Source organism: Amblyomma mixtum, chromosome 3 (genome assembly GCF_055824585.1).
Source record: "Amblyomma mixtum isolate Tamu chromosome 3, ASM5582458v1, whole genome shotgun sequence".
NCBI classification, from domain to species: Eukaryota; Metazoa; Arthropoda; class Arachnida; order Ixodida; family Ixodidae; genus Amblyomma; species Amblyomma mixtum.
In genome coordinates this window covers 118,740,025-118,811,916 of record NC_143014.1, presented here as the reverse complement: position 1 = coordinate 118,811,916, position 71,892 = coordinate 118,740,025, and the positions used below count along the sequence as shown (strand labels likewise).

The 71,892-nt window shown below is 46.8% G+C and overlaps 4 protein-coding genes across 4 annotated transcripts; 1 reads left to right on the top strand and 3 right to left on the bottom strand.

Annotated features, from left to right (window-relative positions):
- Positions 1 to 12,162: 12,162 nt before the first annotated feature.
- On the top strand, positions 12,163 to 14,721 carry LOC149351557 (uncharacterized). Its single transcript, XM_089577056.1, has 2 exons — positions 12,163 to 12,174; positions 14,158 to 14,721. Exons 1-2 carry the CDS (start codon positions 12,163 to 12,165, stop codon positions 14,719 to 14,721), a joined length of 576 nt encoding a protein of 191 aa, XP_089433182.1.
- Positions 14,722 to 25,351: 10,630 nt separating this feature from the next.
- On the bottom strand, positions 25,352 to 28,083 carry LOC149351556 (uncharacterized). The gene is made up of 3 exons (XM_089577055.1): positions 28,072 to 28,083; positions 26,232 to 26,870; positions 25,352 to 25,614 (listed from the first exon to the last, which is right to left on the bottom strand). The coding sequence occupies exons 1-2, from the start codon at positions 28,081 to 28,083 to the stop codon at positions 26,235 to 26,237; spliced, it is 648 nt and encodes a 215-aa protein (XP_089433181.1). The 3' UTR covers positions 25,352 to 25,614; positions 26,232 to 26,234.
- A 19,508-nt stretch (positions 28,084 to 47,591) lies between these two features.
- On the bottom strand, positions 47,592 to 49,366 carry LOC149351555 (uncharacterized). Its single transcript, XM_089577054.1, has 2 exons — positions 49,355 to 49,366; positions 47,592 to 48,227 (listed from the first exon to the last, which is right to left on the bottom strand). The coding sequence occupies exons 1-2, from the start codon at positions 49,364 to 49,366 to the stop codon at positions 47,592 to 47,594; spliced, it is 648 nt and encodes a 215-aa protein (XP_089433180.1).
- An 8,905-nt stretch (positions 49,367 to 58,271) lies between these two features.
- Positions 58,272 to 61,003, bottom strand: LOC149351554 (uncharacterized). Its single transcript, XM_089577053.1, has 3 exons — positions 60,992 to 61,003; positions 59,430 to 60,065; positions 58,272 to 58,547 (listed from the first exon to the last, which is right to left on the bottom strand). Exons 1-2 carry the CDS (start codon positions 61,001 to 61,003, stop codon positions 59,433 to 59,435), a joined length of 645 nt encoding a protein of 214 aa, XP_089433179.1. The 3' UTR covers positions 58,272 to 58,547; positions 59,430 to 59,432.
- Positions 61,004 to 71,892: the final 10,889 nt, after the last annotated feature.

Below are 71,892 nucleotides of genomic sequence, written 5' to 3'. Positions count from 1 at the left end.
GCTGCGCAAAATTTTACTGCGCGCCAGTCCAACAGAGGCAATTACGCGAGCTCCGTGCAATGTGAGCTCATCCTCATTACCCGTTATTACGCACCATGTACACCGCTATGAGACCAAACACGGAATAAGATGATCGCGTGTACATGCAAGGGCCATTTAAGCTTGGTTGCTGCGCTAGTCCCAAACATGCTCATTAAGGAAGAGGAGTAGCAGTACGCATGTTATCATAATCATTGGCTGGGCGCTCGTAACACCCTATCATCCTTTGCAGACTGGAACACGCATTTGTCGTTCTCACTTCGTGCGTCTGGTGGCCGCTAATCTTCCTGTATATGTGAATAAATTTCTCATTCATGGTTCTTCCTCTAAAGCTGCAATTGTTGCGCATAAATGTCACAGACAAACAGCAACACAGCAGAAATTAGAACGAAGCTGGCTACATTGGAGAATGAGTGTGTTGTTCATAATTTTCACGAGCTTATAGGACAAGCATTGTCTGGAAAAGAAAATGTTCACTCGTACGTTATGTTTGCATTAAGATACAGGTTAAAGTACATTTTATTACAGAGTTTTGTGCGGTAATCAATGTGATCCAGACACATCGGAATGCTAAATGTTTGAGCTTTTGAGTCACGCTCCGACTGAGACTACCCTGTATACACAAAATTTGTCTGCTTTAGTGATCCAGGTAGCACAAACAAAAGTCGAACATGTCTCTAAGAAGGCTATCCGAGTCCGAAGAGAGTGATAAGAAGAGAAAATTGGCATAGTTCGTCTAATGCCCGCATGAAAATGCGATTAAAGATGTCTTCTAGACGTGACCAATAACCCTGCCTAGAAATTAGCTACAAAAGGGTCTTAACAATCGGAATGTAGGCAGGTCTGAATCCATGTTTTAGACGATTACTGTACGACTGCTACAAGACGTCTTGTACCCGCAAGCATTCCCCGTTTGGCACTGAAAAAGTCGAGCGGTGTGTTCTCACATCAGCCTTCCAGAGTGCAGTGTAAAAGAATGACGCAAGCTTGATGTTAGCGTCAACTGCCCCTGCTTCCAGTAAATGAATAGAAACAATATTAATATAACCTTTATCTTATGTTCGATGGCATGAAAACTTGTGCAGATGCATCTGTGCACAAAATAAACCTTATCTGAGCACCATTCAGAAGTTAAAAACTCGTGAGCAACATTGCACCACACGGAACACCACAGGGAATTGCAGCTGTTGTACTCAGTTGCATGCGAATATCGTGACTTTTCAAACTGAGTCTAAAAACTACAAAGCAGGACTACAGAAACTTTGGATTAACATAATTTAAAAAATGACAGAACTTAAACAGTGTTGCCTTTCTTTAAACAGGTGCAAACGAAGAGATACATAACTGTATGGAGTCGAGATAAAAACATTTCTAACAATTACAAAACATGGTGAAAACAGAACATCAAGTTCAGCACGACTGCAGTCTGCCAGAAATGACGGACAAAACCGACATTAATGCACGCCGAACTATGTCGGTGAGTGCCGCGCCGTTATTCTCGCATTACTGTGCGGATGGGCTCTTGCTTAGCCGAAATGTACGGCACTAAGAAACGACATTATGCCGCAGATCTTAACACAAAAAAGAGACAATACAGTGTGCATTCCTATTGAAACATACGAAATGAACATCGTACATGCAAAGCAAAAACGCAGCACTGCCTTGTGAGAAGTGTAATTTAACAGTTGCTTCTCTTTCATGTGTATAGACCTCCTTCACCCCGCGACGTCACGAAGATGCGGTGGCGCTGATGTCAGCAGTGACTTTGTCGCGGTAGGCAAAACAGGTCTCGCCTGCCCCTGCCTGCCGCAGCTACCGGCGGCTGCATCGTGGCTGCGCACTGCAGAAGCAGCATGTACTGACCAGCTGCGTCACTGTTGGATCCACGTAGTATCATAAAACGGGAAGTTAGATTAGCCTGAGTAGGTTTCTCGCAAATAAATACCGTATTAGGAAATGGGCCGCGGTAGTAAAAGCGCGAAGTCTGGGTGTCGACCGGCGCAGCCAGTCAACGTACTTCATAGCAGAGAAGCTGCCGCGCTCCTTCACCTGAACAACAGCATGGTACACTTAAAATTGCACAAGAAAAAAAAGCGTGTACGTAGCCGCGCTCGTATTTATCACCCTGCGCTGGTGTGCACGGGCGCCGGATGGTTCACTCACCGCCAAAGAGTGCGTTATTTTGTTGATAGCACAGCATGTTTGAACGTGCGTAGAAGTTATACGAACGTATAATGGAGCGTTTTAGGGCATTTAATACATACTTGTAACTATTTCTTAACATGACCGACAAAATCATTTCATTCTAGTAGAAAGAAGTCTGGTAAGTTGTGACAATCTTGCGCGGTCACGTTGGCATGCTTCGAACAGCGTACTTAAAGTGTGCTAAAAGCCATATGCTTTTCGTTGCATCATGCATGTGTCATAAGCTGCTTCATGAAGTAGTACATGATCGCGAAGCCTGCTTGGAAAGAAGCAACCGCAGGCGGGCTACCAACCGAGGCACGTAGCGAGATTGACAGGAGATGAGGCAATGAAAAGTGTTTTCTTTATTGATACATTAGATATGTAACCAAATTTGATGCAAATATGAAATTGCTCTGCTAATTTCAGTAATGCGTTTTATTTTCAGCTATACCTGGTACAGTTCTTGGTAATTATAATTAACACCTTCGTCAATTCACCTCGGGTCCGGAATAATTAAGTAGAAAGTGCGGTAATTGTGTATGCCAGCATGTTCCCAAAGCCCTATTCTCTATGATGGCGGTATCACTTATTTTTTTTAGATTCTCAGTACTTTTGCATGCATAGCCACATGAAAACTTTTTTATAAAAATAACTAACATACTACTGCTCCTGTAGGAAAAAAATAGAGATTTATTGCACCCCTCAACGTATCTGGAATCGTTCGCGACAAATATAATCATTCTATTTCCATTCGTTACAAATTTACGAAGGGGTGAGTGATGCCGATCGCAGAAAATGTAGTATATCACAGAACAAACCTTTAAGTTTACTTTCTCGTTTATGGCCTCTTCGCTTTCGCTTTGGTCAAAGAAATGCGACACTGAAATCAACGAAACCTCTGATCCTTCTTCTTCGTAGTGATGCTACCATTGTGGTGCTCCGTCGTCGGAAACCTGCAGAATTCGCGGCGTGCCAGGATCATCAGAAACCCCTACCTCACAATTTTTGACGACCACAGATCTAAAAATCGTAGTTTTATGAATTTCTACTGAATATTTTGCTATAATTTTTCGTCACCAAACAGAAGACCCAGAGCTAGAAAAGAATATAATTTCTGGAATCCAAACTTTTCACCAAATTGACCAGTTTAAGAAGGGGGGGCTAAAAACAGCGGTTACACGAGACAGATGAGATTGGGACACGATCGACGCTGTTACATCTTTTCGCACTGAGCGACACGTGTGTCAGCAGACGATGAGCGCACGTAGGCACTGCCGAAAAAACGCCAGTGCTTCCCTCACTACTGTTCCGAGGTAAAATCATTCTGGCTAGTGCAGAGTGTCACAAACCTATTATTTTATTCAATGCCTAGAGTAGCAACCAACGGCAGAAACGCTTTCTAGCCATAGTACAATACACTGTGGCGAAATACGCCGTACATGGCCAACGCGAGCCCGTGTACTTCGAGGAATACTAAGTTGAAAGCATCAACCATTACTATGATTCTCAGAAACTCAAACCGCACCTACAAGCCTTGAAAACTGGCGCTGCACCACCTCACTCGACGCCACTCCCTGGCCTCTTGCCTACCGTGAGCCCTCTGGCGACTAGAACGTGGCACCCCTTTTTGGCATGCACGAAGAATTTTAGCGCAACAGAACGGAACACAATGCATAGTACGACACAAGCAGCTAGAAATCCCATTCGGAATTTCCCAAAACATGAAAAATCTTCACTCCAATCCTGTCGAAACACATATGACCGTGCCTGCAATGTTACAAGGGAAGCAGAACAAAGGGCAACCCGCCTCCTTGTGGAGCCTGCCTGCGGCACCAATATCAGTCTTCCTGCGATATCTTATCTTTGAGCTGCAAAGTACTTGCCGAGTAGGCTGGAGCACAAAAACAGAACAGTTAAGTAAAAAAATTGGAGGTTAAGTTCCATATTAAGGGCATGACGCGATAGAGTAATGAGTTAATTGACAAATATGCAAAAGGTGATTCTCTACGTCACATCCATGGGTCCCTGGGAGTCCTCATACCCTTCCTGGCACAGGGGTGCAGCGGTTAAGCACTGCGCCACTGCCCTGCGATGGCAGGTGCTCCCAGCGGTGGGTCTTGTGCGGCCACAGGTTGCTCTTCCCTAGCGACCAATCGTTAATTTAACTGGCACCTGCCACGATGGGCAGTTTGCTCACTATCCGCTAGGCAGGTTGTGATGACACCGCAAGGTCACGTCATCTAGGTTTCCCACCTCCTCCTAGGTTGCTTTAGGGACCACCTGTCACAGCCATGCCCGTGATTTTTCGCTCACTATGCAGACGCCTACAACGCCGACACCGGATTTTCTGGGTAACTAGGCCTTTAACGCTATCACGTTAAAAGTGGTAGGATTTTAACGTAGTTAAACCGAGTAGACGTGCGAAAGCCTGTGTATATATGCTGGTTGGCTCATGCTTTTGCTTTGGTGGGTCATCGAGACGTCTGGCGACGATATTGGACTCAGGTCTGATCGAGGTTAAGCTGATCTGATCTTTTCCCACGCAAATGGAAGTTGATGAAGACGGCGATGTGCAGCGCACAGTGCAAGAATGTGTTAGTTAGACAGGAGGAATAATCAGCTGCGGCGATATCGAAGTGCTCTCGTGCAGTGGCCAGCGAAGCTGATCTGTTCGCACCGCCACGGGTTCGAAACCCAGTCGCGGCAATATTTATTTTATTTCTGCATGAGCTGTTGCTATGCCATTTTTGGGCAGACACCCTCAAGGTCACCTTCCTAGTGGCTACAGCTGGCGCGACACTGCTCCGAACTTACCCGAGCTTCCTCCCATTGGCTGCAGCTTATGCGACGCTCCTCCAAAATAACCTGAGCTTACCCGAGTTACTACGAGGCTTCACACAAGATTCTTGGTTGGGACATGTGTTAAGTAGTGCTTCGCACTAAGAATACGCTCAGAAATCCGTCGAAAATGTTTTGAATGAGGTGCTTAATGCGGGCTCTGTTGGGAGTGTCGACATGACTCCTGCAGGTGGCGTTTTCAGCTCAGCTTCCATATAATTCAAGTTAAACCTGCGCAGCTTCTTTTTCCGTCTGAATGGAAAGAAGGCTACATAGGCATATAACCAAAGGGTAGAACCAGAGTGCATTCGGTGCTTACTGTTACGAAAGAGGCACATTGTGCCTTACTCATGCCAGCTTGCAAAATAATTTTCTGACATAGCCTTCGGTCGCCTCGCTGATTCTGGAAGCCCACTCACAAATGGCAGCACGGGCCGCACATAAGGCGGCGCATGCTTTGAGTTACTTATGTGCGTACACCCAGCCACTGAACCAGGGCGGGCCTCACCTGCGCAGCTAAAACGCACCGGAATGATCTCCCACCTAAATAGCGAATGTCTACGAGTCGGTTACAAGAAAGAACGCACACATCTTTCTGCGCCCGTCCTAGACCTTTTGGAAACGTCTAATTTGGACAGTATTCCTTTTTATCCAATATACCCCCGGAAAAAAACATTTTGAATATTATGCTCGTCCGATCTGATAGTTCTGTCAAGGGCTGCCATATGGAACAGGTAATACTTACCCAGTAGCCAAAATAATATGTAAAGGTATCAACACAACGTTCATGCAGCCATAGAAAAAGTATAATGTGCGTTAAATGGCTTCCAGTGGCGTAGTTTGTGCTTCTTCTTACGCAAGCCGCGCGACCTTTTCAATCAAGTTTTCTTTTTGCAGAACCCTGAACCAGTCGGGAAGGCCCATCCATTCACGTCTGCTGCTAATACAGAGTTGTGAAACGATTATTTGCTAGCACACGCGATTCTAACCCCGCCGTGCACCTCTAAATCATCACACTGGCATGATTCAGCGCGATTCTGCTCCGCGCTGTGTGACTGCATTTTCGCTTCTCGTAAATAATGCACGTCTATAATCATGACACTCATCAAGGAATATGGTAGATATATACCGTGGGTTCTGTGGGAATACAAGTAGGTGCGTAGGAGAGATTTTGCAACGGCCGCTCAAGCGTCATTGAAAGCCTCCTACGAATTGGGGCCAACACCTGACCCCATTTCATAAAACCGAATTCAGAAGTTCTATAGAGACCACAATTCCGTAAAGGCACATTGCAACAGAGACGTCGTTTGACACTTCCCCAACAATTTATTGCTGCAAACAATTAACCAAGTACTCAGAAGAAGCACTCGACCAGGACGGAATGCAGTTGTAGTTAACCCCGTCACACAGTAACTTACTGAGCAAGTCTACGCTGAAGCAACGCTTTCACGAACAGGCTCAGTGATATAATGAACGAAACAGCCCAAGGACGGCAAGAAAAAGACATAAACGAAGAGTTTTGTTTCGATCTTTTCTTCTTGACCCCTTATGCGCACTGTTTTGTTCTTTAGTTATTTCCATGCGCCAAGCGGCCAAAACTTACTATAGTTAATTGAGTGATATAGCCTACACGGGCCGTATTCGATAAGGAGCCATTAACCATTTCATGTGGCGTGACGTTAGCGTGATGGAAGCGTCAGTCGAAAGCAGTAAGCGGCCAGTCACAGAAATCACAAAATAAATGAAGGGCACGTCAACAGTATACCTTTCCCTATACTTTCCGTACGCTCCGGCTCGCCGTTGGCTGCGATATAAAGCCAGTGATGAGGTCCGGTCGCCAAGCAGGCAATTGCCCGGTCGCTTCCCACAGACGTTTGAAAGTCGCAGGTGCGTCGCCGAAAAAAAGTGACCAATGCCAGAGGACCAAATCGATCCGAAATGAATAATGGCTCCTTAGAGAACACGGCCCCAGCCGAGCGTTAAGTGCGGCCAGCATACATGCTATCTACCCACTGTACTTCTTGCTATCTTATCCCCGCGTGCATGAGCAGCCGTGATGGCGGCAATTCCCGGTATTAATAAAAACGCTTATCTAAAGCAGCCATGTTACATTTCGGAAAGGCTAGACAACGCGAGAAAGATTCAGAGTTATCAATGCCGCATTAATGTATTTAAGTAATCGTTTCTCCGTAACACGATACTGGACTGGAATAAGCTTCCGAATGATGTGGTTTGTGAAACTGATTTCCTAAGTGCTGTTGAAATGATGATCAGATGTATTTCTTCCACGTGTCGTGCGTTTACCAGCGGTGTGCCGATGCTATCATGCATACTACTTTGTGAACTCATTTAGTCTTCTTTTAGTATGTTGTGTTACCTTGCTGACATGGTCCCCAATATCTTCTTTGCATCTGTTATTGTATGTAGTTATATCCCCCCTGCAATAATGCCTCATGGGCGCTGTGGTAGTTGCAATAAATCAATAAATAAAATGTAACTGCCCCTTCCCTGTCCGTGTTCGGCCTGTGCAGAAAAAAGAAGTCAGTTCAAACTCCTAACAGCTTTCTGCTGTTCCCGCACTCTTAGCGTAATTGGTGAATTGGTCGAGGATAGCTAGTTGTAGTAGCAACAATAGTGGTGGCAGTAGCAGTACGAGAAGTAGCAGTTGTCCCTGTGCGGAAAAATGCCGGGTGAAAAAGTTTTATCGGGCATTCACGCTATCGCGTGACCTCTGTCATAGCGACAGTTCTTAGTATCGCAGTGCAATCGCCGCTGTGAAATGAGCATGAAGTGAGCGTGGGCGAAAAGCGCTGGCGCATATTATGCGCCTCGCGAAACGAAACACAGCTCGGCCAAAGGGACGACGTTCATCAACTCTGGAAATTTATGCGGGACGATGGTATGGAACGAAATTAAAAAAATATTCATGTGTGCGCTTATGTGAAATTTTCTTTTCATGGCAGCCCACCGTCTGGTCGCCACAGATCAGTAGCCGGATGTCGCCTGTGTGCTCACGCTCCTCATAGAGAGTCCCAACGGCAGAGACTGGCCGTGGTATACCAAAACGATAACTGACCGGCGCCGGCCGGAGCGCGACGGCGAGGGTGCGAGGCGAGAGGGAAGGCGAGACTGAGAGGATAGGAGAGCTTGTGCCGCTCTCCTAGACAAAGATAAAGAACGTGACGTCTGGGCCAGGAGAATGAGGTCAAGAATTTCTTTGCTTCAACTTAGACCACAAGCTCGAGATCTGTTAAGCGAGCAGGCGTGGTAACTCCGGATGCGAAAGCCTAACCTAAGCTGAGAGCATCTATACCATTTGACGCACCCATCTTGTAATGGTGGTGCAAAATGTGAAATAACATTAACAAACTACCATTAACGAGAATCAAATATTAATGATGCCAAAAGAATTTACATTCAGAAGACGCCACAACGAAGTGCAGAAAACTAATGCATAAAGTAAAATTTCGCCATTTTAGGGGTGGGCAATTAACATTAACCTGTGGCCCACTTTACCGCGTAATATTGACATATCCCTTACTGTTGGCAGTGTGGGACTTCCAGGCTCCCACATGTGTACAACTACCACATATTATGAAGCGCGAAAGTAAAAAATAATCTTCATTTTAACTTTCCATTATGGTCATATTTCGCGTTGCGACTTTAATGAGGAAGACGGCTGCGCTAGAAATGCGGAATTCGCTGACATGGCTCGTATGAGGGTTGCTTAAGTCTGGAAGGGCTTCATTTTTTATGCTTTAAAGATATATTTCCCGTCTTAATATCACCTTAGGAAATTCATACAAGACCTGCTTCTGACCAGCAGGCCTTGCCGTTGTGGACATAATTGCCCGATGCGCACTTGCTCGAGTAACGAGACCACAGGCGAATCGTTAGTGTGCTTGTTGACCACGAGCTCATTTGGGAAGAAACTGAAAGCGAATGCTGAAAATACCTTTACTTCGGTACTCGTCCGTATGCTAAGTGCCGAGGAATCCATTCGCAGTGCGCAGGGAAACGAGCCGATCTGGGCGATGCTTACGACTCCTGCACATCCTTCTTCTGACCCACGCTACGATAATTGGCAAGTGAGCCCTAAAAATAGATCCCTTTAGCGTGTATGCGCACTCGAGCGCTCTTAAAAAAGGGCTGCAAAATGAGATGGATGTCTCAGGTGAATATTTATGCAGTTATACGCGGGAGCTTGTCACTGTTCACAGCAGCAACAGACGCGATGAGAATTGAAAACTGGTGGCATGACACGGAAATTATGTTAAATGCAACAGCTATTAAAGGCAAGCAGTGCACTGCTTGAGTACTCGGCCACTGCGGAAGGCATTAAAGGTGGCCCCGGTCAAGCAGCAGCCCACGGTGTCTCGTTAGGCCACGCAGAAATGCCTGGTCTCATTTACAGACAACGGCGTCTCTTTAAAGAAAGGGGACTTAAGCGTGTGAGGTCACGGTCCATGCGCAAGCTTTGTTCGCTTGTTTGTCGTCTTTATATCGCGGTCTTCGCACTCTCACGCAGGCCGATATTTTTGTTCCCCACTAGTGTATTCCGCGCTACCATGCAAGACTAATTGGCATGAACTGAACAGTGCAGCTTGAGGCACTGCCAAAATATGCCCAGCGTTTCTATCTCCAACTTCGGGGACAGTCTCCAATTACGTGGCACTGATGTTGTACAGCGCAGTTCCTTCTTTTGTGCACTGAAGTCGTTTCGCGTTCAGGGTAAATTAACTCAGCACTTTGAACTTCCCGCCCGTCCTGTTGGTCAAATGTTTGGTCTTAGTTTTATGGGCTTTAACTTCCCAGAACGACACATGTTATGTGAGACGCGGTAGTGAAGGGCTTCGGATATTGTCGACCACCTGGGGCTCTTTAACGTGCACTAAAATCGCGCAGTACACGGACCTTTAGTGTTTCGCCTCCATCAAATGCGACCGCCGCGGGATCGAGCTCGCGTCTTTCCGGTGAGCAGCCGAGCACCATAATCACTAAGCCACAGCAGCGGCCCCGTTAAATGTTTCGCTCTTTTCACAATAATTGAGCAATATATATTAAAAGAGGTATGGTGTCATTTAAATGCCATAAACGCTGCATCGCGTCAGTGTGTGTCACTGAAGATTTTGCGGCAAACTACTAATCACTGTGTAGAAAAGTTCTCCACTTACGAAATCAACAAATTTCCACCCACAAATTGTCTCATGATCACCTCGCCATCAGGCCAATATGCATGGCGGCGCACAAGCGATAAACCTGTCCAAAAGCTCCTCAGATACAACTCCTGCATCGTTGTGAGGACTGCGTCACTACTGGCGGCGAAAGCGACTCAGTATCGGTTTGCGGCCCGTGTGGCAAAGCGGCACTGCATTCTCTTTATTTCTGCGAAAGCACTATTCCGAAGGTTCAGAGCTTAGCAAAATCGTCTATTGCCGATGTATTTCATAGAGAAGAGGCACGAAAAAGACCCGAAAAAGGCACGAAGAGGCACGAAAAATAGGCACGAAAAAGAAATCCCATCAACATCCGCTAGTGGGGGCCGAACCCGCTGCGACGCGGACAGATAAGCTTCAAAGGCCGCTGAACGAGCTCACTAGGCTATCTTTTTTTTCTTTATTGCACGGAAATGAAACCCGCTAAGCTACCAAAGGCTTTACGTACACACATACTATTCCGCGATGCAGACACACATTCTCATGCCTTCGTACACTGCACTCCACCAGCACATCAAAATTGCGGGAGACACACACGTCGTCAAGAATCGGCAACCATTCAGGCGGCCAGACCTGCGCAGCATAAACCCCCCGCACCAAGGCGCCCTGTTCACTGAAAAGACTCCGGGGAATCCCGGAGTCTTTCAGGACAGGCAAGAACCGCGTACTGCAAGGCGAGATCTTAACGTCCTTTTTGATCGTCCGCTGTAGTATGTCCCAGAAAAACACCGCGCGGCATTTTTTTTTCTTAAACATAGTATTTATTACACTGAAATTATTTCTTCCTCCTGTCTAGTGTTTTGTTGTTCTGTCTTTCCGAGATGTATTTCGTGGCGTTTCCCGTAAAGTTTGTAAATAGTTCACGCAAATAGGCTATCGCCGCAGCCGAACACACCTCGTGTTAAACTGCGCACCGCACTCTTACGCTTTGCATTGCAGAGCGTCGTCTGCATCAACCCCCATCTGCTCCGTCCCGCGGCGCTGCCCGCTCATTGTCGTCTTCTACGCAGCACAAATCCGCGCTTTCGCATTAATTCCAAAGTAGTAAACGTTCTCTGCAGTTTTTTTCATTGGCCACCACTAGACCAGTTCAGGGATTGTGATAAGTGAATTAGGATTTTGTTCTGGCTTAAATGGTTCATTGCTGTCAACAGGTAATCCAGCTCGAAGGAACGCGCCCATCCTGTGTTGTGCATTATCTTTCGTGCCCTGGTTTCTTCGCGCTGGATTAATCTGTTTATTGCGATAAGTACACGGGGAAATGAGCTATGCGGAAGGTCTGAATTAATAAATCAGCGCAGCAGTTTTTCTTTCTTCTAAATAATGCGCACTAATAGCGGAACACCAGAAGACAGTTCCATGCCACTGCCAGTCAAGGAGGTGATGCAGACAGCTGGAACGCCTGGCCGCATTAGACCTCGCTGTGCATTCTGCAATGGGGGCAGTGGTTTGCTTGCACATTATTCACACCGTTTGTTTGCAGCACTCGACGCTACTCCTCACATTATCTCCGTTGACCGTCTGCTTTTCAGAGCCGGCATTCTTTCTGCAGAGAAGTGAAGAGAGAAACTAATGACTCAACCGTTTTGGTATGGCACAAGCACCGTGCGTGGGAGCCACGGGACAGGTCTTGCGAGGAGGCCCCGCATGCACTCGCCGAGGCAGTCCCGTTACGCTTCCTCTGATGATGCTGCTCCAACGCTGCTGCGAGCCGCTACTGGCGCTCCCTTTCAAAAAAGAGAGGCGTGATGTCCGGCGCCCCTCCTCTCACCCATGCATGTCCCCCGAGACGAAGCACTTTCCGGCCGTATAAAAGGGCCTAACAGCTCGATCGGCTGCATAAAGCGGCTTGCTGGCATCGCAAGCGACAACCACGAACAGCATGAAGTCCACGGTGAGTCCGGGCCTCGGCGCCGCGCATAAGAACACGAGCACCAGCCGCTCGAGCGGTCTCGTCGCGTTCGTCCAACCGCATGCGCTAGGGGCGCGAATCCATGTTCAGCCGTTCGTGGCTTGGCGCCCCTGGGCTGTTGCAAAGACGCATAAGGAGCTGCTGAACACAGGGTACGGAGCATGTTATGTGGCGCCTGCCATGGAGTGGCCGTCCAAAGCAGGAGTGTGCTATTCCGCTGAGTTGTAAAACCCAAGGTATAGCTCAAACAAATGCGGCATCAAAGCACGGAGCTAAGATATACCGGGTGTTTCATCGAACACTTTCAAAAATTTCCAAAAGCAGGCTTTTTGGGGTAAAAATATCGCATTTGCGGCACAGTATTACCAGTGTTGGCTTACACCAGAAAACCGGTGAATTGTCTGAAGTATAGCAAGCTGGTTACCTAATTTTAATAATGAACTTTTTAACTAGTAGAGTTGGCCGCCTAGTTGCAATTAGAGATTTGTAGCCGGTCGTCAGTAATAGCCACTTCACTTTTTATAATTTCGAAAACGCGATTACCATCGCCGCTGCGGCTCGACAAAATTCGGCTGCATCGTGCGAAAATGCATGCGGTTTCGAAAGCATGCAGGCAAAGCAACCCCTCCAGTGCGCGTAACTAGTCGAAAAAGCCAAATTTTTTCGAGCCTCAGGGCCAAGGCTAATCGCGTTTTCGCAATTATAAAAACTGATATGGCTATTACTGACGACTGGCTAAAAATATCTGATTGCAACTAGGCTCCTAACTGTACTAGTTAAAAAATTAATTATTAAAACTTAGTTAACCAGCTTATTACTTATTTTCTGGTGTCAGTCAAAACTGGTAATACTACGCCGCAAAAGCCATATTTTTACCACAAAAAGCATGCTTTTGAAAGTTTTAGAAAGTGTTCGCTGAAACACCCGGTATACCTCAACTTTAACGGGGAAGAAAGCGTGCCTGCGACGCAGGCGAACGTTGTAGAAGTCTAGGGGATTAGTCTTGCACTCGAGAAACTGTTTTGTCATCGTACAGCTAGCCTAGTGGTATTTGCGTAGAGCGCCATATCTGTAGTGAAGGTTTGCAAGTTCCTTAACGAACCACGTAGAAAGTCTTCTTCGACTTTTTATTCACCTGTTATTCACCTGCTTCGGTTAGATTACGCAGTCCTAATGAAATGGGACTAGCGTAGGGTTCCGCCAGTGGGGGCATGCTGTGCGCGAAAAGCTCGCCTATCTGAGCATGCATGCTCCTTATTGTCGTGACCTATTGATAGTTTGCCGCGAGCAAGCTTGCAATACCAGATCTCCAGGTTTAAAGTCAGTTCAAGCACTCACGCCCTCTAAGTATTAGGATGAATTAGCACGGGTCCGAGGAAGAGCAACCAAAATACATAAGTGAAAGCGCACACCCTGGCCTTAAGGGCTAACTCGATGGACACATCCTAGGTGCAGGGGCAGAGCGCATGCGCCCACAGGCGTACGCTGGAGCCTGCCTGCGCATGCGCGAGGCGATAGTGGGGCGCAGATATCTGTTCATGTCAGATACCGGCGCCTGCGCACCGGCGCTCGCGAGTAGCGCGCGCGTCGGAAGCGGGGTCCGGTTTAAAACAATCGGAGGAACGCGGGGCTCTCGGGAACTCTTCATGGCTTGGAGCTCCTTCAGGTTCCCTCAAGTTTTCTTGGAATCCTTTCAGCTCCCTAACCACCTTTTGTTAACGGCTCGACATTCCTTCACCCGGCTCACGAGGGGGAGGGAGCCAGCACCAGGAGCATGGAGATGCATGCCCCTTTTCGACGTCCGTCGCGGTGCGGTGCTGGGCGCCCAGGCGCTCAGCAGGCACGCCGAGGAAGTGTTCATCGAGTGTGTAAATAACACCACGTACTTGAAAACACTAATCTATCTCTTGGAGCTAAGGGTTGCGCTCTGCGGCGCATCAGTGTTGAAAAACCTACTTCACGCAGGCCCTATTATGCTGTCTCCTGCTAGTCAACACCGTTAAGGCCGGCTTCCTCAGTGGAGGTGGAGGTGGAATCGGCGGCGGCGGATACGGTGGCGGTGGATATGGAGGTGGTGGCCTCGGTGGCGGCTTCGGCGGCCACGGTGGTGGTGGCTACGGAGGCGGCGGCCTCGGTGGCGGTGGTGGCCTCACGTCCACATTCCTGGTACGCACCGTTAGCAAGACGTCCGGTGGAGGCGGATTCGGTGGAGGCCTTGGCGGTTACGGCGGAGGCTCGGGAGGATACGGAGGCGGAGGATTCGGAAGTGGAGGTCATGGTGGCTACAGCGGCGGCGGATACGGCGGCAGCCTGGGCGGCTTCGGAGGCGGCGGCTACGGCGGTGGAGGCTCTGGTGGCGCCGCCAAGGTGATCATTATCAAGGAAGGAGGCGGCGGGGGACTCGGAGGAGGATATGCAGGAGGACTCGGTGGAGGCCTTGGCGGAAGCAGCTACGGTGGCGGCGGATACGGTGGTGGTGGATATGGTGGCGGCGGTTACGGAGGTGGCCACCATGGAGGCTGGAACTGAGTGGTAAGCTAGTCCTTGCGAGCCCATTCACTACGCTACATAATGTAGATTTGGTTTGAACAACGTTTATTCTATGCGCCATCCCCTTGTTTTGATTTACTGATAAAGGGGTTGTTGCACTTCAGGCCCCTTCTGTCGCAAATTTAATGTTATTATGCAGGATGCAGCTTTGGTTATTAGGTTCATAAAATTCAGTCCATGAAAAACTGGGAAAGGTTCAAGAAGTATGTAGAGAGTGAAGTGAGTTTGTGCATATCGTTACAAATAAATCGGCAAGGAACAGAGTTCCCGGAAACAGAGGAAAGAGACACAGGATGCCAGTAGTCGTCCCGTGCCTTCCTTTCTCTTCTGGTTCCGCCTCTTTCTTGCTGGGTTGCTAAACATCAGGGCAATAATTCAGTTTTCCGTTGTAATAATAGTTCGCGCCGTATAGATATCTTCGCATTCCTAACTATAGGTGTAGCCATAAGCTAGTCATGCATTCCTGCCGCCGAAAAAGTTGACTAATCTGTATAGCCAGCAAAAATGAGAGCGGCGCTTCCCCTGACGTTGCTGGCTTGAAATATACAAAAAACATTCCGAGCAACTCTGAAATGATGTGTCCTTTATGTTAAAGAATCTTCAGGCATGAAAGTGTGCTTCATGTAAATACGCTTTTCTTGTGTTTGCCCGCAACAGCCTTGCCACTTTTCTTCTGAATGAAGTAATGAGAGACACTGAATGCTATTTAGAAGGCGGAAAAGGGCCAGCTCTGTCGCCTCATACCTCTTGTAGACACAGGCAAGAGATTCACCACTTCCCATGTCAACTGGTAATGTGGCTAGGTTGAAGACTGTGAAGTTAACTTGCACTTCCCGCTCGCTAGTTCCAGCCTCAAGAATTATTTACGTTTTTTTTCGGTTTTTCGCTGATTTTTTGTTGATAAAGTTTAGTTTATATATCATTCTAGAAGAAAATATTTTTAAAACATGATTAGGTAGCTCATGATGAGTCTTTGTAGTGTTTTGCTCGTAATATCCCTAAAGCAAACTGTTGCATGTGAAATACTTTGAGATCGACAGTTGCCCCTGATTCATTAATTTTTGTTTCTCCACCTTGTCCACTTCCTCTGTTTGAAGCTCACTCACGTGTCTGTCTTTATTCTAGCATTTTACAGTGCTCAGCGTTAAGGCGTGACGCAACAGCCACCCTGGAGATAGCGTTCCCCAAACAGACTGTGGTAATAGCGGCCACTTCGAAGAAGTTGGAGCAGACCGGACCTCAAAGGCACTGCCAACGGGAAGTGGACATCGCGTTGTTGTTTTTGTTGTTACACGTTGTTGTTGATACACCAAAGCATAGTCGTCATTACTGCGTTTCACTGCCCCTATTGATGTGCATCTTCTGGTTGAGAAATTTAGCAGTAGGCGATTAGCAGTTTTTTCTCAAAGAGAGAGAGAGAGAGAGAGAGAGAGAGGGAAAGGCAGGGATGTTAACCAGAAAGGATTCCGGTTGGCTACCCTGCACAGGGGAAGGGAATGAGGGGAATTAAAGAGGAAAGAGAGAAGTAAAGGGAAATAATCACAGTCTGTCAATTAAGGCAGTCGCTCTCAAAAAGCGAAAGAGTGCCTTGTAAGCCTTGATGGCAGTTGACTGTTGTGGCCACGGACCGAGGATCTTGGCCTCTGTGAAAGGGCGAGGGTCCAGGCGGTCCAGAGCACATCGCAGCCTATGTCTTTCGGCTACAAAGGCAGGGCACTCACACAAGATATGGGTGATTGTCTCATCACAGGCGCAGTTCACACAAGAAGGGCTGTCGGCCATCGCGATCCGGAAAGCATACTTATTCGTGAAGGCAACACCGAGCCATAGACGACACAGTAGTGTTGCTTCACGACGCGCTACATTACACGGAAGACGGAGGCGCAGTCCAGGAAAATACGATAGCCTTAGCTGGTCAATTTTATAGTGTTGCATGTACAGAGATGGGCGACTTTGATATGAGCTGAATAAAAATTTTTGCAATTAACTCTGACTACGCATCTTTGCTGTATAATTATTGGTCATATATTTATTATACTACTCCCAACTAATTTCAGAGGATCCCGTATGTTAGGGACATAAACGTATCATCTTGTAGAACAGATGTATAGCAAAAAAAGGCGAAAATTCATGGCATACATAATGAGAAAGGGTTTATAAACTTCTAGGGGTAAAGTGGAACTTCAAATAGACTAGTGTGTGAACCAAAAGCAGCGAAAGGCCAGCTTCAGAGTTGTGCAAAAAGGTAAGAGAGAAAAACAACGGAACATACTAGTGAGCCGAACCAGTACCGCGTTTTGAAGTTCTCTCCGCAGTCAAATAGCATTGAGTAATTTTGAAAGAAAGCTGTTCATGAATGAGCAGTAAACGACGTCAACGGTTAAGAAATATCGCAGCTGTAAGTATGGTTTGATATCGTTGGCAAATTTTTATGATATGGCACCAAATTTCACATGGTGACATGCCTTCTGGCAAGCATCATTCTTTAATCTGACTCAGATTAGATATCCACGCGAAGCGCTGCGTTATTCTCGTCCGAATATGTTTCATGCGAGCACGTCCGTACTTCTGGTGAAAAGGCAAAGAGTTTCGCGCAGTGCAAAAAACATTGTTAATTAAGGAATTTGACAACCATGCAAAGCAGCGTCATTCTGAATGACGTTTGTAGGATACGTGCAGTAGCGCTCCTTTAGAAAAATAATAATAGTGTACAGACTATACGCAATGTGTAGCCTATACACTGTCTATAGATTGCCTATAGAGAGTCCAAGAATATTTTGTAAAGGCTGAAATTATTTAACACAATACAAAGCATTCGCTGGAAACCCTACACCCAAGTGAGATTACGACTCCGAACGTCGTGAAGAAGACGAGTGCCGTCTTCGTCGAGGAGACAGCCGAATGTAAATTCGCGAGTCTGCTGTCGGCGCACGCATCTCCACTCAAAAAGTACACCAAATTCCAGGGGCACATTTATGGGCCCCCCTTGCAATGGCTGGTTGGAGGGGGGGGGGGGGGACCGATTTGAACCGTATATTTCTTTGACTTCAGCAGGGCAGTTCTTCACATGTGGTAAGCCAAGGTAATTAAGTTAGTGAACCAAAATTCGGCCTCCCCAAGGAACAAAAGAAAGAAAATGAATTCAACACATGTTTAAGAAAATTAACTGTGCGCTTGATACTTCGCTGAACTGTTAACTGAATAATCCTATTTACCTCTGAGAATTCTGGACGAGTGCACCCAACAGAACTTTGTGTTCTGCCTCGCAGCTGAGTCAGGGTCTGTTGTTCCAGTGATAATTGAACACTATTCTGACTTAATGAACGAGATGAGATTACAATCTAGGGCTGACACAAAACTAAACTTGGCTATTCACAACCCCAGCCCGCGAACTAGCCTGCGTAATTTTCGAGAAAGGCAAAGGCTGGGCACCTTCTGTCGGCAAAGCTACGTCCCTGTCAGGCGTGGTTCCTGCGATACAAGGCTCTTGCTGGTGCAATATGCTGCCGTATATTCATGGCAAATTACATCACCATAGCGTCGCTCAAAAAAAGCATCCCTTGCGTGCTTCACTTTAATCGCTTTGGCTGTAGTTTGGAGAAATAAAGGAATTATTCGGAAAAAGAAAGAATAACTTTCCATAGAGGCAAAAAAAAAATAAAGATGCACTGCACGATGAGTGTCCTTCTGCCACAAAAAGAGAGTTTGCAGGACCTATTTCAGGAACGTAGAGGTAGGCTGTTTTCCTTTCTTTTTACAGACCCCTAACAGTTAGCTGAAACGATGCAAGCCATGTTATTGCAGACACCGGAAAAGCGACTAATACAGTGTAGTCCAACGTTGAACTGCAAGAGCTAGCTGTCTCGTTGATTAATAGTTCGGCGACGTGGTTGGTCATGTCCCAGCCACCAGCTATGCACTTGCTCCTGAACAAACCCAGAGTGGATGATGAACGTTCGCCTTAATTTCGATGAGAACTAGGCACAACCGCACAAGACGACACTGACTGTCAGCTATATGTGATTAGTATAGAATTACTCCTGTCGTCTATTACGCAGATTGTACCATCTTTTTTCACAATACAGATGGAAACTTCAGGTGGAAATAACTCTATGTATTTTGACTGTGCTCGTCATCCATTTGCTACTTTTGCAAAGGTGTTTGTAGTGCTTTTAAATTTTGTTTTGTATATATACAGGGAGATCCACTCTTAGGGTGACCAAGCAAATGTGTGGCCGCGCTTTTTCGCGGCGCCAGCGCATCCGTCTCCGACACTAGTCAAAGCGAAATGGCTGACGACTCGAAGCACCAACTCCAGGTCCTCCTCTGTGTGCCACACTTTGCTACGATGCGCGGTCATGCCCTACTCAAGGGCATTCCGAAGAGAGCGGCCACAGACTCTCGTGTTCACTCTAAGAGTGGATCACCCTGTACAAATTCATTTCAAAATTTGCACTCATAATCAGATCTCAGAAATATGGCAACGCTTACAGGAAACTTCAGCCTACAACAATGTATTCATTTAGTGGTCCATGGCGCTTAATTCATGGGGCTTCACTCACCGGATTCGAGTATATTTGGGTAAGCATTATAGCATTTATTTTGTGTAACAATGCTAATTGAAACTTCCTCTCGCAAGTATCTTAGGCACATTTTACGATTTCGGTCAAATATACGTGCGTTCACCCCCCTTCTAAAGTATGCAGCCCAATGGTTTTGGTTGCGAAGCCTTCAGAGTGCCTGGTTATGCATACTCAGGGACCGTATTCTCTCGAACAATAAATGGCTTCGAGTCCTCAATCGTTCCACGCTTTGGGTTGCTAGATGTTCTAGGGAGCAACGCTAAACAGCATACAAGCGAACCCCGTAGGCTGTACACTTTTGACGGGGGCTGCGCGTGTTTGAAGCCTGCTTTGGGGCAGGCGGCCCAAATGCCCACCGGGTTGTGATTAACCTGCCATGAACACCTGGCAAGCCTTCACTTAGATGAAGGCCTTCAAGGTAAATTCCTTCAGGGTAAACGCGTTTAGGTCAAAGTCATTTAGAGTAAAGGTTTAGGTAAGGGCCTTTAGGGTGAAGGTTTTCCGGGTAAATACATTTAGGTATAAGGCCTTTATAGTAAAGACCTTTGGGTCAAATGCTTTTAGCACCCAAGGACCTTAAGTGCCCACCGTAACTAGTGCTACCGCATCATATTCCGCGCGTAGTCATGCTAAAGGTTCTGCTCATTTTTTTCTTTCATACCAATACCACAGGGGAATTTTTGGCGGACGCTCAGATTGTGAGTGCAAATAAAAAACGAAGAAGGTAATCCCACCCTTGGTGCAGAAAATCTTCAGATTCGCATGGAACATTTAGGTAAATAAAACTATTGTGTCTTGTTGTCCTTGCTTGAAGTAAAAGCATATAATGTGTGTCTGTAGGGCATCGACACCCTGCATTGTTCGTCGGGCAATTTCCTTATCTTAATAACTGTATTTACTCGCGGAATGAACTAACTTTTTCCGAAAAAAATCTCCACACATTTCTAGGGTGCGCTCGTTACGCAGATAAAATATTGGGGAAAAAATTTGAAGCGCTAAAAACAGGACAGAAAGAAGGCTGAGGGAATAAATGCCTCACCCGGTACGACGTATTTTCAAAATAAAATAAAGAGCACTCTTTTGCCCGGTTTCCACGCTGGAGGGTACAAGAAAGCATTTTTGAAGCGAAAAGCTTCACTAATCGCATTACAGCCACGCTTCGCGTGAGCCGTTGGAGCCAAGATTTGCCACAGCTGCGCATGCGCGAAACCGAGTGACGTCACATGCGGCGCCGGTGGCCGCAGCCGCTGCCGCGCCGACTCCGCCGCCTGACCTTTCGGCGCAGCCGCGCGCTACTGCGCATATGCGCCGCCGCCTCACCGCCGCTACTACTGGGCGCTAGCCTCCTCGCCACCGTTTGACCTTTCGTTGCAGCCACGTGTTTACCACAGTTGCTACGCATGCGCAAGGAGGGCTAATAACGCGCTTGCCTACACCGTTGTCATGGTGCTCCCAGTGCATTGTGCGCGAACTGCGACAGCCATGACATCAAACAAAGCATAACTGCAGCTTTTCGCTTGTATATCCAGGCTTAACCAGAGCTAAGCCACTGCCAATTTTTTTTCCGAAATCCACATGCATAACGACCGTAGCAGCCGGCAAGGTTGTCGAAAAGGAGAACAATTTTAGTTCTCTCTAGCGCAACTCTCAGCGTTCAGTGCGAATCCTAGTCGCAACATATTTTCACAATTCTTAATATGGTATATTGAACACATCCCATTGCGCCAAGGCGAGGTTTCTTTTGATTCTCGGATTCCTATCTCGCGGGACATTTTTATCGGCTGTTCGTCCTGCAGGGTGAGATATAGTACTCTGGACATTCGACAAATGGCGCTATATATTATTGCGTAGTTGCTTCAACGTACCAAGAACGGTGTCTGTTAGCATAACGGTGTCTGTTAGCAAAGGAGTTGTTATTTTTCTTGCCCTGCTTGCTGTTTGCCTCAGTAAATCTTATAAGTATATTAACGCTGGCATAAAAACAGGACACTACTTGTTCGCACGGTGTTCATGTCACTCTTAGGTCAGATAGACAAACATGTTTCGTTTTCCTACTATACTATAAAGGGACTGTGGATTCTGCCCGAAGAACCTGTTCTTGTGCATGAAATTAGAGGCAGCGAAAGAAAAACAAGGTTCATGTCCGCGCGCGCTGTGCTCGCAGCATCCTCACATCATCCTCTTTAGATGACAACCACTCGTTTGATGCTACGTCACAATTGCTGCGGACACGTTTTGCGGACTCGTTTGGCGGACACGACCTCGCCGACATAGCCTAGTAAGGCTTTATCATTAAAAAGCTAGCAGTTGGACAGAACGCTCTTCATTTACCGCCACAAAATCAGTGAAGCAAGCAAAAGTACCGCGGACAACCTTCCAGATTTTTAATAATTTCGCATGAGCGTCGACTGACCCGTGGCGGCAGCCCCGAGGCGAAGCAGAGCGGAAATCGGCAGAGGGAACGAGCATGCTTACCGATCATGCTGCTGGAGCGAGCGTCGTGGCGTCGTCTGCTTAGCTGTTTTGCCAAGGTCCATCAAAAGGGACCCACTGAAAGGGGTCAACTGATTGGGTGGACCCCTGGGAATGGAGGTGAATTAAAGTGAACTAAGCGCAACATGAAAACTACTTTATAGTCTAAAAAATAAATGTTTTTCTTCGCTAAAAAAATATTACATCTAAACTTACCGGCTTACAGCATTAATCAGCGAAAGTTGATTGGCATTAGAAAATTGATTGGCATTTATTTAAGAAGTTGCCTTCCGAATCAAACTCCATCAGCCTTTATATGACGCGCGACGAAATACGAGGTCTACGACGGAGGTAGAACGGTGCTCAAATGAGTCAGCTGGGAACCCGGTTCACAGCCGTAACTTTAAGGTGACGTAGCAGTGAAAATTGCTGCTAAGTTGGCTTGAATGTAGCGGTGGCGTTTATCTGCCGACTTACGCGAGCGCCATTCTACCTTCGTCGCCTTCTGCCTTGTCTTTAGACGTTTATACACCGAAAAAAAAAAGTTGAAATTGCGGTAGAAACGCGAACATGACGTCACCATTTTTTTAATTTCTTGATTCCCCTCCGTTCCCAGGTGGAACCACGAAACTCGTGTCTCGCTCTGTCGTCACGCTAGTGCCCTATGGGACTTTCGCTACCAGTTAATCGCCCTTGGCTTTACTTCGTGCGAAGCATACCCCGTAAAACAAGCACTTCGTCCGAGTTCTGAGAGTGTTTATTTTGTGTCTAGTATATGCTGAGTGTTTGTCGCTCTGGATTGGTGCACACGCGTAACGTTCCAAGCATGACGCTAGGCCCCAACTGCTTTTGCGGGTAACGTCCGGAGAGCGTTTGTTTTCACTAAATTAATACATCGGTGGTGCTGGCAATAAACGTTTTCCAATCCAAAGTACATCGGTATCGAGGTTTCTCTGAAAGTAGCTGGTTTATTGGTTTTGGGGGGGGGGGGGGGGGGGGGGTGTTAACGTCCAAAACTCAGGCTATGAGGAACGCCGTAGTTAGGGGCTCCGGAAATTTCGACCACTTGAGGTTCTTTAGCGTGCGCTGACATAGCGTGCGCTGACATTGCACAGTACACGGGCCTCTAGAATTTCGCCTCCATCGAAATTCAGCCGCCGCGGCCGGGATCAAACCCGCGTCTTTCGGGCCAGCACCCGAACGCCGTAACCACTGAACCACCGCGGCGGGTCTCTGCAAGTAATGTTTCGTAAATAAAAATTGCGACTGGGTTGTAAGGCACGCTAAGATTTTTATTGTAAATGTGGGCTATTTTCAATATCACCTGCTCTATATGCAGTATAAAAAACATTTGGTCGCAGTTTTTTGGGCTCCGATGTATAACAGCCGAGGATGGGCCGGGGTCGCTTCGCACTCATCAGAACAGCCGACCAGCAGCAGGCATTGTGGGCATGCCCTTGCCCTCGCTTGATTTCTCCTTTACTTTGTCTTCCGGCGCAGCAGCGCTGGGCAGTCGACGCTCGCTCCATATTAAAAATTAGAAAGGCTATACATTCAACAGCCCCTTTTTTTTAATTTCATGGTAGAAATGCTGGAGACATTAAAATGAAGGCTGCTGAGATTTCACAACTACACATTTTACGGTACATAAGAACACGCAGAAGAGGTGCTGTGCAGATTATACGGGCTCTTCTTCGCTTTACAGGAAAATACCAGTGAAGTAAAATAACGCGGCTTCACTAATTTTGCGGGATCCTGTCATCTGCACGCCACTTTCCGTTTTCGGCGGGACAAATCTGGCGAGGAACTCTGCCCGGAGCTTTTTCATACAAAGTACGCTGCACATTTTACAATTCTCTCGGTCTTCATTGTCGAGGGAAAACAGCATTAAAGAAAAGCATTCCCAAACCCATGGTATGTTATGTCATGCTTTTGTTATGTTCTTTGAGAGGTGGGATGCTTTGTGCAACCAGAAAGTATGTCGTAGCGTGCGCATGAGAATCTATGCTAGCAGTGTGAGGAAATATGGTGCCTCCAGGGCTAATAACTAGGCTCTACCAACACATCACGGGAGGCCAATATTCGGACACGGCCAAAAAGAGTACAGGCATGCTCTTCTCTGTATCAGTCGCTCCTGTATCTGTGTCCGATTATTACCACTATCCGCCATGTCAGCCGAGCACCAACAAGGCCGATAAGCCTCTTTCGTGAAGTTTACCAACATCTTCGCATCTGAAACAAATTTATAGATTTCTCTCCATAGCCTCCATTTAAGGAGTGGTGATTAGACCACTGAGTATGCACGATTTTCACCTATTCAGAAAAGCAGACATTGTTTAAGGCAAGCAAAACACGATTGGAAACGGCAAGGACATCGTCATCCAACTTCATTATCTCCCATCGAGGCAAAGTTTCCAGTTTATATACAAGAATAAATCAGAATGAGCTAAATTCGCAGAGTAACGTGGCGATAAACAAAATCGCTGCCTAATATATGCCATTGCGGCAGTCGATTTCCTGCGCGGAGTGTTCTCTCGGTTGTGAAATACGGTCTTTTGCACCTGTCCCACGACACATTTTTTCAGCGTTGCTGGCTAGCAGTCCAACAAACAACATATAATATGCTCCAGTTATGGTCTTTCACTTCGGAAAGCAGTCCACAGGTATGCCTCCTTGTCTGTGGCAAAAAAAAAGAAAAAAGTGGTCAACACCAACCAATCCCGCAACATGGTCTTCTGTGGTTCGGAGTGCCTTCACTAGACACCCTCCAGTGCTCAGAATGCTCATTCAGTTCTGGGTATGTTGGTGCATCCGTATTTCGTCAACGATAACGAATCTACGCAGAAAGTCAGTCGGATGGCGAAGAATCATCGCCAAGCATTGTGTGCAAGCTTCTTTTCCCATCCGCTTTTAGTCGATAGTCGACGATCACGGCACTCACCATGCGTACGCAGCATTTTCGTGTTCGATTCTTCAAGGAAGATTTTAAGTCTTTCAGTAGAAATGCGTACAGTGTCACCAGTCTCGTGAACACTCATCAGGCTGTAACGAGGCTATAGGCATTCCTCATTGTCATAATCCCTATTGGGCATCTGTTGCATGCTTCAATTTGAGTTCATGTGGGTCATAAGTCATTTCATCAATAAATAAACTGCTTTCAGTGCTTGTGTTGACACCCATCTAACTAAGGTTTGGTACCTGAGGTTTTTCACTTCTTTAACTAGCGATGGTTTATTTGTACCACTGCGTGAAACTATTGCCATCTTTATGACAAGTACTGATATGTTGGCTTCGAACGTATTTGGTCTGTCAACAACGCAGCGCTGCGCTTGAGCTAGAATGAAGGGTGATGCTCCACAGCTGTGACGTCACCACTTGTACTGAAATTTACCAAACTTACCAAAACATATTTATACTTATAATAATCACAACAGACTCATATCCGCAGTTATTTTCGTCACTTTTTATTCAACTCACATCACAATCATTCATCTCTGTACATGTCGGCAGCATGAAATAGAGCAGCTTAGGCTATCAAACTCGTCGGGCGAAAATTATGAATCGCCTTCAGCTAATTTTTTTTATTCTGTGAAACTGCATGTTTCAAATGGGTGGTGCAACCAGTTAACGGTGACTAAGATTGGGTACATCAACAGTAACAAGTAACAATAAAAACAACAAGGCGATGACCGCTTCACGTTGGCGCTGCCTTTGAGGTATGTCCTATTCCAACTTCGAAGTTGCCGCGGGTAACAGCAGTCTGTCTGGTGAGCACTATGGCCGGAGTGGTTGTTGCGTTATGACTTCTCGTGTAAAGCTGTGAAATGCGAGAAGAAAAAAATCACATGAGTGGTCTAGGAAAAGGAGAGTTAGGCGAATTGGAGGCATGAAAATCAGTGATACTCAGTGTGCTTTCAATACCATGGCATTTTATAAATGACAGCTAATTTTCAGGAAATTATGAGTGACACAATGCTGCCTTAGACAACCTAGGAATGTACAAAAAGTGGGCACCTACGCCGCAATGACTTGATCAAGCTTAGAGCTGAATAATTCTTGGGATATTAGGCAACCATTCGAAGCTTTTCATTAAAAAATTATGAATTTTTTTGCAAGCGCTGCCTCCTTCAAATTTTTTGTTTTCTGTAGAGTTATGTGGAAGAGTCATGATGATGTGAAAATTCAAGTAGACTAGGGTGAGTTTAACCGAGCAGACGGTGTTTAGAGGAAGTACATTTAGAGCAAACGTTTTTTTTCGGGACAATGCAAGTCGGCTCGCCGGTGGTAGCTTACCACCTTTTTTTTTTATTCGGAAAGTGTGCCACGAGGCATATGTTTCAAAAAGGAGATCGGGGTGTAAGAGAAAGTAAGAAGTGAAGGCGTTTCGTTCAGAAAGCCGAAAAGTTAATGAATATGTTGATTGTCCAAGCTTACCACTTAGTTCCAGCCGCCATGGTGTCCGCCGCCATATCCGCCACCACCGTATCCACCCCCGCCGTATCCGCCTCCACCATAGCTAGCTCCTCCAAGTCCACCGTAGCCACCGAGGCCCCCTCCAAATCCTCCTCCAAGCCCTCCGCCGCCTCCACTCTTGATGATGATCACCTTGGCGGCCCCACCACCGGCTCCACCGCCGTATCCGCCTCCTCCGAAACCTCCCAAGCCACCGCCGTACCCGCCGCCGCCGAATCCGCCACCGCTGTATCCACCATGTCCTCCACCTCCGTAGCCGCCGCCTCCATATCCTCCCAAGCCGCCCCCGTATCCACCGAGGCCTCCGCCAAGTCCTCCTCCACCGGATGTCTTGCTAACCGTGCGGACCAGGTAGCTGTACGAGGTGCCTCCGCCTCCGTAGCCTCCACCTCCATAGCCGCCGCCGCCGTAGCCTCCGCCTCCATAGCCGCCGCCGCCGTAGCCGCCTCCACCGTGGCCGCCGAAACCGCCACCCAAGCCACCGAGACCACCGCCTCCATATCCACCGCCGCCGTATCCACCTCCACCGAGTCCACCGCCACCGCCGCCTAGGAAGCCTGCCTTAGCTGCGTTGACTAGCAGGAGACCGCAAAACAGGGCCTGCACCAAGTGGGCTTTTCAGCACAGCTGCGCCGCTGGGCGCAATCCTTTCCAGCAAGAGATTTGATGATGATATATCGGTATTGCAGAGAATCTCGCCTTTTTCGAATACTATTAGTATGATGTGCGCTTGCAATCAAGCATATTGTTTTGCCTGATGGGTTTACGTAGAGGTTGCGAAAGGTAAACGGAACAGTCTGTTCTGTTCCAAGTGAAATCATTGCTGCCGAAGGTGAAAAGAACGAACATTCTGCGACCGCGAGAAACCACGCAGGGGACCGCCAACAACCTCTACATTCTACAGTGCTGTCTATTCATTAGGCAGCGCGTAATTTTGTTACATCACAGCCTGCTCAGTCCACTTCTAACGGCACTTGCACCTGTGCTAATTCAGAGCAAAACATAAGGCGGAATCCGTAAAACTTTCCGCCGAACGTCATCATGGAGGAGCAGGACTGCATTCTTATCACTCGACCGCTGCCTTTTATTACAAGAGGCTGCGAAAATAAGTGACACATATGGTAAACTATGTGGTGTTTATCATGCACTGCATGCCCCTCCTCCCGAGATCCCGTACCTTGACGTATTCATTAGGATTGCTTATGCGTAGTCTTACAGAATCAGACCAGTATGAGATATATCACATTGGTCTACTCAATGCCGGCGTTAACAATCCGGAAGATTACGAATAGCAGGTGCACGAAAAGAAAAATTGTTCATTTCAATGCGGGCCGTTTACAGACTTTCCGACTTCTACTTGGAATGCACCACATAACACAAATTCTCAGCGAATTCGTTTAAAATGAAACAGTTTTTCCTGTTTTTCAAATACAAGAACATCGCTGTTCACCTTCTTCATGTCCTTGCGTGGAAGATATGATCTCCATCATGCTAACAACATGCCATCTTTGCTGTGTTTTTTACTTGGCAAAAATATCCTCTAGCTCGTGTCTTTTAGCTGCACCGAAGGGTGCGCTCTTGTGAGTGACGGTCACCTCGTGCCCACTGCATGTCAACATCCTCCTTTCTTTATGTGTTCCTTGTCGGCTTATCTGACTTTTCGGCGCTTAATGCGTGCCAAGCCTCGTGCGCATGACTACAACTTTGCGTCCAAGCGCAGCTGGGCACACAAACGCGACGAAACGGGACTGCTCGAGCGGCAGGCGCTCGTGTTTCCCCGTAACCTCCGGCCCGAACTCACCGTGGACTTCATGGTGCTCCTGGTTGTGCCTTGCTTTGGGAGCAAGCTGCGTTATGCCCGGCGATCGAACCGCCAGGCCCTTTTATACGGCCGGAAAGCACCTCGTCTGGAGGGCAAGGACAAACGTTGGTGCGAGGAGGGCAGCAGGACATCGCGCCTCTCTCTCTTTGAAAGGGAACGCGGGTAGCAAGACACAAAGCGGCACGCAACAGCGGCAGGGCTGCATCATCAGAGGAAGCGGAACAGGACGACCTCGGCGAGGGTAGGGCCCCCTCTCAGGACCTGTCTGCAGAGCGGAGCTGCCACGCACGGTGCTTGTACCATCCCAAAACGGTTCTGTCGTTGGTTTCGCTTTCCGCTTCTTTGCACAGGGGACGCTGGCTCTGAAAAACTACGGAGTAATCAGGTGGGATGAAGTGTGGAATCATCGAGCTAACGGTGTACATTACGCGGAGAACGAGAACGCCGGCGCGATTCCTGAACGATAATTACTAATCCACAATATCCCGCGTTGCGTCTGCCTGCACCACCTCCTAGGCAATGGTAAGAGGCTGGCTTCTGGCGTCCCGCAGGAGTGTTAGTTAATTTTATTTACTTATTTTTATTCTCAGATCCTGCGGTCTCAAGGAGACCAAGCAGGTGTGCATGTTTGTATAATTTCTTTTCATTCATATTGAAGATTACATATGCTCTTGTGCTTGACATATATGCAACAAATAGGGAAAAAGGGAACAAAAATTAAAAAGTTGGCACTTCAGTACTGAAAAAGGATGGCCTTCACGCATTTAGAACAAATATGAACTCACGTAGGCAACCCCAGAGAATCATCAAAGTATCATGAAAGAGACAATAAACTTGGAACGCCGCTGTGATTTCTTATTGAGTATGACATACTTATCGGCACCCACGAGCGCGTCGTGAACTCTAAGGGAGCGAATGCGGTACCGCCTTCCTACAGACGCTCCACAAACCTGTGTGGAGTCACTTGCGTTTTTAATCCTGATCGAGTACTCGAATCCAATTTGGATTTGCATTTAGTAGCTCGGTGTCTTCTTTTCCCGCAGAGGGCAAGCAATTTTTGCCTCAGTGGTTTGTAGTGTTTAATGTTCCGCAATTCCGCAACTACACGTAGGCTGTGAGCGACAATATTTTAACGTGAAAATTAGGCAACCCGCAGAGAAGATTAGTTGTACTAAAATGCTTCCATATTAAATGTATGCCGTGTGCGAGAAGGATAACATTTTTCTCGTTCAGTAGCAAAATTTCTTATCACTATTACTTAAAGTGAACGTTTTGAAGGCAAAAAAGCGCAACATGCGGTCACAATCCCTAGCCCTAATTCGAGGTTTAAAGGCGGCCGCCGCACTAGAGTGTCACTGGTCTCATTCAGACTTAACAATGTGACTGGCGGGAGGGGGCCGAGCATATTAAGCCGCAACGTTCTATGACGCGTATACTTCCATATGGCCAGCTTCGCTCTAGTATCTTTGAATTTTTTACTCTTTCGCAACATTCGCTGTTGCTTTGCTAGCAGCGCTTTTAAAGTGCGTGAATCTCAGATATTGTACTGAGCTTACAGATCTTATATTCCGTACTGCGCCAGCGCCATTGTGAAACTGAGGCTGGCCTGCATACTTTGCATCGTCCTAATATATTTATATAAGTACATACTGCAGACCATGGTTAGATCCAGGAAGAAATAACTCAGGCGTTGAAGTGGACAATGCAAGTTATATACCGGGCGTTTGCTGAAGCTAACACTTTCAACAATTCCCAAAATGGGGGGTGTTTGAAATCAAGAATACTTTCAGGAACGCAATTTTAATAAGGGCGTAGGCCAGTTGCTTACGCTAGCATACTAATTAGTTTGTTAATTGACCAAGCATAACCAGTTCACTTTTAGTTGACTTAGTGTGGGGGTTAGCGATAAGACGAGTTCGTGGCCACGTACAAGACAATGGGGTGTCAGTTTTTGAAACGGCGAAAAGGTAGTTCTCTAAAGCTCTTGTCGAAGAATTGCCGCGCAACACGAACTAGCCCTTATTCTTACCGCCGCCTAAAGCAATAGCTCTAAAGCTGTGCAGCCTGGAAAAATCAGTCGCTTTTTTCCGCACGAAACCTTAATTGAGCGCATGAGGTGCGCATGACGCCCACTGCTAACACAACGTCCGCTTGAGGCGTGTTGCTGCGGCTCAGCGCTAAATTCGGACTGCCTGCGCTATTCTACCGTGTTATGCACTTTCTTTTGCTTCGTCACTTGGGTCTAAGTCTGTCGGCTGGGGTTTTTCTGTCTCTTGGTGCTTCCTCCCTTGGGCACAGTAACTGCAATGTGCTCTCCGCCGTTCAAACTTTCCTTTCAGACACGAAACGGCTGCCGTCCTAAACTCGCATACGCGCAATACGCGATTTTCCTAGGCCCTTAACGTCCGGATTAGAGCTTCCGCTCTGAAAACTGATTCGACATCGCCTTGTCCTTGGCTACGAACTTGCCATAATTGGCATTAACCACCAGACTGTCTTAATTACGAAGTTATTTTTTATTTTTATTTTATTTATGAATACTGTCAACCCTCATTAGGGAGGGAAAATGAAGAAAAAATGCATATATAACAAAGAATGAACAAGCCACTTCGAGCATACAATACAAGAGAGCATAGAAACGCAATACAATTCACGCCACTGTAGAGCCACCTGCTATACAAAAAGAAATATTGACAATCAGTTACGCGCACATCTACAAGAATCCCATGCCTAGACGGAATCCCCAAGTGCATTCAGGAATGCCGCTACACCTGTAGATTCAGCAACGTGAGCGGGCAGTTTATTCCAGTGTTCAATAGCATCCGGAAAGAATGAGCAGCGAAAGACGTTAGTTCGGGTAAAGTATGGCCGATCGCTTTGTGGTGATTAAGGTGGGAGCTCAGTCTACCTGGAGGCTGCAGATATTTTTCTTTATTGATGTTAATTTCATTGTGAATGATTTGGTAAAGTACTTTTGATCTCTGCTTTTTACGTCTTTTTTCTTATGTTTGTAGACTGCATGAGTTTAACATTTCCGTTACCGAATCTGTTTTCCTATATTTTGAACAAATAAATCTCGCCGCACGTCTTTGAACCTGTTCTATTTCCGTTGAAAGAATCTTCTGGTGAGGAGACCATACTACAGATGCATATTCTAGGGAAGGCTGTATGAGAGATTTGTATGCTAAAAGTTTGACATCTTGTAATAATATTTATTAAATATTAGTTGATAACCTGGCTAGTTAATATCTTTTTCTCTGTAACTGACGATCGGTGCATCCGAGAATATGTTTCTAACAGACTTTCTAATTCAAACCACCTTGTTTTTATGAATTTTCGAAAGTGGTTATTGGTTATTGCGGTTTAATGTCCCAAAGCAACTCAGGCTATGAGGGACGCCGTAGTGGAGGGTTCCGGATAATATTGACCATATTGACCACCTGGGGTTCTTTAACGTGCACTGACATCGCACAGCACACGGGCCTCTAGAATTTCGCCTCCATCGAAATCCGGCTGCCGCGGCCGGGATCGCCGTAACCACTGGGCCGAGCGCTGTAACCTCTGAGCCACCGCGGCGGGGCGAATTTTCGAAATGGCTCGCTGAAACGCCCGGTCGATACTTTCGATGTCTCCACTTGTTTTCCCAAGTTTGATGTCTAAATTAGCCCGAGTTTTACTCCTTGAAAACGCGGACCACACAGTGACGATACTGCGCAGTGCGCCGCAAAGGAAGCGGCTCCTCGTGCTTTGAGGTGTTGGCAGTAGAGCACTGCACGGGCCTCAATCTGAGGCCCAAGCCCGGCCCGGGCCCGAGACCTGTAGCCCGAGCCCGGCCCAGGCCCGCGGCTTCAAGCCCGGGCCCGGCCCAGGCCCGCTAAATTATCGCTCTAGCGAGCCCGGCCCGGCCCGTGAATCCCGGAGTGAAGCCCAGCCCGGGCCCGGCCCGGCCCGTTTCGCATTAACGCTTGAGATTTACTGCTCACTCTGAGTAAACAGACTGCTACTAGACCGATAAGAAACTGGCCGACAAAGGTTCTGAAACCACAGTTTGGCTTGCAGAAAGATGGTTCTTTTTTAACCAAGAAGGAAGTGATTAAGAGCAGTGCTCGCCAGGCCCTCTTTTGGACAGTGATCTCATGTAGGTGCGCAAAGATAAACTCGGAAGTTCCGACAGCCAAATAAAAAGGGCTGCATACGCGCGTAATAGATTACTTTGCATTCCCCCATGGGAATATTTTGGGAATCAGTTATATTTTGCCACCTGCGAAGTATAAACATTAAAGCTGCCTAGCAAGCAGTGGGATGACATTTTTCTAGTGAACGCGATCTCACAGGTTGAATTCATAGCCTAACTGGTCGCCTTTCAGCAGAAACGAAAAGCTAAAAGGCTTGAGTATTTCACGGTGTGCGTTTTGTAGACTATAAGCGTCCTAAACTAATATTTTCTTCGCGAATGCATTTTTAATAGTGTATGGGTATGTTTTGGGATGACGAACGATCAATGGCCAATCAAGACCGGTTGAATTTTACTCTTACTGGTGGAGCAGAAGATAACGCGTGAACCACGTGGTAACTTAGAGGGCAAAACACTTGTCATGACAACCAGGCTGAAGAAGCGAGGAGGAATAGATGTGGTTATGAGATGAGATTTATAAACTCTCGCGACCTTTTGTGGCTATTTCATTTACGAGACTATACGAGACCTTTCGGTAAGCTGATCAAAAAGAAAACCAAACGCGCTTTAGTTTGTGAATTTTCTCACATGAGAAAAATATAGCTATAACATAAAAGCTATGTTTTGGGGGCTAAAGGGCACAAGGGGAGTCAGGCTTTGAGAGACACCGAAGCAGAGGGCTCCGGATCATTTCGACCACCTGGGTTTCTTCAACGATCAATGATACTGCAAAGTACATGGCTGTCACGCTTGCCGCCTAAATAGAAATACGGCCGCCGAGGCTATAGGAGCAAACCCTGGTTCCCCGGCTCAGTAATTAAGCGCCTTGACCACTAAGCCACCGCGGCGTGGAAATAAGGAAATAAATAAGTCAATGAATAAAGCTTACTTTTTTCTCAGCACGTACTATAACCCATACCTCAACCGTGACGCTGCTTCAATCCAACAGTTGTATACTTCACTCTGCAATAGTGAATGAATAGTCGGACACCTGCCGTTTCTGTACGGACCCAAGCTCGACTCGGGTCCACAACTTTAAGCCCGAGCCCGGCCCGGGCCCGCAACTTCAGGCCCGGGCCCGGCCCAGGCCCGGCAAAGCCGGGCCGGGCCCGGGCTTTCGGGCCGGCCCGAGCCCGTGCAGTGCACTAGTTGGCAGTATGCGCACGCAACTCGATGTCTTCAAGGAGTGGGTCGCAGCTCGCTGAAAGAGGTTATAAACTCAGGAATACTGCTCTCATAAGTTGGCTGAGCTCCGAAGCAAGGTGCGCCTTGATTGGCGAAGGATTGTTCAACTTCAGCAACTTTTAAAGACACTGAGGAAAACTTCATCCCATAATTAATGGTGAGAAAAAATGGATTCTCTGTTTCTTTTTTTATGTATGTTGACGTTTGTCCGACAGAAAAAGACGCATTTATCGGCCAGAAAAATCGATTAAAAAATCTTCTCTCCAGTCGATTGAACCCCTTGTCGTCCTTACTGAAAATGACGGGTTGCCACCATTAGAAGTGAATGGTGGTGTAGCGTAGGCTCTGGGATCCGCGCTAAGATATTCCTCTCGACGCACACATTTTACTTCCGAAATCGGCTAGTGATGGCGTCTCGTGTATTCCATTTCTTTGCCTTTTCTAGCCTATGAAAGTTCAGTTTTCAGTGAGAGTGTTTCCGTTCTCGACACATAGACACAGGCCAACTTCTATTTGTCCTTAGTGTATCTTTAAGACTCTTATCCGACGTTCACAACATGTAAAGCGCCTTATTATAGCTGAAAATTTTAGGACAATCGCGACCTGTCCAAGATATGTTCCTCAATGTGATCTTTCTTGCGTTGAATATGCTGCTAAGCACGCTTTATCATAGGGGAAGCAACAACAAGAGTGCTGCGAGATGGCACTTTAATGCTCGCTTTCGTGTCATATAAATGCACGAATACAAATCTCGTGGGTTATGCGACGGCGACGAAGAAACGTTCACAAGCCAAAACAATAACGCTAGAAGACTCCTGTACAAAAGCAGGGAAGCGGTGTCCTTCCTTTATTTTGTGCTGTAATTTTTATGCATCCTAACCAGTAAGCTTAACAGAAAAAGCTTATAAGTTCAGAAGTGCTTTCGATGAGCACGTTAAAATTTTTGCATTTCTTTGACGGGAGGTGACCACAAGCATTGTGACCAAACGTACTGCAATCCATATAAAAACATGCCGAGACATTTCCTCCTTTTCACGTGACTGACAGAACAGCGGTGGTCGACGCCTCCATGTCTGCTCGAGCCTGAGCCCAACTTGCAAATGATTACTTCCGTGGATGGTTATCGCGCCTCAGATGCTAAAATTAACATAGGCGCTTGTTTCATCCTGACGTGCGAAAGAAGGCAGTCTTCTGCTCTCACGGGTAGTTGTCGCGGCTCACAATTAAAAAAAAAAGCATGCAGCCACGCTCGTTCTGCCGCGAGATGCGGAATAAGAACGCAGTCGCTCGTTCATTCAGACGTCCCTGACTCTCGCAGGTGATAAAAAGCGGTAGGGTTTAAACGTAGTTAGTCCCAGTAGACGTGCGAAAGCATCTGTTCAGCCTGGTTGGCTCATGGTTTTGCTTGGGTGGGTTGTCGGCACGTCTGGCGAAGATAAGCTATGATCGGGGTTAAGCTGTCTGATCTGTTGGCGCCGCAGATGAAAATTGATGAAGATGGGAATGTGCAGTGCACAACGCGAGAGTGTGTTGCAGTTTAACACGAGGCGTGAGCAGCTGCATCGACAGCATAGTCTTTGTGGTCTATAAAACAATGTTCAATTGTTCCAGGCACATTGCACAATTTTTTAAGAGCGTACGTTGTTGGTCTAGTCGGTCAATCATGGCAAATAAAAGGGGGTACTGCGCACAAAAAGACACGGACAAGAAGGTAAGTCGCGAGTCTGCGCTTGTTGTGTTACCTTCTTGTCCGTGTCTTTTTGTGCGCAGTACCCCCTTTTATTTACCACATTTCACAGGCGGCAGCTTACAGAAGACACAAAAATATTTCTCCTATCGACACACGTGTTGGCAGGTAGAGTTTATAGAAAAATGTTTTTGTGCGATGAGAAGTTGGCATTTTACGCACTCGCTTTAAAACATCATGACCCGTGAGCCCAAAATAGACAGAACGATACAGTGGGTGCGGGAAGAGCGTCGTTATCAAATCCCTGTGTAGATTTTTGCGCGAAATTGAATATAAGTACTCATTTCAAAACCGAACTGTCAAAAACCGCACGGAGGCATAAACTTCCGCATAAAGCCTAGAAATAGGGCCATTTAGTAAAATTGGAAGAAGCTACTAAGTTCAGAAATAGTCATGAAGTTAACCTGCAAGAATGCTCTAATAATCGGAAGGGAAAATCACGAAAAAAGAAGAAACGGGCAACCATCTGTCTCACATACAGGTGCTCTAGGCCCAGTCCCCCTGCACAAACAGACCTGAAAAGGTTCTCAGGCCGCATGGGCTCAAATTTAGAAGACCAAATAAACGTTCCAAGTATACGATGGAAACGCTGCATGTAATGTCTGGCGCAGTGAAGGACCTGGAGTACGTAAGAAATTGTTGTTGCCAGAAAGGTGTTGCAAGCCTGGACTCGACCAAAAATTGAAAGCCGATGCGGAACAAAATTCGAAGCATAACGCTCAACGGCCGGAACCCGCTCTCTCCAGTAATGCGCACTCGATTTTAAGGCATGAAGTGGAACACCAAGATATTTAAGAGGCACACAAGACCATTCTATTCCAGCGTACAGAGGCGGAGTTCTGCCCCATGAACCAAACCATAGGCCAGAAGTTTTGAAGCGATTCATTAAAGCACCAGAAACGACGCCAAACCGATCTATCATGGACAACACATCATCAATGTTGGACTTGTGAATGCAGAAAAATGCAAGATCGTCAGAGTATGCTAGCAATTTTACTTAATTACCCAAAACAGGGAACCCATGGTTGTTACTGTTGCTCAAAACACACAAGCAAAGCGGTTCCAGGCAAAGAGCAAAAAGTAGAGGAGACATCGGACAGCCTTGCTTCACGGAAGAGAGGATTGGCACGGGGTTCAAAAGCTGGCCATTAATAATTAATCGTGTTGAACAGCTGCTGCAGCAAAGTTGTACCCCCTTAAGTACAAGACCTCACGTTTGCTCGCTCTAGACCTGAAAACAGAAATGAATGGCGAACACGGTAAGATGCTTTCTCAAGGTCGATCTTAATCAGAGCAAGCTGCTCATGAGAGCTGGCCGGAGGAACATTCAAGAATTGTACGCGTAGTGTGAGCATTACTTTGAATGGAACGACCTCTGAAACCGCACGTCTGGTGAGATCAAATGAGTACCGACATTGCGAATTGAAGACGGCATTGCGAATTTCGAATAGTTTTATAGACTGCGAAGACGCGATTTTGTTTTGGGATGCGCTGCAGAGGACGCTACAGAAAGATTTTCTCCTAAATTTCTACAGTGTGCGCTACCTTGTTGTTTCCCAAGCTGTCTCGAAACCCTATGATATGATTCTTCTGAGTGGACTCCATAGCCTTTAGAAAAAACACATGCAAGACCGCAACGGTGAACCTGTTGTTTCGCCCAGAATTCATTTTAGCCGAATGTTGCTGCAGGTAAGGGACATTTACGAAGAATTAGACTTTTTACCGGATTTGTTTGCTCTACTGATGCGGTGCATATCCTTGCATGCCTTTTAGTTGTTTTCTATGAAGTTTTTTCCACGTAGCGCCTACCTAGGAGCTCTGTAAATAGTATTTTTGTGTGTACATATATATATATATATATATATATATATATATATCTTTTCTGTACATAACCATGTAGAACTAATAGCATTAAAAGAAAAGGTAGCAAAGCGCTCTCGTGCAGCGGCCTGCGAAGCTGATCTGAACCCCACCGCGGCAATATTTATTTTATTTGTGCACCTTATTATATTTCTCCCGGCAATGTGAAGGAGACGAACCTTAAAACCCATTTTTATTACACAGCAGACCGGAAATATGCTTACCAGTTTTATCATATTGTCACGTTGCAGTGGCGGCAGTCCAGCGGTCAGGAAGACAGCAATAAGACTTTCAAACGAAGCTCTTTATTTGGGCTCACTTGCGCCCGGAAGAGAACTGAATCACTCGGCGGCAGCGTAAGCAACAAACGTGCTCGTCAGTCGTCGAACTACGAATGCCCGGCGCTCGCGGCATCGCTCAATTTAAAGCCTGCAAGGAAACTTCGAGATAACAGGTCAAGATCATCTACAGTAAACTGGAAGAAACGTAGACGCAGCTCTTCAATGCTATGATCAATCGAGATTAGTCCGGTCGCTTCTCGCGTCACGAACAAAGATCATAACACCCCTTTCCTGCGGCCTTGAGCGCGAACGAACGGACACTACAATAATACGTGGCAATATCCCAACGGAACGCATGTAAGGCACGAATATTCGCGCTCAGCGAACGAACCAACACGGCCAACGCTGTTGCCTTTCGCCGCATGGATGAAACGTAATATCCCAGGTTGGTTTCCAAGCCGCAAGAATTACACACTACGTGAATTAACTAGCAATGTGCTTAACAGAATTTCCACCTCGGTAGTTCATCGATAAGCTTGTTTTCGAATAATCGTGTCCAGTTACGCGGCCGATGCCAGCCGAGACCATCGGCAAAGATGCCGATGAGGTTAGGCTCTCATTCTTCGCTGTCAACTCCTTATACCTCACGGATATTACTTGCCTGGAAGGTGAGATGCTTGTGTCCTCATGCACCACGACATATTTTCCACTTCGTTCCTAAGCACTCAATCGCAAGCAACACCCCACCTACTTCAGCCGGCGTGAAGAAGGCCTAATGCCAGATCCTTCCGTCGCTTGCTGTGAGGAAGTAAGCATTTTTCAGCATTTTGATAACTTTAAGAATTTTCAAACAAGCAACCACTGAACGTACACGGGACACTCATTCGTCGACGGGAACAAACATCTTTTCGGCAGGCGGCGCTTTGCAGCATAAAAAAACACCATGTGCACAATCCCCGTGTGCTTCTTTCGATACCTGGCATCAGGAAGAAGATAGACTTATCGCCGACAAAACTACAAGTCACCCTTGAATATTTACATGAGCACCATGCAAACCGGGTGCACGTTTACACCGACGGCTCAGTGAACCCTATCTCTTCTTCTGGCTCCGTCGTCATACCCGCAAGCACTACAGAAATTAGAGTTAGGACAGGTCACCGCACTTCTTCGACGGGTGCAGAACTCACCGCTCTTCGTGTCGCCATTGAATACACCAGTCAGCAGCGCCCTCAGCGGTGGTCTATTTTCACCGATTCGAAAGCTGCCCTCCAAGGCTTACAAGCAGCTCTTCGCCGTGGAGCCCATGAACAACTGGTCGCAGAAATTCGACAGCTACACCACTCAGCCATCAACAAAGGACATGACATTATCTACCAATGGCTACCGGGGCGCAGCGGCATAGCAGGTAATCACCGCGCGGATGAGGTCGCGCGAACTGCGCACGAAGACGGCGATTTTGTGTCGATCCCCATTTCGAGATCGGATGCAGCGAGCAGGCTTCGCGCACTTGCGCGGGACATCACGCTTGCCGCGTGGAATTCCGGCCAATTTTGCAATTCTCGTTTACAATCCTTGGACCCAGATCTGAAGCTCCGGCTACCATCAGGCCTACCACGACGAGAAGAAACTTTGCTGTGTCACCTCTGGCTTGGTGTAGCGTTCACCAACCACTACTCATTCTTGATCGGTATGGCTGATAGTCCTGCATGTTCCATCTGCGGGCATGACGAGACCATAACCCACATTCTTTGTGACTGCCCTGCCTACACCACCGAAAGGCAGTCTCTCAGCCGTGCGCTGGGGCGCCTAGATACACGCCCACTGACGGCAATGAAGATTCTCGGCCACTGGCCGCGGCGGTCGTCGGCGGAGAAGGCCTGCAAGGCACTGCTCCGCTTCTTGAGAACTTCTGGCCTGCACGATAGGCTGTGACTTTAACGAACAGTGACGTTTTATAGTGACTTCAATTTTCTGTTACTCTCCTTTCTCTTTCTTTTTTTTATCTCCTCACCCCCTTCCCCCCGTGTAGGGTAGCAAACCGATTATTATTTCGGTTAACCTCCCTGCCTTTCCTCTTCTATACCCTCCTCCTCCTCCACTGGCAAGTCACATCGTTCTCTAGTCGAGGTTCAATTTTCCCTGACCACTGTGCGTACGTCACCAGACCACTGTTCAGGCCTTCTATCTAGGTGGCAAAGCCACATGTAGCCGCAAAGGTCCGCAGCTGAGGTAAGACAATAATAGTAGATATTACGCTGCTGCAAAATAAACTTACCCGCCATGTTGCATGCGAATCTTGATTGTATACCGTCTACCGTACATAAGCACATACTATTGCTTACATATACACCAAACAACCGAGTATTTTACCTGAATAAGGGCAGTGTATGCGAAAAGCTAAATTCTAGACATGTGCGCACACAGAGCATGCTTGGATGGTAGTTATGTCTTATAGAATAGTGGATAGTTGGGGGCAATTTGACAGGCCAAACGTTATAGCACTAACCTCCTGTAGACATCCTGACATTGGCGCCACTCTGAGGAGTTGCAGCACATCCATGTTGGTCTGCATAACATTGTTGGATAAGCACCTGGTATGAGTGCCTTGGAAATAAAAATGTGTCCGCAATAAAGTCGGCGCTGTTTTCCGGCGATATTAGTGGGTTGCTTTACTTCCTATCTGGGAGCTGATCTGCTTAAGTTATTCTTAGTTTTATGTCCTTGAATGCTGTTTAGAATTCTGAAAGTCTAAAAGCATGTATACTTGTTTTTTGCAGACAATCTCGGACAACCTGCCACTGAATCGGGTGCTGCGGGAGGCAAATGTCAAAAATGGCACTTTTATGCTTCTTGCCTTGCGTGCTGAGAAGAAAGTGATAAGCCAAGGACTGAAGAAAGGACGGAAAAGCATATTTTACTCAGATATTTTCGCAATGCTGCCAGTGTATTCGAAGGGAATGGCCTTGTTCCAGCAGCATTTCTCCTGCGGGACATTGTTAGGATCTCAGTGATACAATTTTTCAGGCGCACAAGTGCACATGGGCACTCACAAGCTACGTTCGTATGTCCAGTAAAAGGTTACAGTAATACCGTCATTGTTCACAATGCAGAGCTCAACGAGCATATCTACTCAGCCTCTTCACAGACGTATCTTTTCCTCTGCTCTCGTTCACGTTACTTGTCATTATTATTGCTTTTTCGGCGCACATGCTGACAGTGCTTCCGCTCGAAGCCTTACTGTCGATTAAAACAGGATAACTTTTCAGCCTAAAACAGTTCATTACGCTAACGCTTGAATGTTTTGTTCGTATTTCTATTTTAATGATTTCCTGACATTTATCCTTGTTCGCCTGACTCAGTATTAGACACCTATTGCAATCGCAATTGCACCTATTGCAATTCAATGCATTGGACAACCGCGCAGAGCAGAGAGGAGTAGAAGGAATTTCGTGCGACCTTTCCACTAGCGCTTCCTAAGAAAAATCTATCGGACAACTTTTTAATTTTGGCTTTAGGGCGCAATATTATAATGCGGAAATGAAGGCATTCAAGATTGCAGCCATGCTCAGTTTCTTAAATTTCTAACTCGACTACGTATACGAATGCGTATTCGAAACCAGTCGAGAAGCACAACAGAAATTTGTCACCACAACAAATTTTCTGTAATGATTTTGGACAAAAACTCGCAGTAGCAACATACATTTTCGTAGTAACAAGGTAATTTGGTGTAGTTAGTACAAAAAAAAACTATACCAGAACTAGAGGCTATAGAAAAAGACTACAAAACAACTTAAAAATCGGTCATTAGGACAAAACTAAAAAAACATTTTCTCCTATTTTTGACAGGCTTCTGTCCATTTTTTTTTTTACTTGGAACTATGTATGCTTACTATGTACGCCAGCGTATGGAATTCAACCTGCATATAATATCACTGTTTAGGTTTATGGGGTTTAACGTCCCAAAGCGACTAAGGCTATGAGAGACGCCGTAGTGGAGGGCTCCGGAAATTTCGACCACCTGGGGTTCTTTAACGTGCACTGACATCGCACAGTACACGGGCCTCTAGAATTTCTCCTCCAAAGAAATTCCAGCCGCCGCGGCCGGGATCGAACCCGCGTCTTTTGGGTCAGCAGCCGAGCACCATAGCCACTGAGCCACCGCGGCGGCTTATAATATCACTGTAGAAACATGGCTACATCTATAGTTGCCATGCAGTATGCTACAGCGCAGTATGCGACAACCACATTTTGTTTACGTTGCATTTGTAAGCGCTGTACGCTGCCAGCAAAGGGGCAAGGGCCTTTAGTCAAGCTGCTTACGTAGCAACTTTTACTCCTTCTGCTCCCATTATTCTGTACCGAAAGAGATGCGGAATAAAGCGAATGAGGTTCCTGATATCGAAGGTTGAATTTTGCGCGCAAACTGGCCCTATACCAAGAAAGGAGCGTGATATGCGTTGCGAACGGTATAGCCCCACTTCAAGCCGGGAAACGTGAAAAGCCCGCCCACTTCCTAAATTACGAGCGGCGCGCACCTGGCTCGTAGCGTTCCGCGTTAGGCGCTCCTGACCTGGCCACTCGACACGGCCTGTTCGTGCAGACGCATTCTACACGGATCTTCCGCTGCGTTCATGTTGATGTCAGAAGGCAGTAACGGCTGCCAGTCTCACTGGTCGTTTCACCCAGTAGGCGGCAGCAATTCATTTTCTTCCTCTTCACTGCCACGCTGAAGTAAGGCAGTTTACTGCCAGAGCACAGCAGGGTTAATTCCTTGACGTTGCGACTCCGCGCTGGGAATGTCGCTAACCAGGTTAGGTTGACGATTTGGGTCGGGCAGCGCAGACGGAAAAGGCGTCGACCGACCCAACACCCAAAGGCGGGGTGCTTCATTTGTTTTTGTTTTGTTTTTTTTTTGTTTTTAGGGGGGGGGGGGTTTCATACACGTTCCCAGGGCGTCAAATACTGTTATACTATTTATGGCCCATCTTGAGCAAAGATTTCGGTATCGGCACATTTTGCGCGAAAAATATACGTTTGATATCTCGAATCAGAATATCTATATTCCTTTCGTTGTTTTGCCATTGCTTCTTCCTATGTGCTTGCATGCTGATACTGTGTGCCTTTCTTTTTTTTTTGCAAATTATGTATCTTTTGTCGGGGAGGGGAGAGCCCGTCAAGCTACAATTCTAGCTTTTTCACTCGGCCTCTCTCATCCTTGTGATGAGAAATAAAGGCATTATTATTATTATTATTATTATTATTATTATTATTATTATTATTATTATTATTATAATTAATATTATTATTATTAAACCTCTGTTCGCTTTCGATGATCAATGTATCTGATCCGGCCCAAAAGTTAAAAACTTGATTACTGAATACAAATGAACTAATACTTTCAAACCAGCTACTACCACAGACATAACGTCCGCCGTGCAACACAATTTACATGCACCGACTGTATTGTTGCGTCTTGAACGGTTTTCTAAAGACAAATTTGTGCGTAATTAAAAAGCACCTGGTATACTGTCTAAAGAGAGTAAAAATTTGTATAAGGGCTGAAAAGGGTTTGTTTGTGGAGGAATGGATTTATATGCCGACATGCACTCAAGATGCATGCACTGGACTCCGGAATGAGGTCAGGGCTCTCCGAACGTCGTGAAGACAAGTGGCGTCTTTATGCAGGACAGCCGAACGCAGGATCATGAGACAGCTGGCACCAGCCCGCATTTCCACTGAAAGAGTGCAGTCTGCTTCATGCTTGTGCAGAGCGCTCGACCAGTGTGCACCAGGCATCAAAAGCTGACATACGGAAAGCACCCGATGGTTTTCGGGCAGAATGCTGGGAAGTGTCTAGTTCCATGTCCAAAAAATCCACTCTAGCAGGATAGGCTACGCTGGCAATTTTAGGGTTAAGAACTAGGATTAACAAACCCATCACGGTCCGCAAGTACTCGTGCCCGGACAAAGCGACTGCAGACACGGTCTTGTACGCAGCTGACGTCTCTTTCTCCGTGTCAGAAGATTAGCGCTCACGAGATGCAGCTGAGCACCAACCAGCTCGATCCCCACCCTCTTGGAGTTTACCCACGTTACCTGCAATTCGGGATAAGCGGCCTAGTTCACTTGCTTTTCCCCTACGTGGCGCACGACAAGAAACCCACAGCTGTATTTTTTTCTGTAAGCAAAAGTACATGGCGATAGCGAAGATTCCAGCTGAGGACCTTTTCGTCAGTGATAGCTTTAGACAATTCGGCTGCGGCACTCATACGGGCGTGTGGGCGCAAAGGCTTATGACGCTGCAGGGTGAGACTGGTAACCGTGTTGTGAAAACTAGACTTTGGAGAATTGTTTTTTGTTTCCGCAAGGAGGGCACTGAACAATGGAAAGCACAGACCCCGTTTTACAAGCCGCTATAGAACAGTGATTAGAACCGTAGACTTTTTAAAAATTGTGTTTGGTCGCCCTTAAGACTGCGAATTTTCGTCGCTTCAATTGATGCCAACTGTTTAAGCTTTGACGTATGTGGGGGATCACTTATAACCAAATTCCTGTGGAGAAAAATGCAGAAGGTTATTTGGAGCTTAAATGTACTAAAAAAATGCGACTTCTGCCATTGTAGTAGTATAGCCCACAAGGCATTGCTGCGCACGGTAGCAGCTGTTCTAAATTACTTGTAACGCGCCTTCGCTCATAGGAAGCGGTGGTTTGATCAGTGTGCTGGGAGAGCAAGTTGAGTTATTTTTTCCGAAATCAGTTTTTCTATTTCTCTGAAGAGTATCTATTTATGGATGGTGGTTTAGACCGCATATTGCAATTTTTTTACACCGTAGGACACGTAAACATTGATAAAGACGGCGAAAAAAAATGGCTGATAGTTTAGCATATCTAAGCACGTAATATTGTGCGTAAGCACAGTTTTTTTTTTTCTGGGGGACAGCCCCGCCACGTACCTGAAAGCGCGAGTGAGGTGTACACTTACCCATGGAGTCAGTTATGCACGTCTTCAACTTTTTCATCGTCAATGCCAATTTACCCAGTGTACGCCGGCGGCCTATGCTCCAGTGCCTCGTTTCTGCGTCAAAGCTGGCAGCGCCAACGCGTGTTGCTCCAGTGCCGTGTTTCTGCCACAACGTTGTCCACGCCAACGCATTCAGTGCACATCTTTCTGTCACTACCGCCAGATATCTCAAAGCACGATTATTAGTTTTATAGTAGCATTAGTTGATGAAGAAGACGATGTGCAATGCACAGCTCGAGAAAATATTGCATTTGAACGCGAGGCATATTCGGCTGCGGCGATAGCCTAGGGCTCTCGAGCAGTGGCCAGCGAAGCTGATCAGTTCGCGCCACCGTGGGATCGGATCTCAGTCGCGGATTTTTATTTTATTTATTCCATTTGGCACAAACTCACAAACACCAAAAGGTCTTGCTTGGGGTTTGCCCAACTGTATAATGCTTTCGCACTAATACCGAACAGGAATAGCAAGGACAGAACACAGTGGCAAATTCTTCCCACCGAGGCAGGGCTTTCAGTTTCCAAAGAAGGATACATCCGAAAGGCGGAAAATTGCAAAGAGGGGTGGTGACGAGGCAATGGACGCCTTCATGCAATGTTGCCACTGCGGCGGTTGATTCTAAGGACGGTGCGTTTGTCTTGGAAGAATGCCACTTTTTTGTAGCAGGCCTCGCCTCTTTATTATTATTTTTTCCAGGACTGCTTCCAAACAGTCCAACACCGATGCACTATACACTGTTACTGTCTTGTACTTCAGAGAATAGTCGACAGGTAGTACTTCTAGGCCGTGGCAAAAAAAAAATAAAATAAAAATAAAACAGTATCCATTACTATCCCAGCCGACAAAGATGGTCTTTTTCTGTTCGGAGCTTTTTCACGAATTCTTCAGCACTTCGACCCCTTCTTTTCATCGCACATCGGTGAACCGGCGTTTTCTCAGCGATAACGAATCCATGCATAAAGTACGTTGGATGGTAAAAAATCACTGCTAAGTATTGTGGGCAAGTTCCCTGTATTATTCGGTTTAGGTTGACAGTCAACAACTACGACACTCACCGCGTATACACACCTCTTTCGTGTTCGACTCTTCAGGCAGCATTTTGGGCACTCTTTCCGTGAAAATACGTGCGGTGTCAGCAGCATAGCGAGCGCTCATCAGGCGGTCCTTGTTAATGACGCCATTTTATTCTTCCCGATTTTCAAAGTTGTGACCTCCCTTTTGCTTCTAGTGTATGTTTCATGTTAACTGAGCGCATGTGGGCCACGGTTAAATTTTGAAGCGAAAGCTTCACTACGCTAGGTAAAGCCACGGTCACCGTGTCGGGACATTTCGCCTTCATTTGACATTTGGATAAAGCAAAGGAAAGGAAAGGTGCATAACTGGCCCCCTTGGACAGTGGACACCTCAGTCGCGCTTCAGGATACGAAACCGATGAAGAGCGGTAGCTTAAAAACCAAAGGAAAGGCGCATAACTAGCCCCCTGAGGCAGTAGGCACCTCAGTCTTGCTTTAAGCTACGTGGCGGCAGTGACAGATGTGGGCTGCATGCGTTAGAGCTGACAACGTTGTGGCAGAAACGCGGCACTGCTGCAGCAGGCCGCAGTGTTCACTGGGTGAGCAAACCTCGCGATCAACCCTTAACTGCCAGTGTGGCAGGGTGGGTGCGCTGCCTATCATGTCTTGAACGCACTCAACGTTACAGATGCCAAGCCGCGTATAGTTGCTCGATACGCTATAGCTTTCGCTCTCTAGCCAGGTTCAGCAGTACTTAAACCGCAGCTGATTTTTTCCGTTCATGAATAAACCGTTTTCAGCGCTGGTGCCCACACAGCGCGAACTTAAAGCAGCTCACTTTTCATATCCGCGGCTTTCCGTTCCTTTAGAATGCAATACTGTATAACGCTATAGCGTATGCACCTCGCTCGGTCGAAAAGCCCTCGCCGTAGCCTAGAATTAACAGGAAGGCCTCATAAACCTGAAGGAAATATTCTCAGGATTTCCAAAAGAAAAAGAAAATTCGCCGACATTGAGCTTCGAATCAAGGCCGCCTGCGTGCAGGCGGACACGGAACGGATATGCCACATAGGTTAGTTGGTACAGGCGTGTCAGAGAGGCACCAAGTTAACGCGAAAGTGAGAGAAAGAGAAAAAAAAAGAAGGAAATGTCGTTATCGCGGCTATAAGCATCCTCCTAATTTTTTTACTGAGCGGAGCTGTTTGTTATCTTTTCATTGACGTGACAAGAGCTCACATGCTCGCTTCAACCGAATTCGGGACGCGAACAGAGCGCTTCATGCCGATCACCTAGTTCGAGCGAGACTAAAGAGTGATGGTTGGCGGCCGCGATGGGACCACACGAATTCAAGTTAAAAATACTTACTAAGTCACCCTGTAGCTGCAGTATTCACAAGAGACTCATGGCCTTAGTTATTTTAGTAATTTTTTATTCAGCTCATCAACGTCACAGATCTTTGTTCCTGCGCAGCTTAGGCTGACAAGTTTTCGGAGGGCAAAAGTTGCGAATGACCACTTGCTAAACTTTTCATGTTTCAGCTGCCCATTTCATGTAAGTGGTGAAATCCAGTGACGATGACTGAGCTTGGTGTATCAACAACAACAAGTAACAACAAAAACAACAACGCGATGGGCACTTCAAGCTGGCAGTGCCCGTTCGAGGTCTGTCCTACTGGAACTTCGAAGTGGCCGCGGTTACTGCAGTCGGGTGGTAAAAGATGCGGCCGTGGTGGCTGCTGCGTCACGACTTCATGTTCAGGGCTGTTAAAGGTAAGGAGAAAAGGTCATATGAGTAGGCTTGGAAGACGGGACCGAGGCAGTTTGGAGGCACAAAAATCAATTTATGTCACAGTACTTACAATGCCCCTGTATTGTATAAATAACAGCGCATTTTCAAAACATCTTTACAGAAATCATACTATAGTATTCGATGAACAAGCTAAATGTGTAGTGCAAATATTCACCGAAAGGTATTAATGAAGCCGAGAACAGAATTGTTCTGGAATGTTTAGAAATTGTTTCCGTCTTTTGCTTTGTGAGGGTGTAATCAAACTTACAGCAAGCGATGCCTCTTTCATAGCCTTCAGTTTGGTGTAGGACAGTGTAGAATAGTAAATGTCAGTAAATGCAACCGAGCGGATGGTGTTTTGAATAAGCACATTCAGAACAAAAGCTTCGGTTTGGAATACTGAGAGTAGGCTCGTAAGCGGTAGCTTACCATTCAGTGCCAACCGCCATGGTGGCCACCACCGTATCCACCCCCACCATATCCACCACCGCCGTGTCCTCCGCCTCCGTAACCCCCGAGTCCTCCTCCAAATCCTCCTCCAAGTCCTCCTCCGAGTCCTCCTCCAAGTCCTCCGCCGCTTCCACTCTTGATTATGATCACTTTGGCTGCCCCACCACCGGCTCCACCGCCGTATCCGCCTCCTCCGAAACCTCCCAAGCCACCGCCGTACCCGCCGCCGCCGAATCCGCCACCGCTGTATCCACCGTGTCCTCCACCTCCGTAGCCGCCGCCTCCATATCCTCCCAAGCCGCCCCCGTATCCACCGAGGCCTCCGCCAAGTCCTCCTCCACCGGATGACTTGCTAACAGTGCGGATCAAGTAGCTGTAAGAGGTTCCGCCGCCTCCGTAGCCTCCACCGCCGTAGCCGCCGCCGCCTCCGCCTCCGCCTCCATAGCCGCCGCCTCCGTAGCCACCTCCACCGTGGCCGCCGAAACCGCCACCCAGGCCACCGAGACCACCGCCTCCATACCCACCGCCGCCGTATCCACCTCCTCCGAGTCCACCGCCACCTCCGCCTAGGAAGCCTGCCTTAGCTGCGTTGACTAGCAGGAGACCGCAAAACAGGGCCTGCGCCAAGTGGGCTTCTCAGCACAGCTGCGCTGCTGGGCGCAATCCCTTCCAACAAGAGATTTTATGATGAAATATGAGCATTGCAAATAATCTCGCCTTTTTCGAATACTATGGGCATGATGTGCGGTAGCACTTGGACATATTGTTTTTTGTAATGTCTGCACATAGTGGTGCAAACATAAGTAAGCGTAGAAGTCAATTCTTTTCCAGGTGCAATCACGGCTGTCGAAGCAGAAATCAAGGAACACTGTGCGTCAATGCGAAACCACACCAGCGAGTACTAAGAGTATGCCCAAGCCTTTCCTTTCCATTTTTATTAGCTTGTAATTTGGCTGCAACGACAGAGCGTGCTTAGTTTACTTTTATCCGTTCAGGCACCTGTGACAATTCAGCGCAAAGGACAAGGTGTGAGTGCCGAAATTTTCCACGGCGCGTTATCATGCAGACTCAATGCCGCAAGCTTGCCGTTCACATCTCTTGCTCGATCTCTCCCTCCCTCCCCAGCCATTAATATAAATCCCAAGAGGCTGCGAAAATAAGCAGCACATATGGTCAGATATGTGCTGTTTATCGGACACTGCATTTCCTCTTTGCGAGATCAGATACCTCAACCTGTTCATTATGATTGCGCATTCATACAGAAGCATAAGAAAAGTCCGATTGGTGGTCCGTTCAGATATTTCCCAGCTTCCACACAAACTGCAGCGCTGTACACAAATAGCTCTCAGGGTATCCCTCTAAAGCGCGAAAATTATTGCATTGTTTGAAATGCAAGAACAATGTTATTCACCTGCTGCAACTTCTTGCGTGGAAAATATACTCTCCTCTATGTTTTCTGGCAGTTTTTGACAAGGCATAGTATCCTCTAGCTTTTGTTTTCCAGCTACACTCAAGTATACGCTCTTGATAGTGACGGCCATCTGCGGCCGACCACACGGCAATATCCTCCTTCTTGTCTGTTCATTGCCGACTTACTTTTTTTCCGACAATTAAAGCGTGTCAGTCCTCGTGCGCCTGACAACTTCGCGTTCCTAGCGCAGCTTGACACACGAACGCAATGAGGTGGGACCGCTCGGGTGGCAGGCGTTTGGGTTTCCCCGTACGAAACTCAGGCCCGAACTCACCGTGGACTTCATGCTGCTCCTGGTTGTGCCTTTGCTTTGGGAGCAAGCTGCGTTATGGCCGGCGATCGAACCCCTGGGCCCTTTTATACGGCCAGAAAGCGCCTCACCTGGAGGGCAAGGACAGAAGAGAGTGCGAGGAGAGCTGCAGGACATCGCGCCCCTCTCTTTGAAAGGGAGCGCCGGTAGCAAGACACAAAGCGGCACGCAACAGCAGCGGAGCAGCAGCATCAGAGGAAGCGGAACAGGACGACCTCGACGAGTGTAGGGCCTCCTCGCCGGACCTGCCTGCGGAGCGGAGCTGCCACGTACCATCCCAAAACGGTTCTGTCGTTGGTTTCGCTTTCCGCTTCTCTTCAAAGAGGATGCTGGCTCTGGAAAAGTGAGGCGAAATCGGGCGATATGAAGGCCCGAATCATCAAGCGAACGGTGAGCGTACCCGCCGCGGTGGCTCAATGGTAAGGCGCCTGTCTACCGAGCCGGAGTACCCGGGTTCGAACCCGACCGCGGCGGCCGCGTTTTGATGGAGGCGAAACGTAAGAGGCGCCCGTGTGCTGTGCGATGTCAGTGCACGGTAAAGATCCCCAGGTGGTCGAAATTATTCCGGAGACCTCCACTACGGCACCCCTTTCTCTCTTTCTTCTTTCACTCCTACCTCCCTCCCTTCCCTTACGGCGCGGTTCAGGTGTCCGCCGAGATACGTGAGACAGATACTGCGCCATTTCCTTTCTTCAAAAAACAATTAACCTATTAACGGTGATCGTAAGGCGACAACTAGAGCACCAGAGCAGTTTCTGAATGCTACACGAAGTCCAGAATATCCAGGATTGCAGCGGTCGGTATCACCTCCATATCAGTGGTACAGGTTGACTTCAGGCGTTCCACAGGAGTTTGATCAAAGTGGCAATAAATATAAATGCTGCGGTAATTTCTTATCACCGACCGCCGCCGCTGGATCGGGTTGGCCGTTCAGCGGATCATTGTCTATTTAAGTGGTAACGCATTAGTACAGTTGGTTCAGATCTAAAGGTGGTATTAGTTTATGGAATTAGGTTTATGCCGGTGGAAGTAAAGGTCGCGTTCCGAGTTTTTTCCAAGGGGTGTTGATCGGAAAGCAGGGACGTAATGGGTTTCAATACCCTTTTAAGCAGCTCTAATTTATAATTCATCCCAGCCAGAAAAAAAAGCTTGTACAAATAGGAATGCATTTTATTTCACGTTTCTTGAAAATATGGGAAGGTGGCAGAAACAACTGCTGAAGAGCAGCTTGACAAGCACCCACCCCCTGTGTTTACATAGGCAACAGCTGGGCATACATGATACATATATAATAGATCAACATATAAAAAACACATTTAAGTGATTATCTTATACCAGACAAATGTAATGAAATGGAAGCACTACCTTCAGAAAGTGTACAAATAAAACATGCAGTATAATCAGCCATGTTTACCATGGCTTCCAAGATTCAAAATGTGGAACAGCAGGGATAAAAGTAGAAACATAGAGTGCTTGACATGTAATATACGAATCAAACTAGAAAAACATCTTTTACGCAGGGTGCTGCATAGATATTACATTGTAATACGAAAAATACGGTATCTCTGAAATACTGAAGGAATAAAACTCAGAACTCTGTATTGGAAATGCATATCGGTTCAACACCTTTTTGGCAAATGTAATTTAATCACTTGGTATTGTCTGCAGTATCTTTGGTAGCCATAATTATTTTGACTGCGCTGCTCTCCCCAGTGGTCAGGATGTCTCATTGTATAATGATGTGTATTTGTGCGCAAGCTTGCAAAACTGTTTAGAGATTAATGTTATGCTTCTTTTCATCTCTTAACTTTTTAAAAAGCGAGAGTTATTCAAGTTTTACAATGTTTATGTCATTCTTGTAATGTTTGTTTATATATTCTTGTTTCATACTAAAAAAAGGTGCTTTGTGAATGACAAAAAAAAATGCCGCGTCTCAATGACGTACCTATATCCACAGCCTTTCGTCATTGGGCCTGGACGCTGGCGTAGGTGTTATATCAAGTTAAAGCGACATCTCTATTTTACTACTCCAATAGCGTTTCGCAATTTTTTAATTTAATCATCCTCTCTCTAAATGTGACCTCAAGACGGAAAGAAGGGAAGAAGGTGTGGTGAATTGAATCTAATATTTACGATTTTCATAGCATCATCGGGTATATAAATATAAAGAGCTTGGGAGCTACGTTCTAGCCTCCCAGTTATCAGCCGCCCATAGGCTAACAACAGCTTGTGATGTGGTTGTTTTAGTGCAACGGACCGCACAGGAAAGCGTCTCTCTTTATAAAAAAAAATACTAATATATCAGAGTACCGACGAAACATTTCAAAACATTTCTGGCTTGCCTACCGACGATTATACGTAATAAATGCTTTGGGGCAATCTAAGTCCTTAGAGGTACCAACCTTAGCCACGAGTTTTTGTGCTCACATGTGTTTGCTAAAGGTATATTCTAACGGGCAGATGTAAAGAGGAGTAATACTCTGAGGCGCATATCGTGCTTCAAAGGCCACACTGCTGTTACGCTTTGCTGTGGCTATGTGCCTCAAAGTAGAAACGATGCCCGATGACCGAACTCAGTAACTTGTCTCTTTCTCAACAGCTGCTAAGATACTACGTACTTAACAAAAGTAAAAGCCGGACTTTTCGGAAAATGGCCATAGTAGTTCATGATTAAAAATGGAGCAAAGCAAATGCGAAGGACGGAGAGGACGACAAGACAAGCGTCATCCTTCGTGTTTCCTTTGCTCTATTTTTCGTCATGAACGTACAACTCGCCGAACCTTCGATATTCCATGGTAGTGCCTCTGGACATTTGGAGTCACTTTGCAAAAATGGTGAACAGTCCTCTCTACCGCGCATACATGACGGAAGACAACAGCCACCGACACCAAGGAGCATAACGGATGTCTTTTTTTTATTTGCAGTTTTTCATCAATGGGATATTAATAAAAGCGGAAGAAAAAACAACCACAGCTCACCGGTGGGTTCTCGCACAGCTTCCGTCCTCATCGTTCGACCACGTTCCTACGTGGCACTCGCGGTAATACAGGACGTACCATGTCAGCCGCTATGGACGAGGGTGGCTCTGGTCAACACTATCAATGTTCGCTTACACTACACAAAAATACTCCAGAAAGCATCAGTTTGAACAGCAGTAGCCGTAGCTCAGTTGGTAGAGCACCAGACGCGAAATTCGGAGGTCGTGGGTTCGGATCACACCGGCGGCGTGTGGTTGCTTTTTCTCTTCCTTTTATTATTCTCCCATTGAGGAAAACTACAAATTAAAAAAAAAAACATCCCCTATGCTGCTTGGTTTCGGTGGCTGCTGGCTTCCGTTATGTATGCCATGGCTTCCATTTCCCGACGGCGATCGATATGTATATCGATGTCAATTAAAGGGATAGGTGGGACGGGCAATTCGCCGCTTCTACGGCTTGCATTGACGGTCCAGCTTGCGCTGATGAAGGCATTAAATTTAAAATGGTTGGTATCAAATACTACCACAAAGTACGGTTATGATATGTTGTGAACACTCTCCCGCATTCAGTGAATAAGGAATCCCTTTCGATTAATGTTTCTGCATACAATGCAAATGCGGCTTGTGTTATCTCGTGGTTTTTCCAAAAGTGTTTTCTCTGAATGTTTTCTCATGCTGTTTTTATTTACATATTCATGTGTGCCACTGCCAAGCCTCTGTAGGGTGCGCCTGCCTCGTCAAGCCTGCTCACTGACTTTTTGCCGGCGCACCCAGCATCCTGAGGATGTTCAATAAATATTGTATTGTATTGTATTGTATTGTATTGTATTGTATTGTATTGTATTGTATTGTATTGTATTGTATTGTATTGTATTGTATTGTATTGTATTGTATTGTATTGTATTGTATCGTATTGTATCGTATTGTATCGTATTGTATCGTATTGTATCGTATTGTAATATATTGCAATATATTACAATATTGTAATATATTGCATTGCATAACGACCACCTCTTTTCCATTCATTTGTATACGTAACTCCCTACCGCGTAGTAGGACATCGAAGCTCTATAAGGAAGCCACGCAGCCTGTACCGCACGGCATTGCGAAAACTCATTCACCCTATGAAAGTCGAGCAGTGGCGCGGTACCTCCAAAAAAGAAAAAAAAATCTCCACATTCGAAAGAACAGAAACAACACCGCTCTCAATTCCATAGGTGAGCTGTACGTACTGTCGGAGGCTACTATGTGTGCATTTTCCCACGGCGATCAATATGTATATCGATGTCAATTAAAGTGATAGGTGGGCTGGACAATTCGTTTGCGGTGATGAAGGCATTCGCAGCGTGCTGCCTTCGCCACCGCAACCACCTCTGTGCACCGCAACGGATCACAAGGAGCGCGCCATCATCACGCAATGGGTCTCGAGCGGAATCGGGGAGACGTGCGCGGGCAGGAAACACGGCTAGGAAGGGCGGTGCTGTGAGCTACGAGGCGTTGCGTGCATTGCGGGAGGCGAGTCGTGTGTCGTGTTGGTGTGCACTCTGCGAGGGCGCAGTCGTAGCAGCGGCGGTGTGGATTGCAAAGGCGTGGGGCTGCCCGCCGTTCGAGCTCGAGTGCGGCACAACGAAAGTGGCTGCGTAGCAAAGCATTGTGGCTTCGACTATTCCGAACCTTGTTCGCGGGACACACTGGGTAAGAGACGAGCCCGTGCGTGGGAACGGGACCAGCGACACGGCTGTGCAGCGTGAACTTTTTCCTGCTTGATTTCGATCAAGGGATAGTGAGCGTAGGCTGCGCTTTGTTGTCTTCGAATCGCCCGGTGAAGCAAGCGCGAAACGTTCGCCGTCCAGCTGTCAGTTTTCTTTGGCGGTGGGCCGTGCGTGAGCCCAGACGACGGAGCGTACAAAGTTGCCTTCAGCTGTCAAGCGCTTGCCTAGCTGCTGCGAGGCATTCAGGTTTTCAGCTTCTAAGAGAAAAGAGACGCCGTCGACATCCCGAGTGAATTCTGTTTGGAAAGGATAGAAATTCATAAAAAACGTGCTTCATCACGACTTTTCGTATAGTTGCAGATGCTGGTCACCCCGCTAAAAAATCTTCATATCCTCTTCTGCATACAAAAACGACGTACATCGCAAGTGAACGGATCGCAGAATAAATACGCCCTCCGCGCCAAGTCAAATACGAAAAACGGAGTAGGGGGATATATCCGGACTCTGGTCTATCTATCTGCTAGCGTTCAGGTCTTTTGAGTCCTGAACGTGGCCCCGCCTTCGTCTGCTTCTAGGCTGAACAATACGCATGGTCTTCCTGGCTCTTTTTGTGGCTTGAGAATCCTCCGCCATCAGCCGCTTTTCTTAGCGCTTTTCTTAGCGGCCTTAGGCCACTTCGCGACGTTAGCTTAGGACAGCAGCATCAGTTTTTGTTGCTTTAAGTGACGCCGTGTTCAGCCGCTCCTTTTAGTGCTGGGCAGCGCGCTAAGCGCATCACCGGTGGCGGTGGTGGCCGCAGTCTCAAACACATGCTTGAACGGGCCCAGAGCTGTCGTTGTTTGCACGTGCACAAGTTTCCTACACCTTACCGATTTCGAAGCAGATCTGCGTATTACAAGTGCTGCATCGTGCGAGAAAGGAGGTACAGGAGCTCCATAAAGTTCCTGTGACATTTGTGCGGCGCTCTCACGGGAGCCTATGCTTCGAGGCAATTTGTTTCTCCCTCTAGAGTTTGGTATAGCTTGTCTTATACCCTTGTTTGCCCATCATCTTAGTTCCCGATTTTTCTTTTTCAAAATGGCGAACCACCGCTTCCTAGCAGCTGTGCTTAACAGGCGACTAAGTGCTCATCTGCTTTTGTATTTTCTCCGAGTGGACACGGTCTTGGAGGACCTTTGAGGTGTTTTCTCAAAGAAGTTGCTCACACATTCCAATTCCTCAACTTGCACTTTGCCTTCACTTATACTGCCTCTGCGGGAGGCGGAAGACAATGGCTTTGATCGGGTCTTACTTCCTGCACCGATTTACCGGCAGCCTTACCCCGGCTTTCTCGACAATAGCGGAGTGTATTAACGCGAGTGCGGCGGAGGTGTATATAATTGGCCGCAAAAACTTGCGTTTTTAAACTTCACACTTCGACCTTTCCTGTCAAAACGCTGCTTCACACCAAGTGGACGTTTGTGCCGCTCTCAGTAAGTAGTCGCTTGGGTGAACAACCAGAGTCTGTTGATTATTGCTTTGCGCTGTGTTGTGCTGTGTTCTTTTGGGGCATACTTCCGCGGCCTCATAAAAGGACACTGAGAACACGCCCCACACTACAATCTAAACAGAAAGGAGTAAAAAGGGAGTAAGTTGTCCTCTAGCACGCACCTGTTTATAAAATGGTGTGCGCTGGAGGACAACTTACTGCTTTTTTACTCCCATATAGGCGTATTAGTGTTTAAAATGTACACGTTTTCTGCCTGTGATATAAGCCTCCAGGATTCTGTGCGATAGTTTTTCTTGCTCAAGAGGCTGTTTAGCCTGTGGAGGAGTCGCGTGATGAATCGTCACTCAAAGCCGCCACGTTCAGCGAAGTCTCTGCTCAGGGAATATAGCACTTTGGTGCAGGAGGCACTTAGGCATCCACATGCCTGTATAGATCGCTGGCACGGTGCACCGAGGACTATACTTGCATCATTTTCGAGTGGCCTAGGGCCTAAAACAAGACCTTATTCTACATACATATCCCCATTGATCGTGTTTAACTCCTCATGTATTTAAAAGCACAATAGACGCACAATACAGCGCACTGTTCGAGCGTTTTAGACAAGTGTGTCGACCACTGCGCATGCTTACCCCGGTCGGCCTCTTTACTGGCTGCCCTTTCTTGACACATGTATGTGCGTCCCAGAAATTTGATGTGCGGGCGGAGTGATAGCGTGGTGGTGGTGTGGGAACACATGACGTGTTCGCAGAATGTGACACAGTTAAGTGAGGCCTGAGGAGAGTGTTGTTGTTATTTATGCTATAAAAACATTAAAAAAAAACTGTGGCGCTGGCTGAGTGGTCGAAGGCATCGAGAAACGAAGCTACTAAGCTTGCGCCGCTGCTGGTTTGAATTGCACCAGGGGCTACATATTGTTAGTTTTTTTTCTGCTTGATAGTATTTGGACAGAAAGTTTCGCCATGAAAGTTTCGATTAAGCTTTGTTTTATTTACGGCTTCAAGTTCAGCTTCATGTTCGGCCTCAGGTTCGGCGTCATGTCCCGGACCATGTTCGCCTTGGTTGGCCCAGAATGGGAGCTATGCATGTTTTATGCAAAAAAATGAAACATCAGGGGCTGCTACTATCTCACAACCTGTCAAATACTTTCGAAAATTGGCTACACAGCTCTGAGGTAGCACATTTTCCTTTGAACTTTCTGGTCCGATGCGTTGTTTTTCGCACAGAACTGAATTAGCGCAAAAACGGGACACGAGATGGAACAGCAGACAACACGAGCGCAGACAAAAAGCGCTCGTGTTGTCTGCTGTTCCTTCTCGTGTCCCGTTTGTGCGCTAAATTAAGTTCAATGAAAAACCAGCTAGCCCAACTTCACGCGCTTACAAACTTTAATCCCATACTTTGCTTACGCGGCAACAGTTTATTTGAGTGCACTTTGGCTGTCATGGCTGTTCGAATTTTTGCTTCGACCTCCCTTTGCGAAGGCCAAAATTCTGCGACAGAAAAAGCTGGAGAGTTGTTGTTTATGCTTAGTCAGGTGTTTCTGCGCACACTCGCTCTTAATAAGCAAGCTCGTCGACGCAGTCAAGCGGGCAGCATGCAGGGTGTTCAAAACTAGGCTTGAGACATTTTTTTTTAAATCAAACGATGAGTAGTAGAAAAAACTGTTCATGCGCGTGTGTTAAGCGACCAGGTGTGCACAAAGTGAGAAAGGAAATCAATTTTCTAGTTCCGCAAAATCCAAACACAATTTTTTTTACTGACTGCTGTAGTGTAGTACATCTTCGTGTTGGAAGATATCAACCGTTTTGTATTTTTGTTACAAGGCTTTGGTTGAAATTTTGCATATCGATACATGCAGAGATGGTTGTGTTACGAGAGTCCCATACCGACTGGAATAGTATGACGCATTTTTGGGTGGAAAATACTAACACCCACCCCTAACTACGGCAACTATAAATTGAGTGATTGATTTTTCTTATTTATGTTAAAATTATTACATTGAAGTTACTGAGTTAAAATTATCTCAGCCCTGTGTTCCCTTGGTCATATAGCCTATATGCAAAAGTGGCTTTTGTGTACTGTTCATCGTTTGATTTTAAAAAGTCATGAAAACTGGACAGAGTGCAGATTTGGTATGTGCTTGTAGCCACAAATGTTTTCGGAATATGGAAAAAAAGTATAAATCCTTAGCAGACTAACCACGCAGCTACGAACTGAAGGGTGCGCCTTTGCACTTCCCTGCTCTATCTGCACAATGCACCCCTCAAATCCTGGACGCGCCTCTAGGCAGCGAAGAAATTAAGCTTTTTTTGGTGTCTTCTCAATGTTCTGAAAGCTTCTGTGAGGAACCTGTATATCTTTGGCAAAAAGATCGAAAGAAAAGCAATAAGGAGCATCAAAAAGCAGTGCCGTTCTTCGTAATGTCCCATCCCGTTTATTCCTAAAGAGGGAATTTGAATGCGGAGCATGTCAACGCATCGGCATAGATGTCGTGCCAGCCCTGCAATCTTGACTTATACTACGGCTCCGAACTAGGCGTCACAAACTCCCCCCCCCCCCCCCCCCCCCCCCTCCCTATAGCTTTAAGAAAATCGCATATTAAAAGTAGGCAGAATTTGTTTATCATTTTTTATTCAACTCATAGTAAAGTCACACATCTCTGTACAAGCGGCACCATGAAAGTCAGCAGCATACGCTAGCGAATTTTCGGTGAAAAATTAAATTAGCTCCTGCTTGATTTTTCAGGCCAGACAAGCTGCACGCTTTATGCGGTGGTGAAACACAGTGGTCACGACTGGGTTCGGTGAATGAACAACAACGAGCAACAACAAAAACAACAACGCGACGACCAATCCATGTTGGAAGTGCCTTTCGGGCCTGGTCTGGTCCAGCTTCTTCGAAGTGGCCGCTGTTACCACAGTCGGGTGGGGAACGCTATGGCCGTAGCGGCTCTGGCGTAATGACTTCCAGCTCAGTGCTCTGAATTGAGAGAAGGAAAAAAAAGGCAGGTGAAGAGGGTTTGACTGAGATCAGCCCCTAAAACTGCAGTACCAGAAATTTCTGAACACCGAGTAATTTCTTAAGTGTTTTAGTAATAAAAGTTATTTTTCCGAGAAGTGTACGAAAAACATCACAATAAGCTCTCCATCACCTACGTATGCGTGCTTGGAAAATAGTTTCTTGAGAAATTGTCACGTAAAAGCAGCCCTTTTCAACCAAACTTTCTTCAACCAAACTCCGCCCACAACTAAGTGTTCTGCCTTTTGCCTCCTCAGCGACAATTTACATATTACATGGTTCAGCAGAAAATACGGCATGCTTTTTTCATCAAATAAGCACCAGTATGAACAGTTTACCAGAAACATGGTTTGACTTTCGTCGATCGTCTCGAATCCCGGAACAATCGTCTAGGAAGAGTAACCTAACGACTGAAACCCGCAAGAACTCCCACATTTTCCGTACTCTAGCAGAGCTTTCTCTTTTGTTTTCAAGTCTGCAACTTCGTATCCAAACGCAGGTTTCATGTTATTTCTGTCCTTCGTAACAACTCGCCCACCGTCAAGGCTACAAGTGTTCCTAGTTGCGTGCAAACATTTTCAGTTCGGGAAAAAAATAGATTGAAAGTTGAATTAATCCTGAGCTTTTTAGTAAATCTTCCAGCCTTCAAACTCATAGATATCATTACTCTCACAGCGAGCGGTCCGTCTATGGCACAAACATGTTTTTGCAGCCAGATAGTGCTGAAGAGAACAGGTATATATACCGGTTTGTGAAACAAAGGCGACTGTGTATGTATAAGCGCTGTCATACAAAAAGCTGCGTGTAGCGATTTTTCTAGTCACATCACATGAGCTAGCTTACCACTTAGTGCCAGCCGCCATGGTGGCCTCCGCCTCCATATCCGCCGCCACCATATCCACCACCGCCGTATCCACCACCGCCGTAGCTGGCTCCTCCAAGACCTCCGTAGCCGCCGAGGCCTCCACCAAATCCTCCTCCTCCGAGTCCGCCGCCACCACCACCCTTGATGATGATCACCTTGGCGCCGCCACCAGCTCCACCGCCATAGCCGCCGCCTCCGAAGCCACCGCCTCCGTAGCCACCCAAACCGCCGCCGTATCCGCCACCTCCATAACCTCCACCTCCGTAGCCTCCGCCTCCATATCCTCCGAAGCCGCCGCCGCCATATCCACCGAGGCCTCCACCGTATCCGCCTCCACCGAAGCCTCCTCCGCCAGTGGATTTGCTGACGGTGCGGACAAGGTATGTGGAAGTGTGGCCGCCGCCACCGAGGCCTCCACCACCGAAGCCTCCGCCGCCGTAGCCTCCGCCGCCGTAGCCGCCGCCACCATAGCCGCCGCCGCCGTAGCCGCCGCCACCAAAGCCGCCACCTCCATATCCACCGCCGCCGTATCCTCCGCCTCCTAGTCCACCGCCGCCTCCACCGAGGAAGCCGGCCTTAACGGCGTTGACTAGCAGGAGACCGCAAAACAGGCCCTGCACAAAAGTGGGCTTTTCAGCACTGCTGCGCCACAGAGCGAAATCCCTTGCACCAAGACATTCTGTGCAGCAATATATCAGTGTTTCCAAGTACGTCGCCTTATTCGGATACTCAGGCCAAGATGACGACAAGCCCTTAGACATTTTGTTTTTCGTCGTTTGCAGTTGTGCTAATTCATCCTAAAACATAGCGCATGAAAGCTGTAAGCATTCAGCGGAACGTGAGCATACAGACTAGATACTGTTGGCGTGCTCAACCCAGTCATTAATAGACGATAAGAGGCTGCAACAATAAGCAGCACACATGGTCAGATATGTGCTGTTTATCGCGCACCACATGCCTCTGTTGACGAGATGCTACACCTGGGGCTTGTTTACTGGGACTGCACATTCTCACTGAAGCAGGTGATGCCCAGTACGTAAGAAATCGGACACCTTGGTAATGTCAGATTTCTTGTCCTCTGGCCCTTCAACAGAAATCTTCACTCTTGATGCGGAGGTGTAGCCGAACAGCAGATGGGCATTTCAATAGGAGCATGAATTATTCCCCTATGCTAAACGCAAAATTATTGCTCTACGAAGTCCCCCGGCTTCTGCATTTGTAAAAAACACGTTGTTTTATGACCAACGCATCTACGCCCTGTGCCCTGATACTGCATAAGTATGCGCTTCCTTGGGCTTTACAACTACTCCAGATGGAACTTTCCTCCCGCAGAGGCACACATTGTGCCAGCCACCTGGCAGCGGCCGCCATTTCGGGTCTGTCGTGGCGACTTCCGCGTCCTTCTGACACTTAGGGTCTAAGCCTTGAGCGGCTGACCGTGGCTTCACGCCCCTAGAGCAGCTGGAGTGCCAAACTCGACGGGACAGCTCGAGCGGCTCGCGCTCGTGATCTCGAGTGCGGCGCCGAGGCCCAGACTCACCGTGGACTTCATGCTGCTGGTGGTTGTGCCTTGCGATGGGAGCAAGCTGCGTTATGCCGCCGATCGAACCGTTAGGCCCTTTTATACGCCCGGAACGCGGTTCGTCTAGAGGGCCAGGACAGACGGGGGTGAGAGGAGGGGCGCAGGACATCGCGCCGTTCTCTTTGAAAGGGAGCGCCGGTAGCAAAACACAAAGCGGCACGCAGCAGCCGCGGAGCAGCATCATCAGAAGAGACGGAACAGGACGACCTCGGTGAGTCCAGAGCCTTCTCTCAGGACCTGTCTTCAGAGAGGAGCTGCCGCGCACGATGCTTGTGTTTTGCTCCGCCGCCGATCGCGCCGTTCTGATTTAGACCGCGGAGGAAGGAAGCGTGGTCCGGCGAATTAGCAAAAAGAGCTGCGAAAGAGAAAGCCCATCTCGGAAGCTGCGGAAAATAACTCGCGGTTTATGCGTCGTCTTACCCTCGCCCGGCGTGCGTGCGTGAGCGCCCCAGCCTGTGTGTGTATGTGTGTGTGTGTGCATTGCGCTTTTGCTGGTTATATCAGCGCGCGCAGCGGCATGTACCCTACCTGTTGAGAGGGCCGCTCCTCCGCAGGAGAGAGAAGGGGTGGGCTGCACCGTCGCTTGGTTGGCCGCCTCCAGTGACGCTTTCCTAGCGTTCCCCAATTCGTCTTTGGCGTCGGAGGCTTCGAGGAAAGGGAGAACAGTTGCGCGCCGGGCTTGGAAGCCGCTATTATTCCGTTGCGATATGTGCCATTACTCCGAAGGCAAATGCCACGGAAGCGTAGGCAGCATGCCCTAATGCTCTGCGACGAGGTGAAACCAGGATCGGTTAATGTGTTTATCGAAAACTTAGCCACAAGCGTTCATTAGCCGCAGAAAGATTGCACTGCACCAGTAGATAGGAGAGCGGTTTTCGGCATCGCTGCACGCATATAATGCAACAATTCGATCCGTTCTGCGCGGGTTTCTATGAGCGTTCGCGTCTGACGTGCCCAGTTGGCGTCATTTGACAATGGGACATAAATGAAGGCCTTGCACGCCATTTCTTTGTGGCGGCATTACAGCTCTGGTCCATCATCCCTTCGGACAATCCGCCCGGCCACAAGGACGCCTAATTGCGAGAGGATAGTCCTTGTAACACTTCGTCGAATGATTCCCGAGAAGCCAATCCGTTCTACTTATTGGGAGAGAATACTCCCAGCCGGGGTCCAATTTAAGGGTAAAAAAAAAAATGAATGATGCTGATCAAGATTACACATTGAGCATTTAAAGGAATATCTTGTCGTTATTATACGTTGAAAAATTTGCTTACCCCATTTTTGAGTGGCATTTTGGTTAGCAGAATCATTTTTTCATCATTGGACTCTTTCACTATATGCGCACATCTGAGTTTTATTAAAATTTATATAACAGCTCGTTGTCCGACATTCTGGCTACAAAAAACAGTGCTACCAATAAAAATGTTTTTTTTAACCCATTCTGAGGTAAATGAAGGGAAGTTATTGATAGAATTGCAACAAAGTGTTTGCATTTGACGTTCTTTAATAACACGCTAGTATAGGATCATGGTCGCATCGGCCTTTCTGCTGGGTGAATAAATTAGACCGTCTTCGGCAGTCTCAGTGAGTCGGTCGACACAAATGGCCCTTAAATTATCCTTGAAATTTCCTTTCTGTCGCACAGAGCACAAAACGCCGGAGTACGTTTAGGGCACTGCAAAGGCAAAATCTTTCAGAGGCTAAGAAGCAAAGTGGAAATAAAAACTCCCTAAATTCATCCTCATGTGTGTTCAGCTTGTACATTCATAGTGTGCCTTCAGTCATTTCACTTTAATTTAGTAGCTGAAGCTTTACATCGTATCGACATTACAGTTGGCACGCGCAGCGTGAAAGCGAGGGATCCTCAGTGGTGAATGTTAGTCATCGAAGTAAAGTGAGATAATCCGGCCCTCTCATCCCACTAATGCTGATATCCGTAGCTATAAGATGAATGACAGAAATGAACTTTTTCTGTGTCTTTTTTTACACGAAGGAGTGAATGGCGCATTAGGAGATAATGTTCCATATTATGACGGGAGGAGGCAACGCGAAGTCTTTTCTGATTTGGGGAAGGAAGTAGCGTGTGCAGTAAACTGCACAAACTTATAGCACTCCCGCTGCCATGCTCCAGGTCACTATGGTGTCACTAATATACCATGGCTTAAACTAAAATTCCCTTAGTTATACTAAAAATTCCCAATTTCAGGCCTTTTTCCTCTGCAGCTGCTTGAAGACTCCATCAGTCAGGAAAAAAAGGGAAACAATTTCGCTTCTTAAAATTCCTTCAAACTTTTTAAAAATTTCCTTTCGCGGAATATGACTCATCAACTTCCATGAAAAAAGGGAAATTCCCTTAATGAAACATCACTCTGTGGTGCTGCGGTTGTGTTTCTAGGCAGGAAGTAACGGATTTGATTAGCGACTATTGCAGCAGCAGTTTAAAATCTAGTCATTTCAGAAACTAAAATTCAACTTGATCTCTGTACTCAATAAGGACAAACATGGGAAAGAAATTCACGTGGAATGCTTTTTTATTTCATCGTCGATCATAGTAAACATCTTTCGTAGCCCTGAAGTTCACAGTTAAAAATTCCGCGGCACGAAAATAAATGAATAAAAAAGCCTTTCACTCGGAGGTTTTAAGAGGCCTGATAGGTAGGAGATCCCAGCTCCACCTGCTTTTGTTTGGCGACAAAGCCATGTTGCTTTTCCGACACTGTCGGAATGGTTACAGTGAAGCAAAGTTTGGGAATTCATTGGTATAGCACTAAAGAAAGGCATTTTAATCGTGTAATACAAAATATGCGTTATCTTCCAAGTTCTGCCATTTCCTGTATATGCTTGAGCTTAAAATTCAATTGAAACCAGGCACCTCCACAAAACGGAAAATTTCATAAGTATACATATGTGTTCCAAGGGCACGGACAATTGAGATAAAACCTAAACTTTTCCTGGGGAGAAACAAAGGAAAGCAGCGGTTTAATTCGTCTTTTCTTTTTACACCTGCCAAATTTTGTCTTCTCTGCAGCACAGGCGCAAGCGCGGCCAACCGTGCATCACGCTCCTGCAACCGCGTTCAGCTGCCTGCGCCGCATTTCTCTCAGACGTAGGCTGCCCTTAGCAGCAGACACCGCCCTGTGTCTGTCTAGGAGGGTACTATTTATATGCGTGCATACGCACGAATAGCTGCCGAAAGCTTCGGAAGCAAGAACGCTTCTCTCGAACCGACACCTCGAGGAAGGAATGCAGAAGTTCCATCGGGTCCATTTGCGGCGCTGACGTGGAAGGCATCCGTCTTGATATAACGCAATTTTCTTGTCAAATTGCGCGTATATGCTTCCTGCTGGGCCGTATCCTCTGGGCTGTAGCATTTGCGGCCTAAGGGCTAGCACAGGGAAGCTACTAAGGCAGAGTATTGCCGTGCTCTAGTAACAGTGCCGTGCTGCCATTGCTTATTTGTGTCTTTATGGGGGCACTAAAATGAGGAGGAAGCTTTCGTCTACGCCCTTGTGATTGGGCGGCAGCACGAAGAGGGAAGTGTACAAATTAGTTCATGTTGCCAAGTATCGGTAAGGTCTTGTGTGCTCACAGCTGCCGAGTGATGCTGTCAATCGAATGACTACAGATTTCCAACACGAATGGGATGAGGCAACGCCCGCTTATTTCACGCCGTCTTTCATATCTTCACATCTCTCGTGTTTTGGATTACTGAGAGCGCTGAATAGGAGAACACCAAAATCAAGATGGAGATTTTTTGTCACACTGTGTACTGTGTCAACTGGCATGGTCCGCGAAAACTTGCAGTGATCCGCTAGCACGACCTTGCTGTGTTGTTTAACATGTCATGTCATGTGACCGGACCTTTTCATATGTTGCTTTCGCTGAAGCCTGTTGCAGCACTGAGCGCGGCTGTTTTTTTCTCTTGGTTGACAAAAGAGGGTGTATCGATGACGAGAACGTCTGAACTGCCGGCGTCAACTTCGGCAAGAGCTGCTTGGGCGTGCGCTTGTCTTTGCCCGAAGACGAAAATTGAACCATGCTGAGTCCCTGACTTTTCGGCGTTGGTTCCTCGACGTGCTCCCAGCCAAGTTATGTTTCTATCTAGACACTATTTCGGCAGGTCTATGCAAGATAAGTTACCGCCGGCAGCGTGACCGCTATTGATTCGCGTTACCTTGTTCGCGCTAAAAGCTTTCGAAGCATACCGCTCTCGTCATAGAGTTTCAAAATATTAACTACAGGGAAAGCTGGCGGCCCTGCACTTCATCCACCAAGGACGCGCGATAGACCTGCCTGGAAGATGTGGCTTCAGATTGACATTTCTTGGCTTGTTGGCTGTTTACGGATGGGATTTTTTGGCTGTTCGGTTCATTATCAATGATGTTTTGTGCGCTTTTTTTATCAATAATGTTTTGTGCTAAAAATTTTTTTTAAAATATTCTTTTTCTTACAAGAGTCTGTCAAAGGACAAAATTGTTTTTGAAGGTTAGCTGTATTTAGCGACATGAAGGGAAAGCCCTCTCTCAGCCTGGGTAAATTCAGGGCTCGTTTACACCTATCTTCTTTTCGGCTCATTTATTGTAATGCACAGTAAGGAAATTTTATATTAAGACATTTTGATTTTAAAACGACGCTCCCTTGCAATATTTTTTCCTAGAGTTTATATTTCCGCCGTCCTGGTTATGTTTTATAGCTAACCCTAGCCACACCAAGCAAGAAACCTCGTCCTCCCGGCATTCTCCTGGGGGGGGGGGGGGGGGGGGGGGGGGGTGCTTTCCCACAGGGGAGGTGTCGGGACCCCCTTCCAACCACGGTTAGCCTCGTGGTTGAGTATCCGATGAGGCCGTGGGAGGCACTTCGGCGTCGCCGGGTGCCTAGCGGCGAAATAGGTACGAGGGCTCGCCCGGCCTGGCGCACGACCATCAAAGGACCGGACCTCAACCCTCGGAAAGCGGACCCAGCTCGGTCTGGGAAATTGCCCTGATTGCAGGGGCGGCTACCTTTGTAGACTGAAGTGATTGTCTTGAGGTAGAGCATCTGCCTCGCATTGAGGAGGTGCTGGGTTCGATCCCCAGTGCTGCCGAGTACCCAGCGTCTTTTCTGATAGGTTGATTTCACCATGCCTAATGCTCGGCCTTCTCGAGGTGAACTGCTTGGGAAAAGGGTCTTCGACTGAACCAGTGATTAGTTCTGCCGTCAACCAGCCCTAAGTACGCCTCATGCGGTAAAGCCCGCTTGTTGCCTCAGTTTTTTTTTTCTTCTCACAAAGTGATGCAACCGCAAAACCCAGACTTGCCCAATACAGCAGTGATCCTCTGAAGTTTTCTCTTCGAACGAAGGATCGCTTACAGTAGTGTTGAGCCTTTACGTCTGTTCAGACGTACAGGCGTACGGTTTGAGCGTCAGACGTACGTGAAGCGATTTGAGTGTCAAACGCACGTCAGGCGTACGGTTTGAGCGTACGAGCTTGACCTCTTCACTTCAAAGTGAAACACGAACTACCTTTGCAGGCTGAGTGCTCGAAGCTGGGTTTTCCCCCGGAAGGGCACAGCGGACGCCTACAAGCGCACACCTCTGATGAAGCCGGGTGCCGGGCCGGGAATGGCTTGTACTCATTTTTACCGGTGGGTGCCCGGTGGGTCTCGAACCAACTACCTCCCGCAGCCGAAGCAGACGCCCAGGCCTCTAGGCCATGACTGTGCGGCAATTTTATTAATGAAAGCAGAAAAGACAGGAACTTTAAAAAGCAAGCAGAGAAAGCTGGAGGTCATGCGAACGATAAAATCAAGCAAGCCAGGAAAAAGAGTTCCAGGTATTCATACACTCGATTAACGAAAAAACTGATTTTTGTTTTTCTGAACTTAAGCATGCAGCCTGAATTTCATGCATGCAGCTTGCTTACTGGTAAGACAACGTCCTGCCGACTATCGCGTCCAGGGGGCGCGCCGGACCTTGAGATAATTTAGTCCCTTTATGGCTACTTACACCGCTTTTGACGGCAGATCTGCATAAGCAGAGAATGGGAAACATGTAGGCTTGTTTGGATTCTTTCTTTTTGATTCTCTTGCGTTCTTAACTCGTCTTGTGCCGACTGAAACATCTCAGCATTAACGAGGGCGTGGCATCAATTGGACTCATCATCAAAGGCGAAAAGGTTACGATTGCAACTGAATTAAAACAAAATTGTTCGACTATTCCGGCCCTTAACAACGATATTACAAAAAACCTTCCGGTAGGAGACAATTAAGCATACTTTTTATGTGTGCCCTCGACTGGCTGCTGAGAAATAAGCGCCATCCAGAACGCTCATTACACTCGAAGGAATCTGTAAAGCGTTCTTCACGGTTCGCCAGCTCTAACGCTAGGGTATAACTGTACCGTGCGCTTCATCTCGTGTGTGTGCATTCGGCTCTTTCTAATTTCCCTGTTGTTTCGCCTTTTTGTTTTTGTTCCCTTTTTCCTACTGCAGGGTCGCCGACCTGAGCTTCTGGTTTACCTCTCTGCTTTGCTTGTACCTCTTCTCTCTCTCTTCTATTACATTCTCGGTGCATTATTTACACAGGCATGTAAATGCATACATAGATTAATGTGTACATATATAACGTTCCGGAGCAACAAAAAGGACGGGGCAGTGGAAGCAAAGCCAGACAGGTTCAGAGGTTACACAATTAGGCGCCCTGTCTGCTGCCCCGTCTTCTGCGCTGTTCGTATAAGACCGCACACTAACAAGGCCGACCTCGAACACTTCTACATTTGAAATTTGCGTGCAGTATATGGCAGCCATTTTAGCATGGAAATTTAGCGGCACTGTAGTCGCTTTATATTGTCGTTCAATCCTTTTTCTCGTTCACTCCTTGTGTCAATAATTCATTGACGTTGTTGTAGTTTTACTTTGATGTGCCTTATTCCAAACGCCCTTCCTGTTAAAATCCCCAGTGGATTGACAGTATCTCTAAATAAATAAATAAATAACGAATGGTTAACCGCATCGGCATTGTACACCTCTAGCACCGTACAGTCAGCAAAACCTTTAGGTATCTCCCGCGAGCTCTGACACTTATATGCGCCAGCAGCTGGAAAAACATTTGGGGCATCATCTCATAATAGATGATGCCGAAAGATAGAAATGCAGCATGAGATTGAGCACTATAGTGCCGAATCAAGCTGAATAAATGTTTCATGGTGCCAGGAAAAATACCTTGAAATAAACTTCTCGCTTTTAAATATTGGCTAAAATTGATAATAAAAAAAAGGATAGCAATTACGTGCATGGGGATAGGCCGAGAGTTTAGCTGAAGGAATATATTAATTTCATCGCGATGTTTCCGGAAATGCTGGCAAAAATCGTGGCCAGCGAGTCCACAGCATTACGTTGTTGGACAGGTGTTTAAACTAATATGGGTTGGAGTGACGTCGCTATAGAAGTCAGGCACTTACCGTGCCATGATTGAATCAGTGAGCTAATATACAGTGCTTGCTGTGCTTTATCGCAGGACTCACAAAGGTCGCGCATACACGTTGTCTCTTATCATGAGCACTGATCCCCTAGAACGCACACGATTAAGAACGCGCAATAAGAGTAAACTGTCACAGGACGCGATACCATTTTCATTAAAAGGGCAGTGATAAGAAGCAAAAAAGGGAAAGCAAAGTTTTCAAGAAATTGCGTGTTATGAATGTTTTAAAATATATATCCTTATCTTTTAAAGGCATTATTAGAATTGTCTAAAGGGCGAAACATTTGTTCGTTCTTGGGGAGTATAGGGAATTCATCTTCATTGCATTGGTCTAATGCATTATGGCAGAGAAGTAAGCTCTTTCAGTTTATGTGGTATCGAATTAAATGTAGCACGAACTGAAAAGTTGAAGCATGAATACTAATATACAATAACTGCTCCAGAAGAAGTAGACACGCTGTTCGTTGTCCTTTGAGAAAAGGGGGTCATCGATCCTTGGAAATGAAAGTCAGTGCGCTACAGTGTTCAACCTCCCCACTCTGATATCACGTTTCACGAGCGATTTACCGCGTCGTCTTGAATTTCGTCATGTTAACCTAGCGACGTTAGTGTAGTTCTTCGGTCCGACTAATTTGTTCTCACGTTCCGTGCTTAAATTTGGTCGCTAGATCGTGCAGGATTCTGCGTGCAGCTTGGGGAAAGCGTATGTGCAAACCCCCCATGTCTCTTGAGAAATTACTGCAACGCTACATCTTTATTGACTAAACATGTCTCATTGTATCATATGCAGATACGAATCTTTTAGAATAGAACAAGCAGACAACCACATAAAAAGTCAGTTACCGAATGAATAAACCAATCACATCGCCCAGTGTTCTCTGCATGCAAAGACTATTCTTAAACACTGTAAAGACACTTTTTATTCAGAATAGATATAGAGGAGGCCATGGATATTTAAATTAAAGTTGGCTGCTTTGTAGCTTGAAACTCGATCTTCTTTTTTCTGTCGTAAGTTGTAGCTATTGTATACGTCAGGATAGACAAATAAAAGCAGTGTGACGCTTTCAAGAGGTAAGTGTGACGGCATAAATGGTGCGTTTCATGGAATGGCGCACTTGCCTGCTTTCTAGCATCCGCCCGGCTTGTTCGTGGTTAATGGTTAGTTTGTTTGGCTGCTTTATGCTGTTTAACGTGCCAAAGCGACTCAGGCTAAGAGGGATGCCATAGTGGAAATGGATAATTTCAACCACCTGGGTTTCCTTAACGTGCACTGACGTCGCACAGCACACGCGCGTCTAGCATTTCGCCTTCATTGAAATTTAACCGCCACGGCCGGCATCGAACCCGCGTCTTTCGGGTGAGCAGCCGAGTACCGTAACCACTGAGCCACCACTACGGTCACGTGGTTAATAGGGCATTTCGTTTACAATAAACATGCATTGTGTCTCTGATTGGACGCCAAAAGCCACCAACAGGTGACGGCTTTGTTTCAATCTGGTTGCACTGCATTCGGACGTATGGGTGTTGATAACATTAATTGATCGGGTTTTTCTGCGATTCATGAAGTAAAGCTAGGAATAGAGGTGGATTCAACAAGGTGTGTTGGACCAAGGCTCGTTTCTGAATCTATTCATCGTCCCTTCACGTCTATGCAGGTGTAGAGGACAGTATGTGCCTAATAGTAAGATTCTGAAAACAAATCTACTAAGCCATTTACTACATTGGCTCATTCCGACATTACTTTGTTCCTCGAAAAAAGTGCCTCTTATTTTATTTTTGTGCGAAGGTTGCGAGCTGGAGCTTCCCGTTTTCTTGAACAGCGTCTTAATTTATAAATCTCATGAATCTCATTTAGCGCTAATTTATCGCGTGATCCTGAACTTAGAAACATTTTACCAGATGCACGTCCTTTATCAAAAGTTATTTCTGGAATGGCAACTCAAGAAAGTAACTTATTTTGTTTTATATCGTTGTTGTTTCAACGAGATCATTCTTTATCGATTTATGGGCTACTTTGGGAGGACGTGGGGCTATTTGCAGAATGTATTTCTGCAGTTCCCTTCGAGAATAAAATGTACACCCGTGGAGATTTACCATGAAAATTTTCACTCCCCCCCCCCTTTCCTATCTGAATTTAAGTCCACCCATGGCGGGATGTTCTGACGTATAACACCGCACAACCAGGCTGCTGTTAGGGCCAGTGCAACCTAGTCGTCTAACATGCCATCATGAAATGTTCGACATGTAATAAAGTCAGTCCGAACGCACGCTGACGAATGATTCTTTTATAAGGGATTGGTGGTAGGAGACGAAGCTTAGGCTTGCCGAGGCTACGATGAATGTCTTTTTTAAAGTTTTTAATCGTTTCCTGAACTTAAGCGACAGTGTGTGTAGCAGATGGATCAAAATTTTCCGCTTCGTGGACGTCTGCGAAAACACCTATTTCTGGACAATGAGAGAGAGAATAAACTTTGTTTATAGAGTCTTTGAAGAGGAAGGCTCCCTTCTGGCGCAGGTGGGCTACTGCCGCTTGGTGGCCTTGATCTATTCGATCACGGCGACCTGTTCAGCTCTGTCTGTGAGCAAATTTTGTTGCCACAGGTCTGAGCTGCGCAGTGCGGTCTCACACTGCTCCTGTGTGATTATTTAGCTGAAAGGTGCTTACTGCAGGCCCACATGATGTGGTTAAGCTTAGCATACTCTCCGCAGCTTTTGCATTCTGCAGAGTATATATCTGGGTGAATTTTGGCTAATATTGCGGTGCATGGGAATGTGTCCGTTTGGAGCTGCCTGAGAGTGGTTGCTTGCTCTTGCGTGAGCGTGGGGTTAGGAAGGGGATGAGAAAATTAGCTGAATGTAATTTTGAGGCACGTGAGAGATGTTTCTATTGCGTCAGGAATCAGAGTACATCCAAAGCAGTTCCGCCCTGTAAAACAAGGCGCATTCACACTCGAACGTGTGCTCGTGTGCTCTGATTTGAAGACTTGCCCCTTGTCTGGAAAGCTTGAAACTTATTGAACACAACCTGTACCAGTGTTTCAAAAATAGCCACTGAATAACACGGAAGTTCGTGTTTATGTGCTATAAGTTTCATGTGCTATAGGTTTCAAGTCTCAGACATATATGCTCGGGTGCTCTCTTTTTTCTTTTTTTTAAACCTACGGCAGCGCGCTTTCCGACGGCATGCACTTTTGTGTCATAATAAAGATAGTCCGACGCGCATTACGCATATTTCCTTGCTTCTGGGTCGGCACCGCCTATATTTAGATTTTGAACGCTCGAAAGGGAGAAACGTCAGTGATCAGTGCAATTCTCTGAAGGCAAAATTCTTCGAGCTTGTGGTTTTTCGTGATATAACAGGGACTTCTCGGATCAATGCGTCATTTTTTGTGCGGTTCTGTT